General features: G+C 36.1%; 3 protein-coding genes and 1 long non-coding RNA gene across 6 annotated transcripts in view; 2 read left to right on the forward strand and 2 right to left on the reverse strand.

The window, feature by feature from the left end:
* Window positions 1-20,475: 20,475 nt before the first annotated feature.
* Window positions 20,476-22,922, forward strand: SAUR21 (ARM repeat superfamily protein). Its single transcript, XM_078996083.1, has one exon. It carries the CDS (start codon window positions 20,763-20,765, stop codon window positions 22,773-22,775), a length of 2,013 nt encoding a protein of 670 aa, XP_078852209.1. The 5' UTR covers window positions 20,476-20,762; the 3' UTR covers window positions 22,776-22,922.
* A 37,192-nt stretch (window positions 22,923-60,114) lies between these two features.
* Window positions 60,115-61,220, reverse strand: LOC145046641 (uncharacterized). The gene is made up of 2 exons (XM_078994927.1): window positions 60,315-61,220; window positions 60,115-60,138 (listed from the first exon to the last, which is right to left on the reverse strand). The coding sequence occupies exons 1-2, from the start codon at window positions 61,218-61,220 to the stop codon at window positions 60,115-60,117; spliced, it is 930 nt and encodes a 309-aa protein (XP_078851053.1).
* Window positions 61,221-62,282: 1,062 nt separating this feature from the next.
* Window positions 62,283-64,398, reverse strand: LOC145046642 (uncharacterized). The gene is made up of 4 exons (XM_078994928.1): window positions 63,806-64,398; window positions 63,311-63,693; window positions 63,129-63,215; window positions 62,283-63,004 (listed from the first exon to the last, which is right to left on the reverse strand). Exons 1-4 carry the CDS (start codon window positions 64,396-64,398, stop codon window positions 62,283-62,285), a joined length of 1,785 nt encoding a protein of 594 aa, XP_078851054.1.
* Window positions 64,399-70,510: 6,112 nt separating this feature from the next.
* LOC144997765 (uncharacterized) overlaps window positions 70,511-72,089 on the forward strand; it is a 2,160-nt gene continuing 581 nt past the window's right edge. Inside the window, exons 1-6 of one of the 3 annotated variants that reach the window (XR_013659931.1) lie at window positions 70,511-70,696; window positions 70,782-70,966; window positions 71,123-71,212; window positions 71,309-71,345; window positions 71,426-71,490; window positions 71,721-71,878. This is a non-coding gene — a long non-coding RNA (uncharacterized LOC144997765). Of the gene's footprint in view, window positions 70,967-71,122; window positions 71,213-71,308; window positions 71,346-71,425; window positions 71,491-71,720; window positions 71,879-72,089 lie in introns of all 3 variants that reach the window. The other 2 variants (XR_013659932.1, XR_013659930.1) reach the window with 2 other exon arrangements.

The following is a 72,089-nucleotide window of genomic DNA, read 5'->3' on the forward strand; positions in this document are numbered from 1 at the left end:
AAACATAAGCGACGACAACTCGGCCCTTACAGCCTCCATTGATGCTCGCCTCGTCAAGCTACAAGAAGATCTGACAACCGAGCGTTCTTTAATGGACGATCTGGCATTAAAAACAACTGCACTTGAGGTCAAGACCACTCAACTCTCTCAATCCCAACAAGAACTGGAAGATCTTCGCTCTGAACGGGAGGTGGTCAAGACGTGTGTTTCGGATGTCCACGTTGTTATCTCAAACATTCTGGAAGCACACGATCCAATTTTAAACTTTTCGGTGAGGCGATCCCTTGCTGAAAAGCTCTCTCCAGCCATCGATCTACTTAACAAAGTCGAAGGCCTTCCAAGTTTTGTGTCCATTCCGAAACAAGGGGGAGATGAGAAGACAAGTTCAAAACCACCTCCTTCCTCCAAAGCTACTCACACAACTGAACCATCTTCAACTCATCAAACTTTAGGTTCGGGTGTGAAGAACAAAGGCAAAAATATAGCTGAGGACGAAGATGAAGAAGGCAACAAGGAGACTATTGCCGACATTTTAAAACGAAAGAACAGTCGCAAGGTTGGTGAAGATGCCAGTCGTGTGGCGCGTGAGGCTGCTGAAGCCGAACGCAAACAAAAAGAAGCCCACGATCTCCTTGAGAGCCGAAAGACTCTCTTCCCTGCTTGGACCAGGGAACGCTTAATCAAAGAGGCCATTGAAACTCCCAGCATCTTATGGATCGAGCCGGTTATATCGTTCGACTGCAGCAACACTGTCGACTCGCAGTTCGATATGCCGCTGACTCGAAAGGCGTTCATCTTCCACGTCTTCTCTAATATTTTTGAAGTCCCTCACCCGAACGCTGAGCTTGACAGGGAGCTCATTGACTTCTATCTGGCGGCTGCTCGTCCTCAATTCCTTACATGGAGCGCCCAGAAGATTGTCAACGTTCGGGTGCTAAAACCTTACACTGAGGGACGTTTTATAAACGTTCGGTTCAAATTGATTCGGGGATCTGCAAAGACTGCTCATCTTATCTCCCTGGCAGATCTACCGAATCTAAATCCTCATGATTGGATCGTCCTGTATAATATCCTTTTGACTAATGAAGCTGAATATGGTCCCATTCTAGACCATGTCAAAAGGATGTTAATCTGCTACATCATGGAGGTTGCCCTAATGGATCAGGAGGTCGCCACAGTCTTCAAGAAGAAACCCAAAATTGCTCCTGTGGGATCGGCCAGTGATCTCAATCAAATGCTACTGGGCAGGATCGACCCGAGACACAACACAGTTATGTTCACTCGAGCGGAAGGACAGAAATGTCTCTTCGCTTTAGCTGACAAGCATCTTTACACCACAACCTGTTTGGAGCATGTGCTGTTCATTGTCAAACGGTGTAAAGAGAACTCGGCCGATGATGTCAAGTATTTTGAAGATATGATTAACTGGTACATCCGGTTTAGACAGACCATTCTTCAATAACCAAATGTCTGTTTAGTACCGTGAAGAAGGTACCAGTTTCAGCTGCCGGCCCAAGTAATAAGTGAAGGTCTCGCTCCAAATTGACACAAAGGGGGAGATTGTTGGGCTGAAGATCATTTTTGTTGATTGCGTCTTTTAGGCTCGCTTTGCCTAAGGCTTTTTGTGTACCGGTTTGGGCCTGTCCAACCGTGAACCTTTTTATGTTTTGTATATATGTTTACGCTTGCATGAAAATTAGGTTAAGGTTTTTAGAGATCTGAAAATAGCGAGACATCTAGACAACAACAGGTTTCTTTGATCGTTTATGTAACCTTCCAATCCTCTACAGTTGATGTTCTTAATCGAGCTCTTCTGAGGATTTTGTTTTAATCATTTGACACGTTTGATTCAATCTTGTCTTGTTCTTTTATTGTGTTCATATCGTCATTGTTTACCTACTTGTTCAAGATCTAATCGATCTTTATAGATTAAAGGTTTGTTTATTCGCATCAAAATCAAACTAGTCAACCCTTGGTCAAAGTCAAAGTCAATGGCAAAGGTCAACAGTCCATGTTGACCCAACTTGTCAAGTGTAGTCCCCTGACTTGTCGAGTTCTTTCGGAACTTGAGAAATCTTGAGAACCCTAGTTGAGTCGCTGAGTTTCCAGACAACTAGTCGAGTCCATGCGGTGTCCAAATGTCGGGAAAACCCTAACTAACTTGTTGAGTCATATCACTGACTTGCCAAGTCCATGCAGAAACCAAAAAGGGCCAATCTTCACCCAACTCATCGATTTGACCATGAAACTTGTCGAGTCCCTTCAGTACATTTCTCATTCAGACGTTTTTAAGCTACCCCAAAGCTCCAAATTGTAGATCTAGCTTCCTAAGGTGAAGTTATCACGTAAAGTTGCAAACTTTACGTGCATGCAAGGTCTTGAAGGCCAAAACCATGCTAAAGAAGTTAAAGGTAAGAAGAAGACCATAACTTGCTAAAGACTAGAACTTTATGACTATAAGGGGATAGAGGAGTCCAGATCTGAAGTTACAACTTCAAATCATGCCCAAAACCAGAAATAACTCCATAACAAACTAGAAATTTCCCTAACCCCTTGCATGAAGAGATCTAACTAGAGAGTAGCCAAGGTAACGACTTGTTACCTTCCATATGATGCTAAGATGAAGTATAAATCAGATCCACAAGCTTCTCCTTGCTCCAAGCTCCTTAGACTTCAATCTTTCTTGACAAAATCCACCTTCCAAACCTCTTAACACACAAAAATGGAGAGTAGACGTGATTAGGGTTTTCTAAGCTCATGGGGGGACTTGTAACATCCCAATTTTCAAGACCAAAAATTTCCTTTTGATATAACGATTTATAAAAAAATTTATAAGAAAACATCATTAGGTCACTACATTTCATAAAACCATAGTCACATGTCTCAAAACCATATCATAAAATAGCAACAATGTTAGAGTACAATCCCAAGAATCTCATAATGCGGAAATCATGTGTGTGTGTGATGAGATGCTACCCTGCCGGCTCCTTCCCTTTGATAAAGAGGTACCTGAAAACAAAACTGAAAACTGTAAGCACAAAGCTTAGTGAGTTCCCCCATCATACCATATACCACATAAGAAACATATTGTCGGGAAATTCCGGGGTGCCCGACCTACTTTGTTAGGCAATTCTGGGGTGCTCGACCTGTCCTGTCGGGCAATTCTAGGGTGCCCGACCTGCCTTGTCAGGCAATTCTGGGGTTCCTGACCTGTCCTGTACTCTTGTCAGGCAATTCTGGGATGCCCGACCTACCCTCCAGTTTATCTCAACCAGCTACGGGGACTATTTCACCCCTACTACTACCACATAATAGCATAGCATAAACATACTGCCATACATATCTGGGGTGCGCAACCTACCCTTCGATCCTTATGACCGTAACACAGGTACTATTTCCCCTACCACCTACTATCACATAACATCATATCATGCTAGCATATAAACATATCAGGTAGTAGAAAACCTAAATGATTATCATAAAGACAATCATCTATCAAATAACTCCTACTAGTGGGTCGACATTGTGGCCTTACACCCACTTCTACTAGAAGGTAACTCACCTCAATGTCGTGTAGTAGCTGAACTATCCTTGGCATTGGGATCAACTCCTCCCAAACTCCTACACATAACAATCTTCCTTAATTACCTTATCATACTCATAACCCTTTTAAGGGTCAGATCAGGTCAAAGTCAAAGTCAAGGTCAACACCCTGGTCAAAGTCAACATTTGGTTGACTCAACTCGCCGAGTTGGTCCACCAACTCGTCGAGTTCCATAATCTACAAAATTCTGGAACTTCGATCTTACCCATCGAGTCTTTCAAGATCTCGTCGAGTTCCTCCTACATAGTCAGGACTTTTCCTCCTAAATCGTCGAGTTCTCCTTCATACAGAATCGGGACCTTTTTCACATGACTCGCCGAGTTCATCCTTGAAGTCGTTGAGTCCTGCGTCATATCAGTTGGGGCATTTAGCTCTTGACTCGTCGAATTCTTCCTTGAATTCATCGAGTTCTTCTTCATAACAATCGAGACATTTTCTTTCAACTCGTCGAGTTCATCCTTGAACTCGTCGAGTTCATTGATTTTCAAGTCCATAATCATGTCCATCTTACTGAGTCCTCTTCTAGACTCAACCAAATTGTTCAGAAACAGAAAATGTTGGGTAACCACAACCTGACTCGCCAAGTCCTATGAACAAATCGTCAAGTCCCCCAAATTCCAAGCCTATCCAGTCAATTTCATTCGGGTTTATTGCATCCAAAGCATAGATCTGACCTCCTAGGGTCAATATAACATGTATATTTACAAACTTTACATGCATGCATGGGCGTTATGAAGCTAGAATACCAAAACTAAGCCATAAAGGAGTTCTAATGCATGGGATAGAGCCATAGCTTAATAAAGGTGGCAACTTTAAGCTTCCTGAGCTCAAATGTTTCTAGATCTGAAGTCGTCACTCTAATTTGCACTCAAATACTGAAAGTGACTTGGAAATGGCCCAAAATGACAATATGCAAACCCTAAAGAAGATCTAAGTGATGGAAAGCCAAGGTTTAAGCTTTTTATCTCAAACAAGCTGGAAAAGCAACCCAAGATCTGGATTTACTGCCTTTTTCTTGAATCTCCAAGCCTTTCCTTCCTTCTCCAAGCTTCAAATCACAAAATGGCACAAAATATCTCAAGAACATTCAGAAGTTGATTAGGGTTTCGTGAATAGGGTTTGGAGGTGATAGAGGCTTGAATGGAGGCCATATAAGGTGTTTAAATAGGGTGAAAACCCTAAAATTTAGGGTTTCATTCAGACAGATCTACTCGTCGAGTAGACTCTTCCACTCGCGACCAAGATCCACCATTACTCGACGAGTTTGGGGCCTCCAACTCGTCGAGTCCGAATATAGAAATGCATAATTCTTATTTAAAATACATACTAGGAGCCGGGAATTACAGGAAGGTAAGGGAGGAAGAGGGAGGCTAATGACCCTTTAAATAGGATGTAAAACCATGGATACTAGGGTTTCATTCCCCATCTCCTACTCATTGAGTTGGGGTCCTCCAAATCGTCGAGTAGACCTCCTAAATCACACGGCCTAATCCGCTTCTACATGATGAGTTGGGGCATCCAACTCATCAAGTAGGTCTAAGAATGTAAATGTAAGCTTTAATTTTTATGCCTAGGAGTCGGGTGTTACAGGTTCGTTCAAGGTGACCTACGTCCACGAGCAGGAGGGGAGTATTAGCATGCATCCTTATTTATACGTGAGGGATAATATGTAAAACCCTAATGGGCCAAGCCCATTAGCCCACAGGCCCATGAGAGATGTCAACCAATCATAATCTGCCATGCAACATCTTCTAGCACATTCATCCATGTCATACAACCCATGAGCATTAGCAACACACATGATGGAGCACCTTGTGCCATAGTGAAGCAACATGATGTATAAGTGGTTCATCATGAACACTATTGGCCCAACAACCATCATGGTGGCATAACATGGTGTAATCCTTGAGCAATACTAGCTTCTAAGCATCCTTGAATGATCTTGAGCATCATAGAGGACTTCTTAGCATACTTGCCCCATCAAGGACCAAGATGGTCCAACTTGCGCCATCATGGCGCAACAGGGATACAGATGGCGAAGAAGACTTCAAGTGTAGCACAAGAATATCAATACTGGAGCAACACCACCACCTTGGCACAACAAGAATATACATGGCACAATAAGGCCTTGCATGGCGCAAGAGCATACTCCATGGCTCAACAGGAATACCTTATGGAGCAAGAGGGATCCTCATGATGCAAGAGGAATTCCTCATGGCACAACAGGGGGCATAATGACTCAAGAAGGAATTCCCTTGGTGCAACAACATCCTTCTTGACCCATCTGTAATGCTTGAAATTGGATATGCTCATAGTTGCCCTTTGTAGTTAAAAAAAATTTCAGTATTGTCCCTTGTAAGTAGTACGCGAGCCATACAATAGGTTACGCTTAGTGTACTAGGTAAGAAGCTAGAATGCGGGACGTACCTCAGGTATACGCTTAGCATACTAGTGGATGATGGTCGTGGTTCCAAAGCCTCTTATGATGGGCGTACGAGGAGTACGCATGCTGTACGAGGGGGAGATAAGAAAACCCTATTTTTCAAGTTGTACCCTATATAAGCAATATATTAGCCTCTTTTGATCATTTTCGAGTCAGCTTCCATATCTTAAAATCCCTAATTCATTCCTTAGCCATGTTTGGTGATTTTGAGCTCTTGTGAAGCTTTTATGGAGGATTTTTGAGCATCTAGAGGAGGAAAGTGAAGCTTAAAGACTCTTTCTTTGGAGGAGGGTTTTGAGATCCAGCTTAAGCACCTTATTTTGGTGGATTGTGAGGTATAAAGTTCAAACCTTACCATTTCATTCCTTAGATCTTCTCCTTGGCATGTTTTTGGTAATTTTCGTCCTTTTGGTTGGTAATTGAGAGTTAAGGCCATTTTTGAAGCTTAGCCTTATATATCTAGACATATTGAGAGTTCCTTAGGCACAAAGGTGCAAACTCTATGGTAGTTTTTTTCTCATGCATGTCCTTAAGCTCTTATAAAGTTGGCAACTTTATGTGATTAACCACCTTAGGGAAGTCATATCTGAGTTTGGAACGAAATCTTATTGGATTAAGAGCTAAACTGGGAAAGTTGGCCAAGCTGATAAGTACGCGGGGCATACAAGCATATACGTTTCACGTAAAACCCTTTTAATTTGTAAGCTACGCATATAGGCTTAGTACGCCCAACGTACTCAGTGGGTTGGATTTCTTTTGGGCTTCGGTTTTGGGTTTGATTGGGCTTGGTTGTCTTAGGCCATTTAGGGCCATAAAAATTCATGTGTTGGACTGTTGAGATTTTGTTGGAGTTTTTTTTAAAAGGCCCGTGAAATGGATAGGTCCCAATTTGGAAAATTGGGCCATATTCAACCCTTGGGTGCTTATTTTGGATTTTGGGATTTTTGACATTTGGATTGGACCTTGGCCTTGGGCCAAGTTAGAGGAAGGGTAAAAGGTATTTTACCCTAATTTGGACTCTTAGTGTGAGTCATGATCTAGTTATTAATGGGTTGTTATTTTGGTATTTGATAGTGTAGGGATTTTAGGGGATCTGCAGTCAAAATTTTATCCATGGGTTTCAGCTGTCTGAGGTGAGTCTCATCATTACACTATGGGTCGAAGGCACCAATGTCGTCCCATATGGCTTATGTTATTGGAAGACCAGGGGTGACCCTTGGCATTTGTATGAAAGATCCATAGGTGGTTCCAGGCAAAACTATATGCTAAACCATGGTTCAAACTCTAGCAGGTAAGTAAATAGTTAGTTATATTTTGTATGCTAATTCTTTGTGATATTTGCATGGAAGACCAGGAAGTGGATCCTGGAACTTGTTTATAAGACCCAGGGTTTGGCCCTCGGTCTGGCACAAAAAGACCATGATACGGATCGTGGCAATATGGCAAGTCTACGGTTGGCAAATAGCACCTCCTATTGCATGTTCTATATGTATGACTCGTATGTTTTGTATGGAATGTTTTATTTTGAGGAACTCACTAAGCTTTGTGCTTATACTTGTTTATGGTTTCAGGTACTTCCGGTTCGAAATGGAAGGGCTCGGCTTGATCGCAGTGCATACACCCATATTTTCCGCAACCTTGAGATTTGGGGATTGTACTCTGATAACTGTTTTTATTATAAAATGCCTTTAAGTGTTTGAGTAAATGATAAATGGGTGTTTTGGTTGTTTTAAAAATGAATTTTTTTACATTGATATTTTGGATACGTTACAAGTTGGTATCAAAACCTTGGTTTGAGGGATTCGAGCATACTCTCGGGTGTGCCTGAACTCAAACTGAGGGTTTGGTAAATTTTTTCATAAAATAAATGTTTTATCAAATGGGTTTCTAGTAAAAGAAAGCGGTGTCATGGGTGCAATTAGCTGAGCTCAAGTAAGTGGTTCCCAGAATATCCATACATGTTTATTATGTTATATGATTATGAGATCACATGCTAGATTAGGGCTAAGGATCTGTTTAGGGTGTTATGATAGGAGAAATGACTTTATATGCTTGATTGTATGAGATTTTAGAATTTCATGCTAGAATGATTTTCAGATAAGTGGATATAATGGCTAGATTAGTGTATGTTGGTTAGATTTTTCGTTGTCTAAATGTTGCTTGCTTTGTGTTTTGCGGGACTTTTAGTGATGTGGATCAATTATCAAGTGAATATGTTAAGTCACATGTAGCATAGGTTACATAATCCTAGAGTGATGGAATTGGCCCTATTACACGAACGTTGCTTGCTTTGTGATTTGCTCGAATTCTAGGAGAGATGCCTTTATATGCCTGATTGTTTGATCTTTTAGAATTGCATGCTAGTATGGTTTTTGGATCAGTGGATAAAATGGTTTGAGTATGGATATGTTGGTTAGGTTTTCCGTTGCCCGATTGCTACTTACTTTGTGCTTTGTGGGAATCTTACTGATGTGGATCAACTACTAAGTGAATATGCTAAGTCACATGTTACACAGGTTAAATAATCTCAGAGTGATAGATTTAAACCTATTGTGTAGCTATTATCTGAGTCCAACCGTTCTAGGGTTGAGTCTTTTACTCAAAGGATTATCTTATCTCTGTTGCATGTGACTATATTCATGAGGCCGTTAGTTGACATCGTTGAGAATCTTTCAGCAACTGATGGCAAGGTGAGGTCGGGAACCTCGAAAAGCCTAGAAAATGCTTCAATGGGTTTAGCGGCGCTGTTTAGCGAACAGTTGGTGCATCAGCTTGAGGAGGTGACTTAGAGGATTCGGGATGATTCTTGAGGAAAGCATAGGTAGGTGTGGAAGGTAGTATTAGGCCCGTAATACTGATAGGACAAGATCCATACTCAAATCGGGAAGAGTATTGGAGAATCTAGGAAGCTTGTGGGATAAGGATTTTTTGGTATGTTCTAATCATTTGCATCTTGCATTTTAGTTTAGCGATGAGCACTCAGGAAGGTGGTTCTGGTTCTGGTTCTGGCTCAGGTGCAAGTACTGAGCCGATTAGCGAGCAGATTTGGGATTTCATCTCATCTGAGATTACCTATGGTATTTTGGAGAAGACTCCTGTGATATTTGGTTTAGTCAAGGAGGGAATTTTTTAGATTTTAGATGAGCGCTTGGGCGCATTCTGTGTTGAAATTATGGCTATCGTTGGAGCTCGCACTCTTTCTTTCTGTGTGTTTCGTGCTTGTGGATCTCCTACATTCTTTGGGGAGAAGGACCTATTACTAGTATGGGGTGGTTGGAAAATATAGATAACGCGTTCAGGACGAGCTTCTTCCCCGAGGGGTCGAAGGTCAGATTTGCTTCCTATCTTTTGAAAGACAGAGCTTGGGATTGGTGGGAGGATGTAGACTTTGCCTTAGGACGCGAGGCTCTGGACACGATGACGTAGGATGAGTTTGTAACCCAGTTTAGGGTTGAGTTTGCGCCAACTATTGAGGCACAAAAGTTAGCGAGGGAGTTTCAGGATCTTTGTCAGACTACTGAGACTGTGGCAAAAATTACCGGCAAGTTTCGGGAGAGGGATTTATTGGTTCCGCAGTATGCAATAGATGAGGAAATGAACAAGCTAAGGTATCATAACATGTTGATGGATGAGATCAGAGAGTTTGTGAGTATTTCAAGGTGCAAGACCCTAAATGATATGATTTGTAGAGCTTGAGAGTGACAGATCGATTTGGAGAACTTGAGGAAGATGGGTCCAAATCATGTGCAAGAAGTAGAGGGATCGGGGAAGAGACCCAAGACTTCAGATCAACGATTGAGGGGCCATCAGGGCCAGTGTCAGTACATCACGTGCAGGAAACTATATGATGCGGCTTTTCATTCCAAGGGTATGGGATGCTACAAGTGTGGCAGGGTTGGTCATGTCAGTAGAGATTATCCTCATGGTGCAAGCCCGTTATATTTTCACTGCACCCAAGTGGGCCACAAGAAGGCTGATTGTCCAATGTTGAGGGGAGGAGCAGTGAGTGCACCAGCTCCAGTTACCTTAAGGATCACTAATGGTCATGATGGTAGGGCAGTAGCCCTAGTAGAGCCGAGCCAAGCATTGCAATGTCAGATGAAAGAGAATAGGACTCCAGCAGGCAATATTGCGGGTATGTTATCTTTTGCTTTCTCCTTGGTTATTATCAATATTTTTATTGTTTGGGAATTGTATCGGTTGGGTAAGCATTATCTTTGGTTTAATTATCTATCTATCATTTGGGTAGTATCATCAAGAATTATTAAATGTCATTTGCATGCCATGAATCATTAGTGGGTCGGTAAGGGGTTTTATCTTGTTGAGCAGGTCTCAGTATGTTCGGCTGTTGTTTCGGTTCTTTGTCGTGATCAGTCCACGGATACTTTTGGAAGGTCCATGGTCAGGATTAGTGGGGACAAAATGTAATGACCCAAAAATCAAGGGTAAAAATTTCATTTTTCAATACAGTCAAAACACCTATATCTTTTAAATCCAAGCTTTCCAAAAACATTTCTAATTAAAAACATTTATTAGAGTTCATCCCAAAATCAAATATTGTAGAAAACACAGGTGTGTGCGCTGCGATCAAACCAGACCCTTCCTTTCCAAACCAATGATACCTGAAACCATAAACAAAACTGTAAGCACGAATCTTAGTGAGTTCCCCAAAGCATATCCCACATAATCATATAAACCATATCAATCGCATAACCATGCATATATACACATATAAGGATGTCATGGAAACCTTCCAAGGTCTTATACACATAATCACATAAATCATATCAACTACTCAAGCCATGCATATAAACATATAGGGAAGCCATAGAAACCCTCCAAGGTCTTACTTCGGGTGCCATAGAAACCCCCTCATGGTCTTAGCCTACTGCCATGGGAACCTCCACATGGTCCCTCAAACATATAAGGATGTCATGGAAACCATCCAAGGTCTTACACCGGGTGCCATAGGAACCCCCTCATGGTCTTAGCCCACTGCCATAGGAACCCCAACATGGTCTTAGCCTGGAATGCCTCGGGAACCCCCACATGGTCTGATATCCAACTGCCTCGGGAACCCCCCAGGGTCTTCCATGCAAGCATCACAGAGATTTCTAGCATATCACATATCATATAAACAACTAGTCTAACACATATAAGATAATGGGCCATGGGAACCCCCACATATTCTTAACTAACTACCATAGGAACCCCCACATGGTCTTCGCATAAATACATAACATACTGAAATCACATTCGCAAGTAACCACTACATGCACGAGTCACGAAGAAAACTGGCATACTACATATAACTAATTGCCATAGGAACCCCCACATGGTCTTAACCACTGCCATGGGAATTCCTACATGGTCTTCACATAAATACATAATGTATCGATAGTAAATTTGAAATAATCACCACAACTAAATAAATGGGTCGGCCTTAGTGCATTCGACACATTGGTATGGTAAGGAAACTCACCTCACACTGCCGAAGTCCCATGAATAAAACTTTAGCTGCTGGTTTATAGATTCCCGAACTGTCAACATCAAAACGACACCCAATTAATAATTGGGTTCCAATACATAACAATAAATCCACACTTGGGGTAAAATGAAAAATTTACCCTTAACCTAGCTTGGTTCAAAACCAAGGCCCAAACTCACACTTTGAAGGCCCAAAAGCCAAATAGTCAACCAAGGCCCAACATATGGTCCAATTTCCAAATTGGGCCCAAACCACTACACGGTCTTATCTTAAGGCCTAAACATTTATTCTAGTCCAAATATTTGGCATTCTGATCATCTAATATCTCATAATCATCAAGGCCCAACTTTGGCCCACTTATGGCCTAATTTTCCAAATTGGTCCCAAGCCTTTCCATTGGGTCTTATCCTAAAGTCCAATAATTTCCTTAGTCCACAAACTTGTTCCTATTTGGCCCACGAAGGCCCACAGTAGCCCAGTCCAAGAAATGGCCCAACAAGAACCCAACCCTAATTAGGATTTTTCACATAAAATGATGATTAGGGTTAAGTGTTCTTACTTAACCCATTAAGGACTTAATCCATTAAGTCCATCAATCCACTAGGCTAAACATACAATGTGATCATGCTTAATTCATAATTCCAATCCAATGGTCCAAACGCTGGTTCCGACAAATCTTAAACTCACATTCCCAAAATTAGGGTTTTCTAAACCCTAATTAGGGTTTCCAACCCAATCACGAGTTAATTAGTCAAATGGTTAGGTTTTTAGGTCAATTAGGGTTTCATTAGGTTAATTAGGGTTTTATTAGGTCATGTACCACCCATTGCCACCTCGGGCGGTGGTGGTCGATGATGGTAGCCACCACCTCGTGGTGATGGTTATGATTCTATTCCAAAACGTGTCTAAGCCTCCAATCACACACAAATGCACTCCACCACCCAAAACGGTGGCTGGTGGCGGCAGCCACCACCTCACGAAGTTGGTGGTGGTGGGTTTTTTCCTTGATTATCCGGCCAAAGTAATACATTTTACAACACATTATCTAAAAGAAACACACACATACACACACAATATAAAATGCATACACACATGCTCAACCACCCTAGTGGCGTCAGGAAATGGTTGGAGGTGATAGCCATCACCTCATGGTGGTGGTGGATTCTCTTGATTCCAACCGAGCAAACACACATACACGACTTGCAATCCGCAACATAACCGCTAACACGATATTTAACACCGAAGACCCACCCAACTCAGCCACTTCAGGTGGCATACGGCAACCGGAGCACCATAGAAAACGGCCACTCAGAGTTGTGATGGCAACGGGTGCGGCTAGGGCGTATTATCGCTGAAATAGAAAGGAAATTACGACCAGGAGTGACAGCACTAGCAACCCCGTTGACGGCTCCAACCTTCCGAATTCTAATATAACGACGTCCTTTAGATAGGGGGTTTCCGTCGACATTCGATATCACCGGTACATCAGCGTGCGAGGTCAGCTTTGGGTTTCCAGCTTCGTCGGCAACAATGGTCTGTCGACAGCCTTGGTTGATCAAAACAGCAAAGGATAGGGTGGTGGCGGATGGAAACACAATAGGAAAGTGGCGGCTGCAAGATACCTTAGGTTTAGGGTTTTATGTTGTCATTTATATGGGAGCTAAGGGAGGGTGACGGGTTTTATATCTCGCCTATAATCATACTAAACCCATTATTACACTTCCAGTCTCTCCCTCTAAATTTCCTTTCAAAACAAATCCATAAATTACCATTCAGCCCTCAGCTTCACAAATCCTTTCAATTTAAGTCCATATAATACCAAACACCCCCTGATTTCTGAAAACCTTTACAAAATAAATCCCAGAATTACACTTCAACCCCCCGAAAACCCAAATTATATCATTTGGCTCCCCGAAACCAACACTCTGCTAATTATTATGGATTTTAGGCCCACTATAAAATAATATAAAATATAAATTTACATCTTGAATTTCCAAGTTTATTATTTAATTACTCTTTCAAATGGGATGTTACACAAAAACACACAATAACATCATACAAGCTAGATCTAACCAAATAAGCATCAATATATGAAATTTATACCTTCTCAGATGTAGGAGGGTGCAAAAATTCTAGATCCAAGGTTGTTCCAAGCTTCCAAGTTGTTCTCTTTTCCTTCTTCTTCCTCTATGAACACTAAAACACCCACAAATGGCTCAAAAAATGCTCAAAAATGAATTAGCGTTTGTAGAAGTCGAAGTTGGGGCTGGAGGCTGATGAAAGAAATAAGACTTGGGACTTAAAGTTGCTTAAATAGGGTCTAAATCTTAAATATTAGGGTTTAGGATTTTGGCACATACGCCTAGCATACTCATGATGACTCAAAAATTACAAAAATGCCATTAAGGGTCAAAATGCAATAATTCTCACATCAAGGGTCAAAATGGAAAAAACCAAATATCAAGATGTACAATATGACCCTACACTTACGGTCTAATCAATCCTTCTTTACCTCGTAACCATAAAGGACCCTGACTAGCCCCGAATACAATAATCCAATGCATTTCCACTTTAATTTCCTCGGATTCATTACACCAAGACCGTAAATATCAATCTGAATGCTAATCCTCCACGAAAAACACATAGTCCCCCCCCCCCCCCCAAACTTAGGGCTTACTCAATCGTTGGACGACATCGCCTACATCGAAGTCTAAGACTGGCTTGTGCAAATACCCTTTAGACATGTATCTCGGTATGCAAACTAGCATATGATAATCCCTTGAATGATAATTAACATAATAGAAAATCTTGAACCTTGGGTGGAAACTTAAACACCTCGAACCTACGTCTCCCATACATAACATACTCATAAACATAAATAATGAAGGTAGAAAGGAAATGAATATTATATGTACCCGCAAAACATCTTGCAGAGCTTAGGCCTCTCCTTACCAATGGAGCATCCTCCCTGCCCTCACGACCATTAGTAATCCTTAGTATATATGAAGCAGGTGCCCTAGCTGCTTCACTCGATAGTCTCGGTTAGTCAACCTTCTTGTGGCCCGTCTGGTTGTAGTGAGAACATATTGGACTCGATCCTTGAGGGAAATCCCTACTGATATGAAGAACATCGCCGCACTTGAAGCAGCCTAAACCTCTTGCTCGACACATTCAATCGTATGGTTTCCCGCAATTGTTGCAATAGCCCCAACTTGTTGACCTCTAGTGTAGCACCCATAAAATCATGCAAAATTAAAACTTTTTCAACACACTTAAAAACCATTTAATCATTACATAATTTGTTTTCAAAATAATAATCATCATAGTATCCCATTTTCCAATCAAAAAAAAATTATAGCAGTAGGAGGAGTGGTACAATCATGCATTCGCCTTCCCTCGATCACCAGAAGTCCCTTAAACAACAAACTAAAACTGTAAGCCCGAAAGCTTAGTGAGCTACCCCCAAAATACCGTCTTTATATATCTATAATCATATCATATCAACAAATACAGAACAATATGCATAATGAGCCTTCCGCCTGACTGGACCACCTCGCAAGGCCTACAGCCTATCTGGACTGCTCCTGAAACTTCGGCATGGCTGGACCGCCTCGTAGGGCCTACAACCTATCTAGACCGCTCGTCGGGTATGTTGGCCTACAGCACAAAGCAGGACCGCATCAACCCAACCCCCACCTAAACAAACATGTACACATAAATATCATATGCTAGCTCATATCATATAACAGTCAAATCGATCTAACAAATCACTAATCATAGCAACATCCCAATAACCGGGACACAGACCTAACCGATCAGTAACATAGCATCATCCTACAACCAGGACACTGACCTAACCAGGTCATTCAGCATAAGCATATCACCATCCTAACTACCAGGATGTACTAAATAAACGTATCATGCTATAACCGAATACAAATCCATAAAGGGTCAGCATTGGTGCCTTAGACCTTGTTGATATAGTGAGGATAACTCACCTCGCAACTATCCACTCATAAGATAAACTCAAACTCTCGGATCACTGTCACAAACTCCACCACCTATATTCATTGTAAAACCATACTTGTAAATTTCCAACCTCCCCAAAACGCCCCAGAAGTCAATTAGTAAACCCTTGATCAAAGTCCAAGTCAACGGTCAAGTCAACAGTCCATGTTGACCCCAACACATCGAGTACCACCAGCAACTCGCCGAGTGCCTTGCATAACTCGCTAACTCGTCGAGTTATTAAAGTTCACGACCGTAAACTCCTTGGCCATCTCGTCGAGTTTCCCTGCATCCTGCCGAGTTCATGCGTGACCAAAGGTTGGAAAAACCCCAGCTGACTCGCCGAGCCACCCTATTGATTGGCCGAGCCCACGATAATCTTCATCGGACTCGCCGAGTTGACCATACAACTCGTCGAGTCCCTTCAGTCCTTAATCATTGCAGACGATTTTTGAGCCATTTTAAGGTTCCATAATGCAGATCCAACCTCCCAATGTATGTTTATCACGTAAAGTTGCAAACTTTACGTTTAAGCAAGGCCCTAAAATCTTATAATAACAAATCCAAGCTTGGAATGGAGTTTCACACCTAAGGGGAGGTTTATTCTTTCAAAAAGCTAGAAGCTTTTGGATCCAAGGATTCCAGAGAGTCTAGATTTGAGGTTGCAACCTCGGATCGTAGCTCATGCACAAGGAAAGCTTCCTAATAGGCTTGAAAAAGCCCTAACTTCACCAAATGAGATATGTAAGGAGAAAGAGGTCAAGAGAACTACTTGATACCTAAACTTGATGCCAACTAAGGTAGATTTATGATCCCCACTTGTTCTATGCTTCTAGCCTCTTGATCTCTAAGCTTTTTTCACCAAGAATCCTCTTCCAAAGCTTAGCACACACAAATGGAGCACACACACACAAACAAGGGTTATATGAGAACTCAAGGGACTGCAAGGAGGCCCAAAGGAGGCTTATGAACCCTTAAATAGGGTGCAAAATCCCAAAAATTAGGGTTTCATACACGAGCTCCTACTCGTTGAGTCCGTTCTTTGACATGTCGAGTAGGTCACTTAAACACATGGACCAACTAGCTACTACTCGACGAATTAGAGCAATCAAATCGTTGAGTAGACCTCAAAATCATGAAAATTATAACCATAATTCAATACCTGAAAATTGGGGCGTTACATCTAGCTCGTAGATCGAAAGTCTTGGGCTTCTTAGTTAAACCCTCCATTGTCTGAACCGAAACTGGTTTATATTTCGACCGAATCTCCGTCTCAATTTCTCGTTCCTGGGATCTGGAAATCATTTCTTCTAAGATCTTACAACTTAATAGGTTCACAGAATCCCGAATGGGAAGGGATCATGCATGAATTTAACTAGCCACAATCTCTGTAGGAAAATTCCCTAATCGATCATCTACTAGCTCCATGATCCCCTTCTTGATGGTGCCAAACATAACAGAAGTTGCGTCCAAAATATTGCGAGTAACTTCTAACGTAATGAACTCATGTATCCTCTCATCAATCGGATTAGCTCCAGAGCCTGAGCCTGAACCTGATCAAAACATACCCGAAGAATTCCTCATCATACAAGTTTCTTAGAATCCTCGTGACTTTCCTTGATTTGAGTACGGATCATGTGCTTTCAGTAGTGCAAGCTTAATACTACGTTCCACACATATCCATACTTTCCTCAAGAATCAACCTGAATCCTCCATATTACGGTACTCCCAAAACTCGCTAAACAACACACCAATCACACTAATGCGATTCCTAGGCTCTCTTAGGATCCCCACTTTATCTGCTGAGAAACTCCTATTAATGCCAGCTAACTAATTTATGAATACAATTACATACAACAAAACTTAAATAACCTTTTCGACTAAAAGATTCAGCCCTACAACGGTTGGACTCAAACGAGAGCTGCACAATACCACCAAATCAGTCACTCTAATTTAACTTTTGCAGCATGTAACTTAACATATTAATTTAGTAGTTAACTCACATTAATATGGGTCCTACAAAGCCCAAATCAAGCAACATTCAAGCAGTAAAACTCTATAGGCCACAAAACATCAAAAGGCATCCTTTCTAATAGGCATTATATCATGTATCCCTAAACGTATCCTCATGCTAACTTCTAGCATGTAAAACATTATAAAACACATATAACATATCAATATGTATGTGTATTATGGAAATTACTTACTTGAGCTCAACTGATTGCACGAATCACACCCTTTTCTTTGTAAAAGTCTTTTTAGAAAACTTATTTTCTTTCAAAAAGATTACTAATTCATCAGTTTGAGTTCAGACACACCCGATAGTTTGCCCGAATCCCTCAAACCAATGCTTTGATACCAACTTGTAATATCCCAAAAATGCCAATAAAAACTTTCATTTTTAAACCATTAAGTCTATATACTCATTTATTCCAAAACCAATCAGAGTAAAATCTATATTTCCAAACATCAAAGTAAAACGATAACAATCAGTGTGGAAAAGTTGTCAGAGGATGCTCTGTAGTCAAACTGAGACCTTCCCTTTGGAACTAGAAATACCTGAAAATGTTTAAACCATAAACCATAGCACAAAGCTTAGTGAGTTCGCCAAAATACCACATACCATACATAACATCGGGTCCCATCCATCATATTGGAGCCTGTTCGTTATATCGGGCCCTTCTTGTCATAAAAAAGGCCCAACCCAACATACAAATGGGACCAACATAGGATACCAATGCAAGAGTAAAAAAGACAACTAGTATCCTACACAGTATAGTGAGAAGACTCACATCAATCTGCACACAAATAAATCCCACACTCGAGCTGCTGATACTAGAACTCCTTATACTAAGCACATACACAATAAAACCCTAATCAATAATTAAGGTAATAATCCACATGCAAAGGGTCTTGGTTCATAACTAATCCTCCTTGGGGCAAAATACCATTTTTCCATTTTAAGACTAAACCCAACATAGTTGACCAAAAGTCAAACTGGTCAAGGGTCAACCTCTTGATGCTACGCCTAGTATAACACCCTGCTCTACACTCAACATAGAGCTTCAGATGGAAAACAGGGAAAAACCACGCTACGTTAAGCGTAGAGAAAGCTACGCTCAACATAACTTCGTTGATTCACTAACTTTCATTAAGCTCTTAATACACATGGAGCAACCATCAAATTCTCATATTTGAACCCAAAAGAATGTCTTAATGGGTAACGTATCTGACTTTACTCATTTGCATGGCTAAAAAGATCATAAGACCAAACCTAAAGTCTATAAAATACTCTAATGCTCAAGAACTCATGCATTGATGGATGAGAGTGACAAAGCTCTCATTTTTATGACTTAACAACCCCAAAACGTTTGGAATTGACCGTCTAATGGTCTTGAGTAACTCATACTCTCAAAGACCAATGTCATGGGACAAAAAGCATATAAATCCATCGCTAAACTAGATCTATCATGAACACCAAGATGGGAACTTTATACCTTCTTGAGATGGATTATGAGGTGCAAAGTCTGGATTTACAAAGCTTGAAGCTCCCAAGTGCTTTTCCAATGAGCTCCTCCTTCAAAGATGCACACACGAATACTCTAAGGTCTCAAATATCACACATGGTGGCTATGGTTTCAAGATGGTTGAACAAGAGGGTGGAGGTTGAGCATGAAGTGACCCCGGAGGAGTTATAGCCTTTAAATATGGCTCATACCCCAAAATTAGGGTTTTAGTTTGTCATGGCTACGATCAACATAGTTTCACCTACGCTCAACATATGTCATTTAAGCCCCGATCAACTTTTCTTCCTATACTCAGCATAGGGGACCTTCCTACACTTAACGTAGGAGATAACTTCACAACTCCAACATTAAACAACCATAACTTATTCGTTTCAAATCCGATTTCAGTGATCTTTATATCAACATTGAGGTATGAAAGAACCCCCACAACTCTATCAAATCACTTATGACAAAAAAAAACACCGAACTAAAAATCATAATTCATGCAAGAAGCCTGACATGTAACTTTTCCCATTTTACACTTTGGTTCCAACACAAAAATCAAGGGCTTAGATCTCATAACCAATATTATCAACATTCAATAAGATCTAAACTTTATTTCTTTGAATTCCAAAGCCTTTACATAATAAAATTACGGTCTATAATCTTGAATTAAGAAACATCCCGAAACTAAGTGTTACATAAAATTATAAATGTAATGACATAATTGAGAAAACTAAAACACATTGTTAAAATCAAAATTTTGATAAACTTACTGTCTTTATTATATTTCGGGAAAGGTTGTCACCGGGAGAACAAAAAGATCGGTAATTTGGTTAATATTGCAATAAAATTGTAAATATAATAACATAATCGAAAAACAACTCGGATATCAAAATCAAAATTTTAATATAATAATTGATTTGCAATTTGCCAATTTTAATTAATTAGCGATATCAATATTGGAAGCTTATCTTAATAAAATATCTACGTACAAATCATCCATATGTCTAAATACCATAAGTAATAACTAATACTTCTTGCAAGTAGGAGGGTAACTTGACTAAAACCATACCCCAAAGGGTCAAAATCGAAACAATTGGGTCAACGGGCGCCGATTTAAGAACAACACGAAAATAACATGTTGGCTTTTTATATATAAAAGAAAAAAGAAAAAGAAAAAAAAAAAAAAGAGAAAGAAAAAGTCATAAATACTAGTCCACCTGCCGGCGGCTGACGGCTGTCAAAACCCACACCGCCGTACCACCACCGTGACCACCACCCATTTTTCTCCTTTCTTTTTTTGTTTGGTGCACCCACCCATCACCAAATTTCATATTCTTCCGAATTCAACTTCTCAACTACTTCCTTCTTCCAAAAAGTATAATTTATAAAAAAAAAAATGAACAAATAGTACGCAATAAATTACTCCGTCAAACACCCCCATCTTCCAGCTGAGGTGACCCCATAATATACAATTGCTATGATTATCAAATTTATCAAATATCAATAAACAAAACAAAAGAGAAAACGCATAAACAGCTATCAACCCTATCAACATACCACCAACAGCTACGATAATAATTTCTCATACTCCCTTTCGAATTCAGTTCAAAGATTCCATCGTTTCATCGCAAATCAGGTTTTTCATCTCTAGTTTGCTGCAATTACGTTCTTTTTAATTTCATTTTGCTGTTGATTATTCATAAATTCATGGCCGTTTCACCGGAACCTTTGCCGCCAAAAAAGAAACGTTCATCGGATTCAGATGAAAGGCTTCTCCGATCGTTATTGCTTCGATCGAGGGAAACTTCGTTACTGAATCCGATTCCGTTTGTTCTGTATCGGAATTCGAATTCGATAATTCGGAAAACTAAGCTGTTGACCTTGATGCTCGAGGAGTTGGTTGTTGAGCATGTTGTACCGTGTTTTCCGGCGTCGGCGGTGTTGTGCTTTGAGGAGTTGTACATCATATTGCAGAGCATCAAGACGTTGATTGAAGATTGCTGTAACGGAAGCAAATTATGGCTTTTGATTGAGCAGCAATCAGTCGCGAACAAATTTCATGAGTTTACTCTCGAGTTATCGACGCTGGTTGATATATTTCCTCTTAAAGCGATGAATCTAAGCGAAGACGTTGAAGAATTAGTCAATTTGATCCGGAAACAGTGCTCCAAAACGGCGGTTTGGATCGATGAAAACGATATCAATCTCAGAAACGATGTATTGCGAAAATTAGATAGAATTAAGAGCGAGATTGTTCCTCAAAAGACGAAACTCAAAGAGATCTTCACCAGGTTGCAATTGAATGATTCCACGAGCTGCACAGAAGAAATCGAGATCTTGGAAGAAGAAGTTAGGAATCAAAGTGACGAAAAATCAAAAGCTGAAATCGTCTCGTTGATCGGACTTGTTCGCTACGCAAAGTGCGTGTTGTACGGCGAATCATCTCCAAGGATAATCAGAGACCGAAAAAAGTCAAACTCCACCGACTTAACAATTCCGGCAGATTTCCGATGTCCCATTTCCCTCGACCTGGTGCGAGACCCGGTGGTTGTATCAACAGGACAAACATACGATCGAGCTTCTATCAATCTCTGGATTGAATCGGGACACACCACGTGTCCCAAAACCGGTCAAATCCTGGACCACACAGGGATGATACCCAATCGTGCATTGCGGAACTTGATAACAATGTGGTGTCGCGAGCACCGGATTCCGTTTGAATCAACAGAAACCAACGAAAAAGTCACCGGAGAATCCACAAACAAAACGTTATTCGAAGCTACAAAAATGACAGTGACGTTTTTGCTTGAAAAAGCCGGAGCTTCACAATCATTGGAAATGGCGAATCGCTTCGTTCATGAACTCCGGGCGTTAGCCAAAACGGATTCCAACAGCCGCGCTTGCATCGCCGACGCCGACGGCTTACAGCTACTTGTAAAATTCTTATCCTCCGATCATCCAACTCTTCAAATCAACGCAGTTACAACGATCCTAAACCTGTCAATACTTGACGCAAACAAAACAAAGATAATGGAAACCGAAGGAGTTGTAAACGGAATAGTGGAAGTATTAAGAACAGGTGCGACTTGGGAAGCAAAAGGAAACGCCGCCGCTACGATCTTTAGTCTAACGGGTGTTCCGGTGTACCGGAAAAAGCTCGGTCGGAAGAGCCGTGTGATCAAGGGTTTGATGGAGTTGGCTAGAACCGGGCCGATTAGTTCGAAACGAGACGCGTTGGTGGCGATTCTGAACTTGGCCGGAGACCGGGAAACGGTGGGGAAGTTGCTTGAGGTTGGCGTGGTGGAGATGGCTAGTGAAGTAATGGACGGGTTACCGGAGGAAGGTGTGACGGTGCTGGAGGCGGTGGTGAAAAAAGGCGGATTAGCGGCGATCACGGCGGCGTTTCATGTGATTAGGAAACTGGCGACGATATTGAGAGATGGAACGGAGAGGGCACAAGAGAGTGCCGCCGCCACGCTTGTGAATGTTTGCCGGAAAGGTGGATCGGAGATTGTGTCGGAGCTGGCGGCGATACCTGGGATTGAGAGGGTGATTTGGGAGGTGATGGGGATGGGGACCGGAAGAGGGAGGAGAAAGGCGGCGACGCTGCTGAGAATTCTTAGGAGATGGGCTGCTGGGTTGTATGGTAATGCGACCGCCGCCTATTCAACTACCGGTGCCAGTTCGACAACCACCACAAGGGTGGTGTTGCCGGGATAGATTATTTTAAACATTTTTTTTTTTTTTTTTTTACATTTGATTCTTTTGGGGGATTATGTAATTAATTTGCGTAGTTCCTTTTTCTGTTAATCTTTGTTTCAATTACACTTCAAATGCAACAGTCTCGATACAAAATTGGTTCAACAATTCAATTCTCTCGTTGGTTTAATTTAAGTTGTTAAGATAATTTCTAAGTTTTCTCACATTTTTAAAGGATAAGAACAAATGAACAATCCCAATAATCATCAATTCATCATGATTGGATCAATTTTTTTTTTTTCTTATAAGATAATGCTAACTTAGAACGAATTTTAGTCAAAATATGTACAACTCATTTTGTTTACGTTCTCTTTGTCCATTTCAACTGTTGATTACAATTATCTTCCTAAGACAATTTTCCATGTCAACATTTTTAATTTATTTTTGGTTGAAAAACGGATTTACCATCCTATATATAGCAGGTGACAATTTTTTTTTTTTTTTTTAATATTCGAAAGTTTTATGGTATAATGAACATGAAAAAAGATTAATAATTTTTTTTAAAAGAATTGAAACATTATTACCCTAAGTTAATTTTTCTAAAAAAACATATCCTAAGTTAAAAATATCATTATTTTTGTAAACGCACACTAAAACCAGTTCCACTTTCTTAAAAATATATTTTAATATATAATAATGTAATTATTGTTTTTGAACCAATGAATAATATTAACGAAATTGTCAGAAAAGTTTAAAACTTTTTCGAAAAAGTTACACTTTAGTTCCAATATGTTTTTTGAACGTAAAAGTCTTGAAAACAAGCAAAAATTTAGAGTTTAACCATTTTTGACTAGTTGAAACCGGTATCAAATTAATTTTAGATTATTTCGTAAACTAATCCAAAATATTGAGACTTTTCTATAAACAAAAATATTATGATTTTTCGATAAATAAAAATATTATGATTTTTCTGCAAACAAAACCCTTATTATTATTATTATTATTATTATTATTATTATTATAAATGAGAATACTATTTTTTGAACTTGTATTATTAATATTGTTAATAAAACATATAAATCCATTTAAATGAAAAAATAATAATATTGTTTAATAGTGGAGGTGGAGGAGATGATGCTTTTAACATTGAAATCATGAATTTATGTTTGTATATTTTTACTTTGTATATGGTCATTTTATATTTGTTATTATTGTTTTCAATTCAGAATATTAATACTTAACAATTTAAAAGAAATTGCATATTTGTTAAATTGTTTATAAATAGTTTAAGGTAAAAAAATTTCTCACTTTGTATATAAAATTGTTTAAGATAGATTGATTACTTTCCAAATCCAACAGATCCACTACGAACATCTACATAGATAGATAGCCCATATCAAAATTCAAAAGTATTAATTATAATATCTTTTTTAATAAAAAGTAATAGGACATGTTTTTTGGATTAATACTTTTGAATTTTGATTAATACTTTTGAATTATTCATATTACTTTTATTAAACAAGATATTGTAATTAATACTTTTGAATTTTGATATGGGCTACCTATATGTAGATATTTGTAGTGGATCTTTTGGCTTTTGAAAGTAATTATTCTATTTTAAACAATTTTATATACAAAATGAGAAATCCTTCTACTTTAAACTATTTATAAACAATTTTACAAATATGCAATAATTTTTAAATTGTTAAGTATTAATATTCTGAATTGAAAACAATAATAATAATAATAATAATAATAATAATAATAATAATAATAATAATAATAATAATAATAATAAATGTGAAATGTCCATATAAAAAGTAAAAATATATAAGCAGAAGTTTATGATTTAAATTTTAAAAGCATCATCATCTCCTTCATCTCCACCCTTAAACAATGTCATTATTTTTTCATTTAAATGTATTTATATGTTTTATTAACAATATTAATAATACAAGTTCAAAAAATAGTAATCTTATTTATATTTTTAATAATAATAATAATAATAATAATAATAATAATAATAATAATAATATTAATAATAATAATAATAATAATAATAAGGGTTTTGTTTGCTAAAAAGTACTAATATTTTTGTTTACAGAAAAGTCTCAATATTTTGAGTTAGTTTATGAAATAGTCTTAAATGAATTTGATACAAGTTTCAACTGGTCAAAAATTGTCAAACTTTAAATTTTTGTCTGTTTTCAGGATTTTCTCGTTCAAAAAAAAAAATATTGGAATTAAAGTGTAAATTTTTCGTAAATATTAGGACTTTCTGGAGATTTCCCAGTAATATTATATACTATAAAAAAGCCAATGAATCCATTCAAAAATTATTTTTCCAAATGAACAAAATATTATAAAATCTAAAAATTTATTAAAACAATATTTATTTAAATAAAAGACTTGTTTTTAAATCTACTCTAATAAATAAATTTTTTTTACCACTTGTCACACTCTCATTCAATTTGTTAAATATCATTTTGTAGTTATTTTGAATTAAATTTTTTCCACATGCCATTTTATAAGTTTTTAATTTTTTTTTTTAAATTCCACATAATATTTTAGTGTAATAATTGAAATAAATATAGTAATAAATGGATATCAATTTTATTAATGAACTTACCTTTTAATTTAAAAATTCTTAAACATAAAGCTCATTGGTTTTTTTTATTTAAATATTAAATTATTTATTTAAATTTAAAAATATAAAAAAAAATTCCATTATAAAAATTCATTATTTTCTTATTTTATTTTAAATTCAAAGTTCTCAAATATTTCTACTTTTATATGTTTTTTTAAATTAACCCTTATAATACATGAGTTTCACAACTAGTTATGAATAAATACATGTCAAATTTTAGGCAACCCAAAAATTCAGGTCCATTGGTGATAGTGTGGTGATGTTTTTGTCAATGGTAAAAGTATGCCACATAAACATCACGTAAGCTCTTACCATTTTTACAACATTTTGACTATGAGTAGGGCGTGATGGTTTTTTGTCATTAGTAAAACTTTTGTCTATACAAATAAAAAGAAAGGTGTCAAATAAAAATATTATGTTACTCAGTCTATTTCTTATTGGTTACTACATATTACCTATGAATAACTCATTTGTATACTTACATTGATCAAAATCACCACAGTCAAAAAAACCACTCAAGGAGCGACAATTACCGCCGACAACACATGTCACCTCATATTACCGGCAGTAAATAAAGGGCCACACTGTTTAGCCTAACCGAACACACCATGCAAATTCTCAACTTTATATCAAAGCTTTGATAGCTTCTTCATTTTATTTCGACAAAATTACAAAAATGGTCCCCATGGTTGTCAATTTCTTTGGGTATGGTCCAAATAAAAGTTTATTAGCAAAAAAGGTCCATATTTGATTGTTTTGTTGTGGTTTTGGTCCCTACTTCGTTAAGTTTAACAGCTTGGATGTTAATTTTTGCCAAATAACGGATTTACCCCCAGTAACCATTTCTACAGTTTTATCTTTTTAACAAACTACAAGAACCAATTGTGCAATTTTTCAGTAACACCTATAAAAATCATGCCAATTTAAAACTTTTTAAAAATTCAAAAAACAATAATTATTACAAATTGTTTTCAAAATGGTTTCATGTGAGAATATCCCAGAATCAAATCATAAAGATATAAGGAGGTGCACGATCACACATTCGCCTTCCCGTGATCTTCATAATTACCTGAAACAAAATCAACAACTATAAGTTCGAAGCTTAGTGAGTTCCCCCAAAATACTCGCACAACAAATAACATACATATAATAACAACATACTATGGGCCAATCAACTATCGGGTTGGAATACCCCAGGCTCTCAACCATCGGGTTGGAATGCCATCATACTATGGGTCTAGTCATCCTCGGGATGGGATACCCTCGGCCCTCAACCATACAGTTGGAATGACCATATACTACGGTCCAATCATCCTCGGAATGGAATACTCATGGCCCACAACCATCGGGTTGGAATGCCCAAGTCTATTGGCTCTCGCACGAAGCAGATAAGCCGCAACCAACATTCAAGCATGTGCACGTATATCGGATAATCACATAACAGTTTATAGACAGACAAACCGATCTAACAGATCATAACAACATAATATCATCCAATCTACCAGGATACTGATCTAATAGATCATAATAGCCTAATAACATTCTACTACCAGGATGTCGATCTAACAAATCATACGATACTCGAGCATATACATATCAGGATAACAATCCAAAAGGGCTGACCTTGGTGCCTTAGACCCTTGAGTATAGTGAGGAAAACTCATCTCACAAGTAGCTCGAGATGATAAGTGTCAAACTCCTTAAATACAACTCCAAAATCAATCACCTACATCCACCAATGATCCGCTTCCATAAATTTCCAAATTACTAAAATATCCCAGAAGTCAAACTGGTAAACCCTTGGTCAAAGTCAAAGTCAACAGTCAAGATCAACAGTCCATGTTGACCAAACTCGTCGAGTGTAGCCCACTGACTAGTCGAGTTCTTCCAGAACTCGAGAAATCGTGAACACCCAAGTTGACTTGCTGAGTTTCTAGACAACTGATGTCCAAATGTTGGGAAACCCTAAATAACTTGTTGAGTCTTCTTACTAACTCGCCGATTCCATGCAAAATCCAACAACAGACAATCTTCATCCGACTCGTCGAGTTGACCATGCAACTCATCGAGTCCCTTCAATCAATTTCTCATTCAGAGGTTTTTAAGCTACCACAAAGCTCCAAATTGTCGATCTAGCTTCCTAAGGCATAGTTACCATGTAAAGTTGCAAACTTTACGTGCATGCAAGGTCTTAAAAGCCAAAACCAAACTAAAGAAGGGGGTTTTAGGCAAGGAGAAGGCCATAACTTGCTAAAGACTAGAACTTTATGAATATAAGGACGTAGAGGAGTCCAGATCTAAAGTTACGACTTCAGATCATGTCCAATACCCGAAATAACCCCACAACCAACTAGAAATGGCCCTAAACCTTTGCATGAAGAGATCTAGCTAGAGAGAAGTCGAGGTAACGGCTTCTTACCATCAAGATAATGCCAAGATGAAGTAGAAATCAGATCCACAAGCTTCTCTTTGCTCGAAGCTCCTTAGACTTCAAGCTCTCTTCACAAAATCCACCTTCCAAGCTTCTTAACACACAAAAATGGAGAGTAGGCACGATTAGGGTTTTCTGAGCTCAAGGGGAACGATCAAGGAGGCAGAGGGAGGTTCAATAAATCACACGGGCTGGCTTGACTTCTACACGATGAGTTGGGCAACGAAATCGTGGAATAGATCCATAAATATGAGTATACAACTTTAAAACTTATACTTGGGAATCGAGGTGTTACATTTTCTTTTTCATTTTATCGAATTATTGTATATTAATTCTTTTTAACTTCTTTCTTATTGTATTATTTTTTATTGGATTAATATATATTAATAAATAATTAAATATTATTTTTTTAAATATTATATTTATATGTTAATAAAAATCACTTCATTTGCTTATTAAGTTTTTTAATTTTTTTTATTGGATTAATTCTTTTTTATTGCATTATTATATATTAAAAAGTATTAATTTTAACTTATCATATTTACCTATTAGTAAGTGTTACTTTATTGGATTATTAATTACAATTCATTAATTTTTTTTACTGTGTTAATTCTTTTTATTGGATTATTATTTTATATTTATTATATTTATTTATAATAAATATTATTTTTTAATTGATTTGGTTTTCTTTTAATTGTTTTCTTTATTGTTTTAAATAAAAATACCAAAAAAATATCACCCACCCACCTCTCCTAATTTATTTTAAATATTTGTTAGATAACATATTTTGGATAACGCCACCACCATCACTCAGTCACCACTACAACTAGTGAGCTGTCTCCAACTCTTGTTATGATTTTAACATATATAATTTCCCTAAATATATTTCTACATTAATTCCCAAATCTGAGTACTCATTACTCGACAGTTGGCCAAACGAGTACCAAATAACAAGTTCTACCACCTTTCCACCATCTATATTGGCTACGAAAACCCTCGATCTAACATTGTCATCATCGATGGTGGTATTAGTAATGAAATGTCGCCTGGAGGCTATATGTTTTCTGGGGTTTGTTGCGCATTGTTTGGGTAGTCGACCAATGTATTTTTCATCGAGAATGGTTGAATATAGGCGATGATCGGGCATTTCCAGTGTGATGATACAACGACACAAGGTGGTAGAAGGCAACGAATGGAGGAGCTGACTAGGGTTGTTGTGATCAAACCTCCTAGTGGTTGTAGTAGAATATGGTCGGCTTAGTGACATATATAAAGGATTATGATGGATTGTGATGAGGTTGTCCTAGGTGGCTATTTGCGACATTGGGTGTAACAAGTTGGTGGGGTTTCCGTCGAACAATCGATGAAGGTGATTGGCGGTTGTCCCGCTGATTTTCGACAATGGGACGCGACACATTTGCGTATTCTGACGACTTTGTGGTGGAACCAATAAAACTTATATATATATATATATATATATATATATATATATATATATATATATATATATATATATATATTATACATTATATATTATTAATCCAATAAAATGATATTTATTATATAATAATAAATTAAAAATAATATTCCAATAGAAAAATCAAAGTAATAAAAAAAACAATTAAAAGGAATTAATAATATAATAAAATAATATTAATTATTAGAAAAATATTATATGTTAAAAAAATATTTATTAATATATAATGATCTAATAAAAAGAATTAATCCAATAGGGAAGAAATCAAAAAAATTAAAAATTAATAAAATAATATTTATTAAGATATAAATATAATATAATAAAATTAGTATTTATTATTATATAATAATCTTATGAAAAAGAATTAATCCAATGAAGAAGAAATTTAAAAAATTAATTAAAAATTTACTAATATAATAAAATAATATTTATTAATATATAAATATAATATATTAAAAATAATATTTCTTAATATATATATAATAATTCAATATGAAAGAAATTAAAAAAATTTAATTAAAAGAAGTAATTTACAATAATTCAATAAAATAGAAAAGAAAAATTGTAGAAATAGTCCTTATAGGTGTGTAAAAAGATAAAATTGCAAAAATGGTTCCTAGGGGTAAATACGTCATTTTCATAAACTTAACAGCCAAACTGTTAAACTTAACGATATAGGGACCAAAACCACAACAAAACCACTAAATATGGACATTTTTTTGTTAATATATTTTTTTTGGACCTTACCCAAAATAATTGACAAACAATAGGGTCCATTTTTTGCAATTTTGTTTTTTATTTCCTTTGATAGAATTCTTTCTAAACACAGATATAAAATTTAAATTATGTGAATACCCACGCATTGCGCAAAATACAACAAATATATTTTTTTAATGATAGTTATTGTTAGCTCTTAAATAAATCTTATAATAAGTTGATATATTCATAGTTGTCGTTATAATTAATTAATTTTAAAAAGTTTATTTGCTTAACATTTTAATTTCTATCAATGTAATTATTTAAAATATCAAACATTTTTTTTTGTTTCTAAAGATAACAATATAATTTGTGTATATAATATTACTTTTAATTATTGTTGTTGTAATTTATTTAAAATAAATTATTTAGAAACTCTTAATTATTGTATTTTGATTTTAGAAATTTAACTTTTTAAAATTATTTGATGAATATTATTAGTTTCCTTGATTGTAATTATTTAAAACAACAAACATTGTTTTGTTTTTAAAGATAACATTATAAATTTTTTATACAATTACTCTTAACTATTCTTATTGTAAGTTATTTTGAGCTACGTATTTGAAAATTCTTAATGATTATAAAAATAGTTTAATGGTTTATTTTAGTTTAGGATTATAAAAAATAGCTCATATGGTGGAGCGCCAATGCTGGAATGAAAGATGTTGTAGTAGGAGAACTCTGCAAGGGGTAGGTCGGAGTCCCAGCTCCCACCGAAGTCAATAATGCAGGCTCTTAGCATATCCTCAAGAGTATGTATGGTCCGCTAACTCTGGCCATCTATATGCGGATGATAAAACTCTAATTTTGGGATGAAATTCCCTTTAACAGGGGGATGATGTGACAACCCGAAAATTTCTATCTTGTAAGTCAATCAAATAAATCAAAAGTTTAGATTTGTTTTTGTTATCTTTTTATTGAGTTAAGGGTCATATTATGAGTTCTAGGCCTAGTACACTTAAGGGATTGTGTGTTAGGAAGTGTTAGTGAGAGATCAGTGGACTGCATTCGATCCAGAAACACCTTCAAAAATAGGTTCACGGCCGTAAACTAGGTTCACGGCCGTGAACTATCCTCCCCCATATATATGGGTGTTAGCCATTTTTCTCTTCATTTCTCATCTTCCAGCCTTGAACTCTCCCTTTCTCTCTCAAGTATCATCCACAAAAGGGTTTCCTTTCATCTCAAAAACGTAAGTATAACACCCTTTTCTTGTTATTCCTTGGAAACCATTTGCTTTCATCTATTGATCCTTCACTTTTCATCAAAATCTTCAAGATCCTCAAGAAATTATGGCCATGAACCCTTCATCTTGGCCGTGAACACTTCACACATTCACCATTTGGGTCATGAACACTTCAAGTGTTCTTGGATCGTGAACCCTTCAAGGGTCGTGAACTCCTCTTGTGTGGTCGTGATCATCTTTCAGCCCTTCATTTTCGGTTCTAACACTTCATTGTAAGTGTTTCCTAGTTCCTAAGGTTATTCCCTTTACATATTAGCTGTTATAGACCCTAATTTCATATATATATATATATATATATATATGTGTGTGTGTGTGTGTGTGTGTGTGTTAATATATGCTAAATAGGATCCATTTGTGCTCGGGACTTCACTGGTGATACTAAGCATCCTATATCGATCTTTCATTCGAATCACTCATTACAGGTGAGTTCATACCCCTATAATTACACTTTTAAATGTGTTTTAAATGGTTTTAAGGGGTGAATACAAGTCTAAACACAATACAAATGTGTAAACCATTTACATGTGAAACCAGCAAACAAAAGGATTTCTTATACTCAAAACTTGTTAAAACTCTTTTAAACTATTATAAACTTCTTTTATATCAAAATCATATTCGTCTATTTATTTATGTATAAGTATGCTTTAACGGACTTAGGACTATTGCTAGATACCTTGACTCCTGTTCCTTGTTTGGTTGTGGGCTTATGGTAGGATCTCTAGCCCGACTGTTGGCTAAATCATAGTTATACTTATTAAATACATATATGAATATTAAACACCATTTTTTTAAGGAACATACTTAAGTCAGCTGCTTCCGTTGAACAATTGAGTATTTTCTACAAATCAGTAACAGTTCAAACAAACGTACTAGTAAACTATAATAGGTATAATTTAGAGGATCACTACATACTATTTCTAGAACAGAGAAACATACATGAGTCAGTACATTCATACCATTACTATACATTACAAAACATACTATTACAAGAACAGAAAGGAACATACATACTATAACAAGAACAAAACAACTAAAATGTGAAACAGTATTTCATGGCATAACAATATACTTGATGTGTCATGTTTTGTAACCAGAGTCTCCTGGAGGGAGAGCATGAGTTTGTGTATAGATCTATACAGGATTGACCATCATACACCTTGTTGCTAGCTACATTGGGACCTGCAGGTCTATAACTAACAAATATCATACCATTTTCGACGTCAGAAGAACGTCATGTTTTATACTAGTTAATCAAGCATGGTTATAACCTAATCACATTTTTACCTTAATTAACAACTTGATTTTAAGGTAGTTAGTGCTTCAGTAGAGTATTTTACACAACACTACTGTACACCTTCATTTTTCCATTACATTCATGCAATGATATTCTCATATTGAGAAATGCAAACTATTTTCTAGTAAAGATAGTCATAAACTTGGAAAAACATATATTTTTACGAGAGAACAAACATACAAAATAGTTGAGTCTTGGTAGAAGACTACCTTTCATTTCAGTAGAAAATATAGGATTTTCTAAGAGGTATACAAACATTACATCAAAACACTTACAACCATTTTCATGAAACAAATGTAAACTTTTGACACAAAATACTTATGCACTCACTCAACTTTTATGTTGATACTCTCTTTTCAAAATAAATTGTATTCTCAGGTCACCAGTAGACAGATACATTTGCACATGTTTTGAGAAGACGGAGCATGATCAAGACTCATCTTTTATTTTGATATATATATATATATATATATATATATATATATATATATATATATATATATATATTTGTTGTCATACTACTTTACAAAGAACACACATGTATTTAACTATATTATTAATCCAATGGATGTTGTTACTTGTTTTACTATTGTGCATTGTTATGATACTGTACATGACGTCCTCCACCCCCGAATGTTTCCGCCAATTCGGTTTGGGGGTGTGACAACCAATAACTCAACCTCAGATCCCAATACATCTTGGTGGCTCCTGATTAAATAGAAAAGCGAGACTTATGAGCCTCCTACAGTACAATCTGTGTGACCCCACCAGATATCGAAACCCACACCCGACCGCAACAGGTCAACAATCCACGACTATCATGTAGGAATCTAGTGATCTCGCCACTGATCCTCTCAATTTTCCATTTCTCCTGCCGTACACGCTCAGTCTGAGCTTCCCTGATCAAGCTTACAAGTGGAGAATCCACATATATCCTCATACACGACGCCGGAACTAAAGATCCAGCCGACTTACGACTCAGGGTGTCTGCTACAACATTCGCTTTAACAGGATGGTAAAGGGTCTCACAGTCATAGTCGTTGACTATGTCTAGCCACTTAGGCTGCCTCATGTTCAGGTTTGGCTGATCCATGATATGTCTCAAGCTCTTGTGGTCCGTGTAGATGGTACATCGGACCCCATACAGTAATGTCTCCAGATCTTGAGGGCGAATACTACTGCTCCCAGCTCAAGATCATGTGTGGGATATCTCGTCTCATGTGGCTTCGGTTGTCGCGAAGTGTAAGCTATCACTCGTCCTCTCTGCATGAGTACTGCTACTAACCCAATGATGGACGTATCATAGAAAACTACAAAATCCTCAACTCCCACCGGAGTGTCAAAACTAGAGCCTCGAAAATTAGTTGTTGGAGGGTCTCAAATGATGTCTACTGCTCAGGGCCCCATCGGGAATCCACCCCTTTCTCGTCAGACGAGTGAAGGTACTGTAATTTTGGAGAAATCCTGAATAAATCTTCGGTAGTACCCTACCAAACCCAGAAAACTCTTGATATCCGAGGGAGATCTCGGGACCTCCCACCATATCATCGCCTTGATTTTGGCTGGGTCAAAGTATCAAAATACCATAAATACCCTTAAAGTTAAACTTAGTCAACCATGGTCAAAGTCAACATTTCAACAATCAAGGTCAACAGTCCATGTTAACCTAGCTCGTCGAGTGCATCTAGCAACTCGTCAAGTTCCTTCAGTGTTCAAAAAACCGGGAAAAACCCCAACCAACTTGTCGAGTTATCTCATCAACTCGCCGAGTTCGCTCAGTAACCAAAAGGCGGGAAAACTAAATCCAACTCGTCGAGTTGGCAAAGCTACTCATCGAGTTTTCCTAGCCTTAATGCATTCAGACACTTCCAAGCAAAACCAAAGCCCTAAACTATAGATGTGTACCCTTAGGACTGAAATACCATGTAAAGTTGATAGCTTTACGTCCATGGATGGCATTAAGAGGGCTAAAATGCTCAAATAAGGCATATAAAGGGACCTAGGGCATGAAGGAGGGCCAAGACTTGAAAAAGTTGGCAACTTTAAGTCCATCGAGGCCATGAGGTGTCCAGATCTGAAACCATGGCTTCATAACATTCTCAAATCCAAGAATGGTCTTAAAATAAGCTAATAATGGCCATAGCTTTTGAAATAAGAGATCTAGAAAAATGGATGATCAAGATAACGACTTTATACCTCCAAGTGGTTGCTACAACACTGAAAATCCCAGATCTAAAGCTTCTCCCCTCAACTTTGCACCACCAACTTCAAGCTCCTTCAACAAAAGCACCAAAGGATACTCTTTAAGCTCACACACACTCAAAATAGGGAAAGTGGCACGATTAGGGTTTTCTTTGGACCGAGGGGAAGATGAGGGAGGATAAAAATGAGAATTAAGGCCTTTAAATAAGGTGCAAACCCTAAAAATTAAGGTTTTCATGTTCAACCTTCAACTCGTCGAGTTGGTGTCTTCCAGCTCATCGAGTAGACATTGAAATATACGCGGGCACTAAATACTCTAGATGACGGGTTGGAGCCTTCCAACTCGTCGAGTTGCCCTGAAAAATATAATTAATAAGCTTTAAATTCATACCAGAAGATTGGGATGTTACAATTCTCCCCCACTTGAACTAGGCTTTGTCCTTGAAGACTGCTGTGACGAACAATTTTGGATAATGATCCCGCATCTCGGCTTCCGACTCCTAAGTCCACTCAGATCCCCTCTGATGCTACCACTATACCTTTACCAAAGGTATCTCCTTGTTACGCAAGACTTTTATCTTCCTTTCTAAGACAGCCATCGGCTTCTCCATGTAATTCAGGTGTTTGTCGAACTGGATCTCATCCAATGACACTATCGCATCCTCGTGTAATATAAACTTCCGCAATTGAAAAACGTGGAAAGTGCTATGAATCTGACGGAGCTCCTCTGGAAGATCCAGTCTATACGCCACCTTGCTAACCCTGGAAAGAATCCGAAACGATCCAATATATCAGGGACCCAACTTTCCCCTCTTCCTGAAGCGGGTCACACCCTTCAAGGTGAGACCTTCAGCAACACCATATCACCGACATGAAACTCCAACTCGGATCGGCACCAGTCGACATAATTTTTTTGCTGACTCTGAGCAGTCTACAATCGTTGCCTGATATGGTGAATCTTCTCGATAGTCTGCAAAACCACCTCCGTCCGACCCATGACCTGGTGACCAATCTCGCCCTAATAGACTGGGGTACGACATCCCCGCCCATGCAACAACTCGAACGGTGGAGCAACAATGCTTGAATGAAAGCTGTTGTTGGAGGAGAACTCTGCAAGGGGTAGGTAGGAGTACCAACTCCCACCAAAATCAATGATGCATGCCCTCAAGATATGCTCGAGGGTCTGAATGTTCCGCTCGTTATGGCCGTCTATCTGCGGATGGTAAGCGGTGCTAAAATGCAATCTTGTTTCGGTTCCTCATGGAACTTCTACCATAAATGGGAGGTGAATCGAACATCACGTTTGTGACAATAGAGACAGGTACCTGTGGCGAGCAATGATCTCGCAGATACATATATCGGCCAACTTCTCGGCCAATGAACTCTTTCGGATTGCCAGAAAATGTGTGTTCTTGGTCAATCGATCTACGATGACCCATATAGCATCATATACCTTCGCCGTTCTCGACAACTTGGTGATAAAGTCCATCATGATATGCTCCCATTTCCATATGGGAACCTCTAGAGGCTGCAAATTTCCATGTGGCATTTGATGCTCAACCTTGACCATCCTGCAGGTCAAGCACCCCTCGATGTACTAAGCGATCTGTCTCTTCATGCACGACCACCAGTAACTCAAACTCAAATCCCGGTTCATCTTGGTGGCTCCTGGGTGAATAAAAAAGCGAGACTTATGAGCCTCCTCCAGTAAAATTTGTCTGACCCCACCAGACATCGAAACCCACACCCGACCGCAACGGGTCAACAATCCATGACTATCTTGTACAAATATGGTGATCTCGCCACTGATCCTCTCAATTTTCCATTTCTCATGCCTTACATGCTTAGTTTGAGCTTCCTTGATCAAGCTTCCAAGTCGAGAATCCACATATATCCTCATACACAACGCCATAACTAAAGATCCATCCGAATTGCGACTCAGGGTGTCTGCCATAACATTCGCTTTAACAGGATGGTAAAGGATCTCACAGTCATAGTCGTTGTCTATGTCTAGCCATCTGGGCTGCCTCATGTTCAGGTTCGGCTGATCCATGATATGTCTCAAGCTCTTTTGGTCCGTTTAGATGGTACATCAGACCCCATATAGGTAATGTCTCCAGATCTTGAGGGCGAATACTATTGCTCAAAGATCAAGATCATGTGTGGGATATCTCGTCTCATGCGGGTTCGACTATCGCGAAGTGTAAGCTATCACTCATCCTCTCTGCATGAGGACTGCTACCAACCCAGTGATGGACGCATCACAAAAAACTACAAAATCCTCAACTCTCTAAGGGGGTGTCAAAAATGGAGCCTTGAAAAGTCGTTGTTGGAGGGTCTCAAAGGATGTCTGTGTTGGATTAATGTCTAAGTCCATAACTATAATTGGTAAGACTTGACCCGACCCGGCGTGGTCCATTTGGGTTGCATGGCATCATGCATTTGGATAAGACTATAATGAGAGAAATAAGACACTTATGGTTATTAATATATTATAAGTTCTAGTATATTAATAATAAGAATAATAAGATTATTTAATTAGTATTGATCAAGAATTAATCTAGGATTAATTAAGTGATCAAAAGAAGACTAATTAAATATATGGGTTGATTGTGTAAATCATCCATACTTGTATAGTGGGCTAATGCTCCAAGGATTATCTAGTTGGGCCAACACCCATATGATGCTCCATGGTGTATTTGAACCCATGGATCCAAGGAAATGGAAAGTCATGACAATTAGGGTTTACCCTAATTGTAACACTATATAAAGATCTTATTCTTGACAAAATCGGACACTAGGATCATTCTAGAGAGGGCTAGCCGATTTCATGAAGTGTAGAATTCTCTTAAGTTATTCCAAGTGTATTTGGTGTTGTGTGAACCATTTAAGGTGTCACACTTGGGGCACTAGGCACTCAAGCTTCATGAAGACTTTCTACATAAATAAAAGGTATGTATTCTATCTTGTTATATCCATTGTTTTGTATGCTAGATTAGGATAATACCTTGGATGTTCATATTTGCATGTATAATAGAGAAAACATAGATCCAAGGTATTTAGGGTTGCATGTACACTTAGGAGTGTTAGAATGCTCAAAACCCAACAGTGGTATCAGAGCCTAGGCTTGTTTTCTTGTTATACTTGCAAATGGAGCTGAAAAAATCGAGTTTTGATGTTGTCTGCCCAGTAGACTCGCCGAGTCCAAGGCAAAATGCATCCAACTCGCCGAGTTGGTTCGTGCACTCGACGAGTTGGAACCCCAGACAGCATAAATTCGACTTTTTTGGCTGGAATTGGACTAGGAACATTACCCTAAGATGTTTTTTGCTTATAAACTTGTTTTTGATGTGGTAATGTTCATGCTAATCCAATTTCAAAGATAATTGTCAATAGATTCATGTTTTGTATTAGTTTAAGGTTTAGACTAAGTACATGAAAAAGTTTGATTTGAATTATCTTGTTCTTATGAGTTGCTTAGATTAATAGGAAAGTTTAGTGAAATAGTTGTTTTCAATCCAAATTAATCTAAGAGTTGATTCTAAAATGTGTTTTTGTAACTTATCCTCAAGTTATATGAAAATTCAGATTTAAGTTTCATAAAACTCATAAAAGTTGGCAAAGGTTACAAAATGAAGAGTCTAGTTCTAATTAATTGGTGTTATCACTCCATAATTTGTCCTCAAGTTATGGAGGACCAAGAGTCTCTTCATTAAATAATAAATAAAAAAAAGTGTAACCTTAATTAATTCCATAAGTTATAAAATAAAGAAAAGTTAATTCTTTTATTAGCTTAAAGTCTTCGATAACTTGTCCTCAAGTTATGGAACTTGAAGAGTTTTTGGATTAAAACTACTTTAAACACATAAGTTATGGAATTCATTAGTTTTGAATAGTTTCAAAACTTGCCCTCATGTTTTGGAATTTGTAAAGTTTTCTCTTATGAATACTTTAATTCCAAATTAGCCCTTAGAATTTTAAAAGTTAAAATTCAACCCTTATACTTTATAATATTATAAGTTAATAATATATATATATATATATATATATATATATATATGTATAAGAGTAAAGTCAGTCTTACCGCTAGTACGCCTCATTCACGAAGCCGGTCTATAAGGTGGGTATAAGGTTGTTGCCTATAAAATGGCAACTTAATAGGTGTCCACTCTCACCCACCGCTTGCTTGACTGGTGGAGGGTCGTTAGCCGAACGGGTTTGACAGGACTAGAATTCTCCCTTCATTAAAAGTATTAATGATAAATACTAAGTAACTAAACTCTTATAAATACCCAATCTTAGTTACTTAGGAAAATGTGAATAAGGTGCTAATCCATGAAATTACACTTCACACTTTGTTTAAGTCGGTTAGTGGGGCGTGTGTGGTTAACCGGCACACTAACTCGTATTTAACAAGGTAGGCAAAATGGTAACTTAATGTTTATCATAGTATCTATGGAGCGTGTGTGGTTAACCGGCACATCGATTGAGGAGTAAACACTTAAGGGTACCAAGTAATTTGCATGGTTACTTCACACCTTGTTTTGTGATCCTTGGCATCCCAGTCACAAAACCTGAAGGGCACACTCGAGATTGAAACATGTCATTGAACAGTTCAATGAATCTCAAAGATCTAGGAGTTTCAAATCCAATTAAAACCTAATAATACATTTTGTTTATGTTGGTGGAAATTGGTGAATCGTCATTCACCTACCTTCAAATATTTTATAGCTTGGATTACGGCATCCCTCTTCTATGTTATAAAATAGTTTGTTGGGTCCTAGCTTTAATATTTCAGACTGGGTGTCATATTAAGGACTTTAGATCAACTATCTTGAATATCTCCCAAAACATGTCTGGTTTAGACATTTATGATCTTCCAAAATATCTTGAAACAAGCTTTCCTAATGAAGATGATGTCCCTTGGAAATCATACTTCTTTCACCTCCTCCAATTATTCTCCCCAACCCACAAGTTCTTGAAAAGTTTAAGATCACTCAAGCCCAATTGGCAAGGAAAGGTCTAGGTGTGGTCACGTCTTGGAAATGTAGTCACATACTGACAAGTCGAGAGAGTTGGGTGTCAAAGTCTTGAGAAAGTTGGTGGTTCAACTAATTTCTAAGTCACATAGTGAGTTCTTTTGGAACACCTATGAAACAGACTATGACAAGACCCTTAATGATCTTATCTATTTGTTAAGATCAACTTCCTTAAAACTTGATGGACATTAACAATAGTGACATAGGAAATCCAGAAAAGCATTCTCTTCCCAATGGAAAGGGATCAGCCATAGTCAACTCGGTTGAACAAATGGTAAAGAGAAAAGCTAAGTCTGTGATAGTCCCGTGTACCATTATCAAAGGGCCCATATGTTTATATTGCCAAAGGAAGGGGCATTGGTTGCGAAGCTACCAAATTTACCTAAGGAGGTTAAAGTCAATAAGGTAAGGTCCACTATCTAACTCTGCTAAGTTTCTATTTTGAGATTCTTACTACATGATGTGACTGGGTCACATGGTAATGTTTTAAGAATCAAAGAAAAGTGAAGAAACTTAAAGAAAGAATATGTTGAATCTGATCGCATAGATGGATTTCTATCGCGTAGTTTGAAGATCGGATTCTTGAGCTACTTCTTAGGAGTTATGAGATATTGCTTAGGAATAGATAACAACAAGTTTTCATATGGATTGTAAGGATAAGTTTTTCCGCATAGTTTTAAATAAAAGAAATTTTTTGATTTTATTTATTTTAAAATATCCTTACAATGGCATTTGAGGAAAAATTTTGTTGCTTATATGATTCCATTAATAGCAAGAGTGGAAATATGAAATTGATTCCTTCATTTGTGGTAATGTCTAAATTTACCAAATAAGGAAAGATTCTCATCACCCAAGTCCCAATTGGACCGGAACTTGGAATCATGCAAGTTGTATAGCATGATGAATGAGAACTTTCAAGTATTGGAAAATTAAGACTAATTACTTGTTCACATGGATGTGTGAGTCAAGTAAAGGACTAAGGGATCGAGTACACATTCTTGTGCACTGGTCACGTCCACCAAAAAAGATCAATAAGATTATTCGTCATAATTTACTAAAGTTTAGTAAATATGGTTATACTTACAAGCTTAAGTGTAATTCTGAGACATTGGAAAAAGGTTCCAATGTAAGGCAGAGCGAATAAGAAGAATCAAATTAGGCAGAAGGATAGAAGTTTCTCAAATCTGAAAAGATGGGAGAGTACTTTCGTATCAGTTTTTATGATCATCTTAATGATTTAGAGACCTTATCATAATTCATCCCTAAGTGCTTTCTTATAGCTAAGAAGAGGAACTATGAATTGTTGAAGTGGTTGAATCAAGAAGATGATTCATACTTTGTTCCAAAAACAATTCTTAGAGTCATACTCCAAGATTGTAACTTGAGTGACATGTCTCAAAGAAGTTTTAAAACACTTGTCAAATGTAAGAGTAAAAGTTTTCTACTCTTGTACATTTGAAATTGGTAAGTTGTGATGTTTTGGATAAAACAAAGACCAACTTAGGCCAATTGTGTGAAGTGTTTGTCTTAGTTAGAATCCACACTATCTCTTGGATGTTTGACAAGGGAGTCTTATAGGTCAAGAGGATAGTGGGAGTCTTAAAGGTCTTGAAAGTCTCAAGAACTAATCAAGAATAAAACCTAAAGTTCTTCACTAGCACACGACTTAAGGTTTATAACCTATCGTGTTGACATATTCTGTGCCCATTCCAATTAAAGTTGGCTTTGCATATGAGTTCTTAGAGTTCTCAATTGGTTGCACAACAACTTGGAAGTTATGGCAGGCCCTTGAGCTTCCAGGTGGCAAGAAATTAAGATTGAGTTCAGTCCATATGAGTTTGGATTTGTCATTATCCTTGTCTTGTGACTATGGTTTAGATAATTCACATGGATAAGAACACATACACCATTAAATCTAAGTGTCATAAGGTTTCTCTCTGATTCATGAAAATGATGGTGAGGATACACTTTCACTAAGTAGATTTTAGCTAGATAGCAATTGTGATATTTACATTCTCAAAGTCGTTAGTGGAGCGTGTGTGGTTTACCGGCACACTAACTTGGACTTGTGAGAAGTGGCAAAAAGGTCTAACCATTATGATTACGACATCCCTATTCATAATTGTGTAGACACATAAGTGTGCTATCTAAGGGAAGGTGTATGATTTTGATAAAGTTTTATCAAAACAATCTGGTATCAGAAATCTGAACTTTGGTAAGAAAGTCAGCTGATTTCTGAGAACATGTCAGAGCTAGTGGGAGCATAAGTGTTATGGTAATAATCATCATGTTAGTGGGAGCATGATAATTATGATAAAGGTTGCAAGTTAGCAATGCTAATTATAGAAAACAAAAGGTTTTAATTGGGAAAAAGTTGTTTTGCTATAATTAAGGGAGAGGAAATTATACTTCATCTCAAATCTATAAGCCTAGATCGTGAGGCTTTAATCATTTAGTCAAGGAAATATATATGAATTTCATGTTGGAATGGCTCAACATAAGGAAATTTTGTATATGGGTCCATTATTTGCGTTCTAAAATTCGATTATGATTACGACATCCCTTTTCATAATCTGAATTATGAGAACTTGGCAAATAGAAATGGAAATGTTATAGCAAAAGACTGGTTTAGTCTTTATGTGAGACATCATGAATCGTGTCCCATATGCTTCGGATATAGGATCGATTACATGTGCTATATTCATCATTTCTAAAAAATTTCCAAATGCCTGGGGAATTAAGAAGGGAAAAGGTTTAGAATTGGATATGACTAAAAGGATTAAACAATTGTCGAGGACAATCTAAGGCTTACCAAAGATTGGTTGCTCAAGGACAGTTGGAAGTATAGTGATAATTCTGGAAGGACCATATTGACATAATCTGTAAGGAGGCAACTCTTGTTCAGAAGTGATAGTCAAAATGAATCTGGAAATATTTCAAAGTCAGAAATTTCAATCTGTGTAAGATTAAGGAAACTTAATGCAAGAAGGATGTTTCCAAGGAGTTGATCTCCTTTGGAATACTCTGTAATGATTGTTGCCAAGTCTTTGTGAATTTGTGCATAATCGTTACAAGAGGATCAATGCATATAAGTTTAGAATCTAACAGATTTCAGTAAATGGCATGAATTTGGAATTCTTGCATTTGCAGTAAGGATTTGGGAGTGTGAAAAGAGAATCATTGAAGTTATGTTCAATTGATCTAGTTCACAAAGTAAAGATCATAGACAAACATAGTATGCATACTTGGTGTATGGCATGACCAGTGTTTAGAAAACATAGTGTACATGCTTGGAGCATGGGACAACTATTGTTTTAAATTCAAGAATAAAGTTGATAGCTGAAACAGTATACAATGAATAATGTGTAATCTTCTGGTGATAAATAAAAGGTGTTTTATTTATGTTCATAGGTTTTGATACCATATTGGATTCAATTATTATTGTGTTTCACTTTGCATGTTTTGACTTCCCGAATAAACTAGGTTATTCTTCCAGAATGACTAAGTTATTCAAACCATCCACAGTCGGTCATATGTTGAAAGTAGATATGAATTAAGACTGTCATGGGTTTGCTTGTAGAGGTCTACGGTGTTGGACAAAGGGCTACAACACTCATGAGTACTCATAAGTTCTGAGTATTGGATTCAACCCGCGCTCATTGGAATCACTTCATGGATATTATCACGAGTGATCATGAGACGATAATATCTTATATTCTTCAAACCTAGAGATATGAGTTGTTACTATGAGTTGATAGTACATTGATTGCATGAAAACGCATTTGGTAACTCGGTGCTATAAAACGTGTCTTTGTGTATGATTCAACAAGTAATAGAACAATCCATATGAGTCAAAGTTTATCCATTCCTTTTACCTTCAGGATAAAAGCGATATATGTGGGCCCCTCGATGATTTGATGATGACAAATGGAAGTGCTCGGCCGGGCCATGATTGATTTGATTTGTTCAGTTAGTCAGTCATCATAAATCGGAAATCGGGAAACAACAAATGGATAGAGAGAATGATTATAATCCATGTCTCAGTCCATTTGAGATCTAGAATGGAGGAATATATGATCCCTTATCTAATGGACAAGTCATTGACAAAGGTCAGAGTTCATCTACAAGGTCAAGAGTTTGACAGAAGCTTTTGAGAGCTATGATTGCCACTCGGTTCCTGAAGTCATGCGCAATATTAGTTTTAGACTTATCCAAGTGGGAGACTGTTGGATTAATGTCTAAGTCCATAACTATAATTGGTAAGACTTGACCCGACCCGGGATGGTCCATTTGGGTTGCATGGCATCATGCATTTGGATAAGACTATAATGAGAGAAATAAGAAACTTATGGTTATTAATATATTATAAGTTCTAGTATATTAATAATAAGAATAATAAGATTATTTAATTAGTATTGATCAAGAATTAATTTAGGATTAATTAAGTGATCAAAAGAAGACTAATTAAATATATGGGTTGATTGTGTAAATCATTCATACTTGTATAGTGGGCTAATGCTCCATGGATTATCTAGTTGTGACAAAACCCATATGATGCTCCATGGATGCTCCATGGTGTATTTGAACTGATGGATCCAAGGAAATGGAAAGTCATGACAATTAGGGTTTACCCTAATTGTAACACTATATAAAGATCTTATTCTTGACAAAATCGGACACTAGGATCATTTTAGAGAGGGCTAGCCGATTTCATGAAGTGTAGAATTCTCTCAAGTTATTCCAAGTGTATTTGGTGTTGTGTGAACCATTTGAGGTGTCACACTTGGGGCACTAGGCACTCAAGCTTCATGAAGACTTTCTACATAAATAAAAGGTATGTATTCTATCTTGTTATATCCATTGTTTGGTATGCTAGATTAGGATAATACCTTGGATGTTCATATTTGCATGTATAATAGAGAAAACATAGATCCAAGGTATTTAGGGTTGCATGTACACTTAGGAGTGTTAGAATGCTCAACACCTAACAGTCTGTTCCTCAGGGCCCCACCAGGAATCCACCCCTTCCTCGTCAGAAAAGTGAGGGTACAACAATTTTGGAGAAATCCTGAATAAATCTCCGGTAGTACCCTGCCAAACCCAGAAAACTCTTGATACCCAAGGGAGATCTCGGGACCTCCCACCGCATCATCGCCTAGATGTTGGCAGGGTCGACCAAAATCCCATCCCGGTTAACGACACGTCCAAGGAACTAAACCTCTCGCAACCAAAACTCTCATTTAGAGAACTTGGAAAAAAGCCTTTCTCTCCTCAAAACTCCCAAAAGCTCGTGGAGATGCTCCTCATGTTGCTCTCTAGTCTTGGAATACACAAAAATATCATCGATGAACACAATAACTGATCGATCGAGCATCAGCCTGTATACCTGATTCATCAGGTCCATAAATACTGCTGACGCGTTGGTGAGCCCAAATGGCATCACCATGAACTCGTAATGTCCATAGCGAGTCCGGAACGCGGCCTTCTCAACATCCTCCTCCCTCACCCTGACCCGATCGAAGAGGTTATCTATCCATGGAATGGGATAACGGTTCTTTACCGTCAACTTGTTCAACTCCCGGTAGTCAATGCACATCTGGTGTGAACCATCCATCTTCTTGACAAAGAGAATCAGCTCTCCCTACAGAGAACATATGATGTATTGCTTGATTGTGACTACAGATTCCATCTGGAGCTTCCTTAACCAGTCGGAGTCTAGCTGCAGGAACAACATCGCAACATTGGCTTCATCCGTTGTGTGACAACACAAACATAAATATCAAAACAAATCCATGATGGTCATGGAAGAAGCGATAGAGGTAGTGGAGGAACTAGTAGAAGGAAGCAGAGCCAATAGGATTCTGATCCGTCCCATGCAACCATTAGATCAATGCGCTGCCATAACACCCACAACACCGTCGAACCTAGGAACCACCACAACAGTGATAACCGGGAAACCAAGCACAACCCGATGCCCAGAACTGGTGATAGCAACAACGCCACCGCTCATCATTCCTCTATTTGGAGCTGAAACTTTTGACCACAACACAACTAGCGTCCTAACGAATGATGGCACCACTGTAACAAGGGGTATGTTTCTAAATATTCATAGTAATACCCAGTTTCCACCATTCACAACCATAGTACCACCAATGAAATTCGTAAAAAAAATTTTAACTTTTTCAAAAATCTAAAAACCATCATTTATTACAAATAGTTTTCAAAATAGTTTGTTATCAGAGTAATCCCAAAAATCATAACATAAAATATGAGGAAGTGCACGATCAAGCCTTCGCCTTCTCGCGATCATTCGAAGTACCTAAAACAAAATCCACAACTATAAGCCTGAAGCTTAGTGAGTTCCCCCAAAATACCGCACAACAATAACACACGTATAATAATAGCATACTATGTGCCCAACCAAGCATCGGGTTGGAATGCCCAGGCCCTCAACCATCGGGTTGGAATGCCAACATACTATGGGTCTAATCATCCTCGGGATGGAATACCCTAGACCCTCAATCATCAGGTTGGAATGCCAACATACTGTCACAACTAGCAAATTAGGGTTAAGATGTTGATCCTTGTATAAGACAATTTTCTCTATGTAACCTTGCAACATTACTTTTAGTGAATTCGAACTGTATTGCTATTTAAGTTCATACGTTCCTACATTGTGATTCAAGCCGAAACAAACTCATGCAAGTCCAAAACTCAATCCAATAAGCCAAGTCCAATTAATTTTGGGCCTTAGCCCAAGAATTCTCAGCCCAAAACCCTTATTGGACCAAGACTCCTTCTTTGGGCCCTAATGGGCTGAAAACTCCTATTGGGATCTATATTGGGCCGAAAAACCTTTTATTGAGCATTACTGGGTCGAAAACTTCTATTTGGCTCTATATTGGGCTAAACACATTTTATTGATCCTTTTTGGGATGAAAACCACTATTGGGCCTTCCATTGGGCCGAAAGCACTTCAATGGGCCTTGTTAGGTCGAAAACCTCTATTGGGCCCTCCTATTGGACCGAAAACTCTTTTGGTCCAAGCCAAAAATCGAAACCATTCTTCTTGGGCCATCTTTTTTTGGGCTGAAAACCTCCTTTACTTGGTTATGGCTTTGAACAAAAAAAAGAGAAAAGGGGTGGATAATAAGGATGCCACCTCCTTATTACCCCCCATATATCCATGCTTAGACTTGCATGTATCAAGGCAACCATCCTATCATCTCTCCGTAAGTCAACACCCTCCTTCCTCCCTTATTTCTCTTAATCGGCCGAACACACACACACATACACTTCTCATTTTCAACTTCACTCCATTCCATTCTCAAAAACACTCTCTATTCTTCTCTCAAAAATCTCAAGTTCATCACTACAAAAATCAGATTCTAAGCTTCTTGGTAAGTTCTATGTTAAACTCAAAGTGTTTTGTTTCATGGTTATGCCAAGGTCATTCCACTTACACTCTCAGTTTCATGTATACGACCCTTAGAGCACCCGCATTTCAAGGATCTCACCAAGATCACAAATTAGGCTTGAAATTCCTTCTTCTTCTTCTACATCTCGAAAATTCCCAAGGCGAGCTTCATACCCCACTATTTTCATGTTTTTCATCCTTTTTTTCGCGCGGGGGGGGGGGGGGGGGGGGATTACAAGTCAAGTTTTGTTTAAATCTTTGGATGTTTGGATGCTCTTTTGTGTTATGTAACTACTTGTGTTTGAAATGTTGAATACTCCATAACTTCATAACTCAAGATTTACAAGCCTCATGAGGCTAGGGTAAATCTATCCTTTGTAAAGCTTCATAGATCATGGTATTATGTTGAAAATGAAACAAGTTCACCACTAAAAATGTACTTATTATATGTTCAGAATCATAAAATAAATGTTAATAACATGTTTGTGCTAGAAAGTTTTTGTGGTTATGTTTATTCATCCAAAATGGTGAAAATATGGGTTACAATAAAAAAAAATGGTTAACCTTTGGTCATATGAAAGTTTAATATTTATACTTACACAAATAAAGGAATATAATAAATTTCAAGATTTCTATAAGTATTTTTTTTAAATCATGACATGCTAGAGTCACACCAAGATAGTATATTTTGTGTTACAAAACTCATAAACTAAATTTTGGTGTGTCAAAACAAACTACAAAACTTTGTTGTTTTACTAAAAATTATTTTTATTAGTAAAATAATCGTAATATGTTGTCACATTTTAATAGTTTGAATACTTAAAGGATTATACTATTTACACACTGTATATTTCAATTAGATAAGTTCATCAATGATTATTTATAAAAAGCTTTATAAATAATTTAACTAAAACGGTATACAAACCAAAATTTTTACGATAGAAAATTCTGCATAAACCTGTTAAGGCACTTGTGAGACTTTCCTTTGCCGTACGCCCATACCTACCTAGCATACCCTGTAAGTCCTGTAGTTATAACAAGAGTCTTATGGATGGAGAGCGAGGTAATTGTGTATAGATCTATATGAGGTTGACCCCCAACACCTGAGTTGTTCGCTACAGCTAGACTCGTCCAGTCTAATGTGACAACTATGTTACTGAAACAGACGTCTGAAGAACATCATGACAAGCATTTTAGTCGTATCAAGCATGTTTGTAACGACTCACAAAGGGATTAACAAGGGTATTTTGGATTTACGAAATTATACACTTCACTGGTTTTATAAAAATATAAAACTATGCATCACTCTTGTACTTTACTATCACCACTCCAGTCTTAGGGTTTTCAGACTATAGTTTTTCATAAAACAGGAAATATAGGATTTTTTGGGAACACACACTCTTTTCAATTACGAACAAAAGAAAACAAATAACACTCATGCAATTATCCACAGTTTTGGAACGAGACTTACAAACCATTGTCACAGAAAATATCGAATTTTCTAGAGTTTTGTAAATTATTACAAATCAAAGATGTTACAAAGTTTTTACACAAATATTCTTATGAACTCACCAACTTTTTATTTGATGCTTTTCAAAACAACTTGTATTCTCACGGACTCACTGAGCAGGTACCCGGGCTATCGATTATGGATATTTACTACATTTTTGGACCATCATATTTATTGTCACTTTTGTGTAAAGTTGTGAAAAAAGACAATCTGTAAACAATGTATATTGGTATGTTTAATGTATGATGTTGATTGCTATGTTTTTAATTCTATTCAATTGTGATGATACAATACGATGAAGTCATCCGCTCCCAGACGCTTCCGCCGTCTTGGTTTGGGGGTGTGACACATACTATGGGTCCAATGATCTATCAGGATGGAATACCCTCAGCCCTCAACCATCGGGTTGGAATACCAACATACTATGGGTCCAATCATCCATCGGGATAGAATACCCCAACGATCGGTCAAACATGTGCACATATATCAGATAATCACATAACAGTCTACAGACAGTCAAACAGATCTAGCAGATCACTAAGCATAACATTATCCTATCTACCAGGATACTGATCTAATAGACCATTACAACATAACAACATCCTGTCTACCAGGATACCGATCTAACAGATCACAACAACATATGCTAGGGATGAGTGTTGGAACCATCGGAACCGAACCGGAACAGGACTCGAACCGATCATGATTTAATATAAAGGTTTAGTTAGCGGTTCTTTAGTTTTACCAAAATCGGTCCCGGTTCTATAACCGGTTCGGATCCACAAAAAACCGGTTAAAAAACCAGAACTGAAAGTTTAAAAAACATAAACCAGACAATTGTTTTTTTAAATATTTTATGATTATTCTAAATCCAAACCTAATCTATTTCTAATTTACATAAAAGGACCAATTACTCAAAGGAAAAGACAATCATTATTCACAGAGGAAAAAAAAAAGATATTATGTGTAAACAGACCACATGTACGTGTACCGTATAATTATAATATTTTTGTTTCAATAATTCTAGATGTATATTATATCTTTGAGCACATTTCATATATTTCGTATTAATATTATTTTTTTGGAGTTTTTAATATAATGAAAAAAAAAGATAGAAGGCACCCATTTAGTATATTCTAAGACTCTAAAGGGTTTTTTTTTTTTCTTTTTTTTTTTCTTTTTTTTTTAATTTTTTATTTTCCATTATTTGTTCTAGTGAATAGCCAAATTTACATTATTGAAAAGAGTACAAAAGTTTCACTTTTTGGAAATGATTTTGCAATCTTTCCGTAAAAATAGAGAATGATAAGCTCATATAAAAGTGTTTAATAAAATTTAGGTTTATTCTTGTAAATAAACACGTAATAACAAAATGTTCATATTTCTTATACAATAATAGTTAATATATCTATTATAGAAATAACTGAAAAAGAAATTAATGCAACAACAACACGATATTTGGAAGCCAACTTAATAACATGTAAGTATTATGAGTTGCATCATCATTAGTTTCACTTAATTTATAACTGGTTATTGTTTGGAAAAATAACCAAAAAATCAGGATCAGAATCGGTATTGAAACCAACGGTCCGGTTACCGGTTCTTATAATATCGTAATACCGGTTCCGGTCCGGTTTACAATGCTCATCCCTAGCATATGGATAATAGGACATCAATCCACCGGGCCGACATCGGTGACTTCGATCCGCAAGTATAGTGAGGAAAACTCACCTCACAGGTAGTGCTGAACCAATACGATCAAACCCAACTCACAACTCTGAACTCAGCTGCCTACAACCACCATGTGACTAACTTCATTAAAATATCGAAATACTAGAAATACCCTTAAAGTTAAACTTAGTCAACGATGGTCAAAGTCAACAGTCAACAATCAAGGTCAACAATCCATGTTGACCCAACTCGTCGAGTGCATCTAGCAAATCATCGAGTTCCTTTAGTGTTTAGAAAACCAGGAAACACCCTAGCTAACTCCCCAAGTTATCTCATCAATTTGTCGAGTTCGCTCAGTAACCAGAAGGCGGGTAAACCCAATCCAACTCGTCGAGTTGGCAGAGCAACTCGTCGAGTTTTCCTAGCCTTAATGCATTCAGACACTTCCAAGAAAAACCAAAGCCCCAAACTATACATCTAATCCCTTAGAACTGAAATACCACGTAAAGTTGCTAGCTTTACGTCCATGCATGGCATCAAGAGGGCTAAAATGCTCAAATAAGGCTTATCAAGGGACCTAGGGTATGAAGGAGGGCCAAGACTTGATAAAGTTGGAAATTTTAAGTCCATGGAGGCTATGAGGTGTCCATATCTGAGAACATGGCTTCATAACATGCTCAAATCCAAGAATGGTCCCAAAATAAGTTAATAATGGCCATAACTTTCAAAAGAAGAGATCTAGAAAAAGGGATGATCAAGATAACAACTTTATACCTCCAAGTGGCTGCTACAACACTGAAAATCCTAGATCTAGAGCTTCTCCCTTCAACTTTGCACCACCAACTTCAAGCCCCTTCAAGAAAAGCACCAAAGGATATTGTTTAAGCTCGCACACACTCAAAATAGGGAAAGAGGCATGATTAGGGTTTTCTCTGGACCGAGGGGGCGATGAGGAAGGCTAATAATAAGATTTCAGGCCTTTAAATATGGTGCAAACCCTAAAAGTTAGGGTTTTCATGTTCAACCTTCAACTCATTGAGTTGGGGTCTTGTCGAGTAGACATTGAAATATACGCGGGCATTAAATACGCTACACGATGAGTTGGAGTCTTCCAACTCGTCGAGTTGCCTTGAAAAATATAATTAATAAGCTTTAAGTTTGAACCAGAAGATTGGGATGTTACAGTCAAATGTTCAAAAAGAATTGCCACACACACAAACCATAAACCCATTCATCACACCAACTTACAACAACACATACGAGAATACCTACATGCCAATGTATACCACCATTAATGAATCAACACAAGTTCCTCCCCAAAACTTGTATATCCCTTTTCAAACACCATACATTCCTAAGCGGATTGGTTGAATAACTTCATCAGCGGTCTCGAACTAGTCCCGACCATTTAAGAGCCAATGAAAGTTTTTTGTGATAATGAAAGGGCGGTTCCTTTGACAAAAGTCTCTTAGCAGGGTTAAACACAACCAACATGATAGGACCATTGGCTTGAGAGACGATTTTAGTTTTAGTAGTTAGCTGATGCTTTGAAACTTTGTAACAAAATAAATGAAATTGATTTTGATGATTGAATAATGGAGAATTATTTATGACTATGGTTACTACCTTTTTCAGTTTTTTTTCTTTTGTTTCATTTTGCATGTTTTACTTCCTGGATGATTTGATTATTCAAATTACACGATTACTCATACTTTTGGAAGTAAGTACTAAATTAAGATTGTCGTGAGTAGATTGTAGATTGTCTATGGAGATTAGACATTGCAATGAGTTTGCTATAATATTCATGAGTACTTAGAAAATAGAGATTTTTAGTATTGGATAAACTCACACATAGAGAATTACTTCATGGATTATATCACAAGTAATTTTGAGATGATAATATCTTTTATTCTTCAAACGAAGATATATAAGTTGTAATTCTCTTTCAAAAAAAATATAAGTTGTAATCCACAAGTCTGTTGTGCATTGGTATTGTGAAAATGCATCAGTAACATGATGGTATACAACGTAGTGTTATGTATGATTTGTTGATTAAATAATACAAGTATATAAGTCGAAGTTTTTTCGTTCCTTTGTCCTAACAGGAAAAGTGATATCTTTGGGCCCCTCACTGATTTGGTGTTGACATTATAGTGTTGGGTCCATCTAGGAAGAAATTGATGTGTTCAATTAGTTGTATAATGATGTCATCACAAATCAGGAAATCGGGAAACAAAATTTTGGACAATGAGATTGATTATAATCCATGTCTCATGTCCATACAATCTCTTGAGGAATGAAGGAATATTTGATCACTAATATTAGGGCCAATGTCTGATTGGATCAGAGTTTGCCAGTTGCTTTGGAAAGCATATTTTGTTGTTTAATTTAGAAGTTACACTTGCAATTATAGTTACAGACTTATCCAAGTGGGAGACTATTGGAATAAAGTGTCTAAGCCAATAACTAAATTGGTGTATATTTGAATTAAAAGCAAAGCCCTTTTTGTGTTGCCTCCAAAACAATAATTGTGTAGCTACAATTTTGAGAAAGAGGTTGATTTAATGATTTTTTGATTTATTATGTGATTCATAAATATCAATAAATAATTTATTAATAAATTATAAGATTAATATATTAATTAGAAATAGTATTATTTAATTAATAATAAATCAGAAACTAAGTGGTAATAATTTTGGGATTAATTGGATTAATTAAGATTGCAGGGACTTAAGCTGCATTTGTTTAATAGTTGAACAAGAGGGATTCTAGAACCTTCCATGGGTCATGGATGGTTTTGGAAAGCCTTTTAAGGGTTATAGGTTAATCCTTAAAAGATAATTAAGGAATTAGATAATTACCTAATTTGAAATAATAGTATTATATTAAAACTAGGGTTTCCAGGGTTCCTTAGTTCAATTATAAATAGGACCATTTGCATACTAGTTTTTGTCTACTCCTAATCCAAGAAGGATAACTAAAAATTTATCCCCTTTCATCCTCTCTCCTGAAGTCTTCTTGTTACTAGGGTTTGGGTACAAACTATAAGAGGCATCCAGTTTTTGTTTCTTGCTTTCCAAGGCATTTGAAGAAATGAATTAATTTGATTATGTGCTATCAAATGAAAATGTATGTAAACCCTAATCCCTTGTTATTTTCGATAATAGTAGGCCACGTTAGGGTTCTTGATATTAGTGGCCTTTAAGGCAAACAAAATTAATAATCCTAAATCTTTCACACTAAAATAGTGTATAGTGGTAAAGGGGTCGAATCCACGGAGATTGGTTCAATTTTATAGGTCTATGAAAATATCTTTGTAAAAATACTTGTAAAATGACAATAAAAGTAAAAAATGGGGGTTTTGTTCTTTTGAAATACTTGAAATAAATTAGAATTAAACAAAGATTTAAATAGACAATATCAGCAAAAACAAGGGTTCGATGTAAAATCAAAATGAGAAAAGTGGTTGACTTAAGGTTTCCTCACTTTGACTTTTGATGAACATATCATTAGAATCCAATGGTGTAATACTTGTTTTAAATCTTTAATTTGGCTATAGTAATCAAAGAAGCTGGAGATTACATAGACTCTTCTTATTTGTTAATATGGTTAGAGAAGCACATAACAATTTCCTTAGTCAAAGTCACAATTTCCATTAAGCATGTAATTAGTGAAAGTCAACTAGCATTAAGAACCAAAAAGTCACCAAATCCAAGAGGATGCAAATGCTTTCACTTCCATGTTCGAGAAAATGCTTTTATGATTGTGTGAAGTAAAACCAACACAAGAATCACTTGTTGCTTGCTAATTTGAGGATCATTTACTTAATCAAGAAATTAGCCAACTAATTACCACAAATACATTTAAACTCATGAATAAAAACATACAATTAGTAACAAGATGTTAAAACACAAAACATTGTCATAAAGATTCAATAACAAGTTCAAGGTGTCTTCAACATTAAACAAAAATTTAAAGGATTCCACCCAAGTCAACCAAGTTTAGTTTAGCCTCGCATGGCTAAACTCAAGAAAACAAAGTAAGAAATGATTGTACCAAACATTTAATAAGATTCAAGAGAAAAAAGATGAAGTTCTTGAGGTGTTCTTGGTCTTCAACATGCTCCAAAATCTCCAGAGAATGCTCCCAAGTTCGGATATGCAAGAGTTTGAAAAATTTCCCACCAAACTTCCTCAAATAGAAGCCAAAAGTGAAATCACGATTTTTCCCCTGCAAGAATCCACGCAGGCTGCAAGAAAATCTTACGCGAGCCGCGTGAACTGGCGGAGAATGGGCCTTCTTCGATTGATGGGTCTACACTATCTAATCCACTAGCCTAATTCGAGTCCGGTTAGTTTATAGCCCATTTTTCTTCAAGTTCTCTTTAATTTGAGCCCAATTTGTCTTTTCTAAATCCTCTAAAGCTCACGTAATCGCATGATCATTAAATCCCGTACGCTCAAAAAATTATTCCATCTTCGTTTAACTAAGATACCATCTTCCTCAATGCTCCATCCATGTAAAGCCTATTTTATGCATCACCTCCACTAGATATTAAGTCCAAAATCATTGCTGCCCTCCAAGTTCAATCACTTCCAAAAGATCCCGCTCTGCTAGTCTCCTTCAAATCTGCAATTATGCTCACAAAACTAGAAAGTACCCGCAATGGTCATAAAATAACAAAAAGGAAAATATGTATGGAAATTAAGTAATTTATGAATGAAATATACTAAAATGATCTATAAAAAGATGTAAATAAAATGAAACTATTAGATATTCATCTATTATTTCTGTTAATAGAAAAAACTTAGATCTAAATAAGTTGCATGTGAACTTAAGGGTTAGGTTATTTTTTTCCTCGTGTGTTGACTGATAACCTATAAAACCTATCAACTTTCAATGTGTGAAGACATATATCCTTATAGGTTGCATGTACTTTTGATTCTTAAGTGTTTTTCCGAAAGTACATAAATTTTATAACCTATAAATTCCATCATGCATGACTCTTATTCTCTCATCATGATTTTCATAATTCCTAACTGAATGAAAGCATCATCGATCACCCATACAAACACCCATAAACATCACCCAACTCAAACCATCAAGACCACTTTAGATACTCCTCATCGTATGATATATCGTATATGATATAATCACATCAAGGAAGCTATCATATTTTCATCAGTCTTCATGAAAAAACAACTCCAACACCGTTGATGTTTCAAGAAGTTGTAGCCCTTGATGGTACAAACCACTTGTTAGAAAGCCATCTCTAATTATCTCTCTCTAAGTTATCACTTAGTGTTGCCACTAGAATAATACTTTAAGTGTCTTTAAGTTTAATACATAGTTAGGTTTAAGTAGGCATGTAAATCGGATCGAACTGGACTGGAACCGAAAAACCAAAAATCGAAAACCAAAACAAGCATAAACTAAGAACCGAATACCACTATTTGGTTCCAACCGATTCAGTTCCATTTTGGTTCTACTAAGAAATGTGATATCTAAGAAGGTATTCGGAACCAAAATCGAGCTGGAACTGAAAAAACCAAAAACCCAATAAGCTATAAACTAAGAACCAAAAACCGATTCGAATTCCACTATTCGGATTCAACCGGTTATGGTTCGGTTTTTCGGTTAAAAGCCCATCTGTAGGTTTAACACAGCCTTCATCTTAACCCCAGTTCCACATCTCACAACTTCCCTTTAGGGATGTCCATGGGGGTAAATGGGACGGGAGTTGCATCCCTCGCCACTGCCCTTGAAATTCACCCATTCCCCCGCCCCGTGCTGAATTCTATGATTAGCCTCGCTCTCGCCCCATTCTCCTGCCCTGGATTGATTTTGGGTTGCTGTTTTTTTGCTCTACAAAAAAAAAATCCTTTTTGGTCTAAAAGAAACTATTTTTTTGGATAAAAATAGTTATTTATAACAAAATTTTACATGTTAAAAACAAAAATGTGATGACATCTCAAAAACATTATACTAGAAACTTAAATACATATTTTTTTGCTAAATTTTAGCAACTAAAAATCATGTTATTATTTATTTTATTTATATAAATAATATATATATATATATATATATATATATATATATATATATATATATATATATAATCCTAACGAGGACCCCATGGGGGTTTCGTGATGGGATTGCCCAACCCCGCCCCTGCCTCTGAAGTTCAAATGAGGGTTAACCATGTCCCTACCCCCAACCTCAGTTTTTTAAAACAAATACTCCCCATACAGGATCGGGGGCCAACGGGAACGAGGTCCCACGAGACTTTTTGACATCTATACTTCCCTCGTTTGTAGTATACATTAAAGAAAGTTATCACACGGGTGGTTAGCTCACCATAGTTTTTCCTTTTTCCTTTATACCTCTCCTAATTGTTTTTTTTTTCAAACCTCGACACCTCTTGTTCAAGGATCACCCAAAAAAATGATTTTGATGTGTAAAAGAAATAGGTCGCATTCTTTTTCTCTCTTATTGCTCTCTAACTGGAAGAGGTGAGCAACTGTCTAAACCATCTAACAACAACTCTTACTGGTGGGCCGACATCTAAGAAGTTGACGGGATCCGAACAATCTTATGTCTTTTTTTTTTCAGTCTAAATATTTTTGAAACCGATATCTCGTTTCACACTAGTTCGGTCTCATTTTTTTTACTGGTCCTAAGACTAGAGGGAGTGATGTCACTCTTACCATTGTTTTCACTGCCACGTAAACCTTATGCCGGTTTTTACCACAAAAATATGGTTCTTTGTCATATACAATGAGTGGTGTCATATTTTTTTTTAAGAATTTACTCTAAATAAATACTATTAAATGAAAAGAAAAAGAAGTAAAAAAATAAAAAGCAAAATATAGAGGGTAAAGAAAAAAAAGTTAAATGGAGAAAAAGAAAATTAAATATCCGTATTTATTGGATATAGACGTTAAAAGGTTTTGTTTTTAATATAAACTAGTGTGTGAACCTGTGGTGAACCACGGGTTACGTTTAAGGTGGACGTTTGGTAGTAGTATAGAGCACCAGTGGGTATTGATGGCGATATTGAAATATTGAATTTGGACGAGAAATTGTGTGAAACATCAAACCAATTATTGAAGAGACATATTTCAAAATATAGATGGTGAATATATTTAAAGTTATATGGTTAAAGTTTAATAGTGATAAAGTTCAACGTTTTTAGTTGTTGGTTTTGATACATGACTATAGTTGAAGAAATAAGTTAGCCATGAAAATCTTTAAAACGGGAAATAAGTTTGTTTAGTAGGTGCATTCTTTAAAGGATTGAAAATCGAAGTAGGTCATAAAGGTATTGGTTTTACAATGTAGAATAGACTTGTATTTTAATACGACATGAACACACGACTATAATGATGAACATTAAACACTTTAAAACTACAAATTAAAAAGTAAAAGTCATTAGATATCATACTAATTCATAGATACAATAAATGATTACAACAACTGTCTGTATTTTTTTGTTTTAATATGATAGTTTCTATTGAATATTTACAAATTATTGTTTGTTAACATAATATGAGAGTTTTATTGAACATGGACGAAAAGCAAAATATATAAAGAGAGTATAGGTTAACTGTACGTACGGTGTGAAAAGATCACATAGTTTGAATATTGTTTGGCATGTGTTCCTTCTTCTATTTTTCTCTGGTTTTTGTATTTCTCTCGTTTGGTACGTAGTTTTTTTGGTGTATCTGTGAAATGTAAGATGTTGTTACGTGTAAACTGCTTTAAGTTGTTTTTACCTCTTTGTTCCATCTGAATGCATTTTTCGGTTTCACGTGATTTAGTAGGGGTGAGGGACTCCATAGTTGTTGAGGTTTGTTGTTCCATTGTTGTTGCAGGTGTTGTTTGTGTTTTTTTTTGTTGATATGATTGTTGGTTGCAGAGTCTTTATGTCAGTGATTGTGGTGACTGTGAAACGGATATTATTAGTGGATGAAAGTTTTGTGCATTCCACATAGACATTCTTTGTCAACCCTTTACAACGTTCGAGTGGTTCAGGCAAAGTTTTTATATCTTGACTAGGAAAGCGGTCAATGAGTTCTTGTGCACTTGCATTTACCAAAGTACGGGTTGCTTCGTTAGACATGAAAACTGTTGTGGTATTTGTATTGTCTACGAGTACTGCTGAGATTTTATATATGTGGAAAAAGAATGATGTGTGTGTGTTTTTTTATAAATACTTAAAGTTTACATGGGAGAGGGAGTACTTACAAAAGTTTTGGTTCATTTATGGGCCCATGGGAAACACAAAACCATCCATCACCTTTTTTGTGGGTTGATTTACCACATGTGGTACATGCTACGTGGTACCATACATCTTTAAATGTGAAATCAGATAGTATGGTCTTCAAAATGTATACTTTGTCCTTGAAGATGTGGTAGATGTATATTTGACTATTACGTTTGAAATAGTAGTATTTTACAAAAGAAAAGTACTTACCACTATTTGAGAGAAATCTGAGCTTTTTAAATGTTGTAATGTAGTATTTATCACAGCTGTTGTTGATTTTGAGTGAAATTGGGTACCAAATATGTATTTATGGAAACTTTATTAGTGACTATATAGACTATAGTTTGGTTAACTATGGTTGAGATTTGGTAGAAGCATTATAGGATACCTTGTAATGAGTTTGTCTGTTTCTGGTATTTTAGGATTGACGTACATGTGTGTTGCGTTGGTGCTTGTCAATGTTAATATTCATGTGTAGTTAAGATGGTGTTTTAGCTTAGTGCGAAGTGAGTAGTATAATAAGGGTCCGTTATTACTTACCATTTTACATAGTGGACTTGACATTAGTGAAAGCTAGTACAACCGTGTTAGAGTTTGATGTAAGGGCATTTCTATTGAATTTGTCTGGCGAATCTATGCATTTCTTCCATAAGAGTATGGTAATCTCCTCCGCACTTGAACCGGTGTTGTCATCAATATTTATTAAAGGAAATAAAGTAGGTAATACGTTTTGGTATGAAGAGATATGTACTTACTTTTCATCAATTAAAGTGATAACCATGAAAGGTTTTTTTTTTTTTTTTGGCGATCTTTCATGTCGATGAGTACGCCTATGAAATCTGAATGTAATTGTAAGTTTAATTTTAGTAAGAAATTTAGAACATTAGAAATCTTTGCATAGAAGTGATGATGTTTGGGTTGATGTTATAAATGTACCTGGATGCTCCAAGTTTTTTTCTGCTATAATTTGAAAGTGTGATCTTGGACTGAAGCGGAACCATGTTAGAGGAAGGGCATTGTGGTTTGGAATTTCCTCAATCGTTGATGCTTCACCAATATTCATGTGTACTAGGTGATTTAACACCTTTTGATATTTGTCTGGCTCAGTTCATGTATTGTCCTTAATACGATAACATCGAGAGACTATTATTGAAGTTTCTTTGCCTCCTTGATTTGTCTTTTGTGCTAGGAGTTGAATTGTATCTCCCTGCTCAAATATAATAGTGTGTGTATATATATATATATATATATATATATATATATATATATATATATATATATTTCCTTACATGCTCATCAATCACGATAAACCATGTCTCGTGCTTTCTAAATTGCAATATCCATTTTCGCAAGACATGAATTTCAAGTGAAATTCCTAGTGAACCAAATTGAAGGTTTGATATTCTATCCATGGTTGAGGAGATTGCTCTGCAAACAAAAAAACATTGTTAATGTTTACATATTACATGGATTGTGTAGCATATATTTTAGGTATTAGATTATTATAATAAGTATAATTGCAAAATAGGCAGAAAAGATGTTAATGGGTGATAGAATTTTCTTAGTAATTAGATGAATTGAAAACATAAATGTGGTGTAATAACCTCTTGCATATTAACCCTTGCTAACAAATCATTGAAGACGACATTTCTAGTACAGTTGAATGGTAATGCTTCTTCTTGTTGTAGCAAAATCTTTATTGAATGTGGTGAGGTAGCTCTTGACAAAGCCACATATAGTTGTCCGTGTGTGAAAACAGAGCTTGTGAGGTATAAACCTACCTTTTTAAGAGATTGGCCTTGATTTTTGTTTATAGTCATTGCGTAACGTACTTTCAGAGGAAATTGTTTTCTGATAAATATGAAAGGTAGGTCAGAGGTATTATGTACAAATTTTATTCTTGGAATGTACACCCTTTTCCCAACAGATATTCCTGTTATTATGGAAGCTTCAATCATAGATGGTAATAATTGTGTGACAATCAAACGTGTTCCATTACAAAGACCTTCTCTTTGATTGATATTCCTTATTAGCATAACTAGGGTATTAACTTTCAAAATTAATGTATGTGAAGGAATACCAGAAAAGTGAAGGTTGTTTAGATAATCTTGGGGATAAAAGTTATCTAATTCTAAGCTATCATGGGTATGTGATTTAATAGAATCACAGCTATTGTATACCACCCCTTCACTATTAGTTTTTGATAGAATTAAAGCATTGACTTGGTCAGCTCTTTTATTTTTCGGACAAATAATGGCTCTAACAGATAACTCTTCAGGTGATGGATTGGAAATTAGATTTTTGCCATATACAATATGTATTAGTGATTCTAATCCTCTGTCTCTTGATTCGATAAGGAAACAATGAGGTATTTGTATAATGTTTTTGCTTTCTGGATCATTCTTGTCTGGTGTTCCGATATTTCCATTTCTAATATCGAGAAGCCATGAAGCAAATTGTGATATTCGATTAACATCCTTATTTGAATTAACCGGTTGGGATAAACGCATATTATGATGCAATTTGAATACCGTAAAATGTGACCATAGATAGGAATTAGGTAGAGTCATGCTAATTATCTGTGATTTTCTACTTTTAGGTTGAACAGGAAGAGTTTGTCAAAAGTCACCTCCTAGGAGCATTGACATCCCACCAAAAAGATGGTTATCATTCTCAAGGACATCTTTTAAGTGATTTATCTAGAAACTCAAAGCAATGACGATCACTCATTGGAGCTTCATCCTATATGATCATAGAAGTCTTCTTTAGGAGTTCTGCTAGCTGTGTTTTTTTTTAATATTACAGGAAGACTTGTTTGTAAAGTCAATTGGAATAACAAATCTAGAATGAGCAGTACGACCTAAAGGAAACAAAAGGGATGCAATGCCTGAGGTGGCAACAACCAGTACAATCTTTCCCCTAAATCTAAAATATGAAAGTATAGTCATCCGTAAAAAAGTTTTTCCTGTACCACCAGCTCCATATATAAATAATAGAAGTTGCTTTTTGTTGTGTTCTGCATCCATAACTCTTTCATAAATTGTAAGTTGATCCGGATTTAATTGTGATACCATGGATGAATTTTGAGAATTCAAGAGATTTGTATCATAATTAGTCTCTTCAAGAAGAAGACGATTTCCAATAAAGGAAAGAAGAGATGGAGATGGCATTGGCAATCCAAAGTCAGCAAGTGATTTGGAAGGTGTTGAAGCTAGTAGAGTTTTTTGAATTTCGAGAAGTATTTGTTGTTCTAGTGTATCAACATGTAGAATTACATTGGGATCTATAGAATTGGAAGTGAATGTATGGGCTATGTCATCGTCCATTTTAGGTTTTCCGGCTTCCCATTACAAAAGAGGGTTTCCTACTTCACAATACAAAAGTAGATGACAGAAGAGAGAACGAAGTTCAGATGAGGTTGCCCAAGATGATGCTTCTTCAAATGCTGTTAGCCACTCTTTATCGTTACCAGTTAAGCCTAATGCTTCACATGCATCACGAAAATTTGAGTATGTGTTTTCACGAACGGTTCTAATGTCATAGAATGAGTTACATCCTTTTTGATGGAACAGTCAAATTCCTAGATAAAATAACTCCCCAACAGTTGGATGTACATATGCAAGTTTGCCAATGGTAGTATTTATTGTGGTAGTCCTATGAATCCATCTCTTATCTTTGGTGTCCCAACTATATTTAGAAGGGTAATCATTGTATGTCAAGTCAATTCCACGAAAATCATGTTGATTATTGTGCAACCATTCTGTTAAAGTTGTAACACCAAAATTGGGGGTATTAATTAAAGAGCCTAATTGACTATTTTCTTTGAAAATAGTAGGTTTCATCCCCTCTAAATGTACAACCAAGACTTGTACAGGTGGATCTCGTTCATGAATGGGAAAATTGAGGATTCGCCATGCTGCTTCGTGTGGACATATATACCGACCATCAAGAAACGACTTGATTTCATTTACAACGACAGGTATGGTAGAGGAAGAAGCAGTAGTATTTGCCTCTGATGTTTGAATAGTGAAACGAACGCGATCAACCCCTTTTGAAATGTACTTAAATAAGTACTTAATCATCATATTCCATCCACAATATTCTACATTGATGTGAGCATCAAAGCGACTACACAAACGTTTATTGTACGACACTACAAAGCCGTTATCAGTTCTAATCCCACTTTGTAAGACATGATACGATCCAACACGTCTTGTATAATGCACGTAACCATTTTCATCAAAAGTTGTTAATGGATTGAACGGTTTAGGAAACCGTTGAACACATTTATCATCTACCATACATGGGGCACCAATATTCAGTGAACCACAAGGACCATGTAGTAATAGTCCTATATAGTGCTGGTTCAAGTGTAGGGTCATGAAGCTCTGCGGTAATGTATTTATCAATATCTGCACCTTCTTCAATTCTAATGAGTGATGTAACCCATAATAATGTATAACAATGTGGTAAACCCCTTTTTTGGAATTCAATGGTGTAAAGATCTGTGAATAAAAATATTTTATAAGATGTTATATAAGACATAAAAGGAATAGAAGGCTAAAAATAAGAAGAATGAAATTAGAGAACAAATACTTACATGCACTAACATCTCCAAAAGTTTTGTCATCTTTAAAGAAGTTAATGAAAGCACGAACTTTGATTTTAAAGATGCGTGCAAAGATATCTGGTCTGTTTTGAATATCTCGTTGACCAATAGCATCCATGTATCTTCTATACTCAGGCCATTTAACATTGCATGTGAAAGTGACGAAATATTGTGGCTTACCATGAACCTTGCAAATGGCAAGAGCATCCTGATAGTGTTTATACATATACCTAGGTCCCCCAACGAAAGTTGCAGGTAGAAATACACGTTTTCCAATGACACGACTATCTGTATCACCTTTGGACAAAGCGTCGTAAACACCGTTGATGTACTCTATACGTAATTGTTGCTGATGTTGTTCAATAAAGTCAAGCCTAGATTGTTCAATGCAAGTATAGGCATCCACTAAATACTAGTGGAAAAGCCGACGTGAACGTAAAAATAAGAGAATAAGTGTGTCGGTCATGAATTTGATAACTGTAATACATATTATTTGTTAAACTTCTGTTAGAGTTAATACGTAGATGCAAGGTAGGAGACCATCCTTCTTCACCGTATGGGAATAGTAATGGATATTGCAAAGGCATGTAAGTAGGATGAAGTTTACTGACACGACGAGGTGACCCAGATTTTGAATAGACAACAATGTCATAGACAGCCCCAGTAATGTCATCACCACAAACAATACAACCTAAACTTCCAAGGGCCGGTGGCCCATATCTTCTGTCAGGTACAACATTAAATAAACGTACACCATATGAATCTAAATTCATCGACCGAGCTATTTCTTTCGTTGTCTTAAATGTATGAACATACTCAGTATGTGTATGTAACATATGACTTAAGGAATCTACAACATTTTCAGATAAAAGTACTTCCCCCACACCATGAAACGAATGAAGTCTATTATCAACCTCATTTTCAGTATCACAAATGTACAATTGGAGAAAACGGGGTTGATGAATGTCTTGAGGATAAAAAGATCCTATCCAGTGGTATATCTGACCACTAACCTTAAACACATATGGTGCACGACCTTTGTTGATTGAGTCGTCTTCGTTTGCACCAAAAGACGTCATAGAGAACATGGAATTATACGCTCTTATGTTATGCATGAAGTGATCGTCTTCGTAGAATTTCATAAGCACATTAGGCGGACGAAGAGGGTAAGGAAGAACTACATTACCCGACTTACAACATTTTGTATATCGTGGATGATTGGCTCGGGATAAAAACAATACTCTCTCATGATACCAAAAAAAACTCCACAATACTCACATATGCAGGTACAATTCCCACAGTCATAATAAAAGGCAATGTTGGTATCTCTTCCAAAAGTGAACTCCTGCGTGATCGACGTGAACGACAGGGTACTATCGTATTGGAAGTAGAAGCCATATGTCGTCGTTTTGGAGCCATTTGAAGAAAGCATTTACTGAAATGGAAATCCAAAAGTTATCGACCTTTAACATACTTTATATGAATTTAAATTGGAAAATTAGACTTTAAATAAGTATTTTGAAACAAATTTTTTTGATTAGTAACTTATTATTTGAGTAGTTTTAACACATTTGAGAAGAGATTAATAGGTTTGTTTAGATTGTATTAGATGATGGAATCTTTTGTAAAGATACAGGGTAGAGTTGAATTTTAAAAGGCCATATACTAAAATTTTAAAATTTTATATTAACACTAATCTAGTAGTTTGCAAAGTTTCATGTATTTTATTTAGAAGTTTAATTACAAGTGCATACTATATAAATTCACGATGTGAATAATTGACCTAATTATATAACCATATAAAGAGCAAAGTAACATCTATTTTGAGTAAAAAGTACGGGTCGATATTGTTATTGAGATATAGAGACGAAAGTTTGCATTATAACTCCTCAAGTGTTAGCAGTTATCATAATAGTGATAATTTAATGCACTTACCGTTTATAAACGATTCTAAAAAATCCATAATTATAGGACTGTGGTTGACCATTGGTTCAACACTACTTGTTTTTTAACTAGATTCACTACTATATAACTATTTAGCTTTAAAAATTACAGTTAAGTGCATGATGTCGTTATGTGAAAATGCAATATAAAATCATAAGATATATTGGTTAGGGTTTTTACAGCTTTTGTTAGGTAAAAATTCAACTAAAAAAAGAAATAATAATGGTCAGTGGAATTTTTGTCAACACATAAAATGCATGCTAAAATCGGTCTAAATTTTAAAAATACATTAATATAACTTGAATATTAGAGGCATGTAGTATGATCTTAGAAATTATTAGTAGATTGAATGAAGTGGGAAGGATAGGATCAACAAAATTGCAATATATCTAAATCTTTCCATAGTACAACTACTTTTTTTATTGAATGTAATGAGAAACTACCTTTTACTATATTTTTTTATTTATATATATTTATTGTATGTTTATGAGGTAGATAGTTTTATAAGGTTTTGAAAACTTTGTGATAGAAAAACTATTACGTATATTTTGCATCTAGCATTATTAAATACGGTTAAAGGCATTATTGAAAATATAATATTATTTCTTTTTTCAAAATAAACTACTTGTAAACCCATTTTACCTTCAACTCATTATTTGTTTACATTGAATTTCATTTTTAAATATTAATTATTTTTGTTTCGTCTTGTAATAGGTTATTTTTTTAGGATCAATAACAAATCAACAGAAGCTTTCTGATTAACAAAAGCCAGGTTTCTCACCAATGATGCAATAGTGAAAGATACATATAACCTTGGTGATACTTCAATGCTTGACAATTTGAACTCTTATAAACTTCCAATTGGTGTAAAACTATCAAGAGACATGAAAGATTGTCCCAAGGGCACAAGGGTATATACCACTCATTCCCAAGGGGGTTTTATGTAGTTTTACAGATTTGGTCGTTAAATAGTTCTTGGGTTTCCATGTCAATTTCTTACAAATTGGTCCTGTGTCAAGAATCTATTTAATTTTCGCTCGTTTTTTTTATCATATAATTAGTTGTAAATTCTTAAATTTATATTTTTGTTTTAGTTTGAAATTATATTATTCCATTTAGTTTGAAAAATATATAAGTATAATTATGTTTTGGTATAGGAATTTTGAATCATTGCAAGTAATAGCAATTGGTTCTAGTTTTAGACAAAACATGGTAAAAGTCCAAACCTATGGACTATTTTTGTAAATAAGTATTGAGAATTTGTGTTTCAGAATATTGACTCCAGTATACAGTATCTTGAAATTGGATACCAATTTTGTCATTTTTTAATTAAAATGCCAATCTATTTAGTTTTTTTATTAGTATAATGCTATCATAAGTTTAGTTTTGCTATAAGTTGTAAAGTTTTGAATTTTAATCTTTTTATTGTCAAAACTTTTTGTGTTAGGAAATTGAAATTTATATTTTATTATATGGATTACAGATTTGCCGAGGCTTAATCCGGTGTCAAAGGAGAAGGGTGATCTGGTGGTTGCTGCATCATTTTTATTTTGAATTTTTAAGTTTTCATTTTTGGTCTTGTTACGAGGGGGGAAATGAACTTGAATGTTAAAACTTATAGAAACACTTTTGTGAAACAAGTGGTATTTTGGTGCAGCTTATTGGAAATATGTCATCATGTTTTTTTTGTTTTGCTTTAAAACACTTTGGTTTGGTGATGAATGCTTAAAAGCTCTGTTTTAAAGTTAATATAATACAACTCAACGTATAAGTATAATCAGTAACCTTTGTGCCTAAAATGTGCACTCTATATCTTTCTATATTACAGCAACATAGTTTCATACCAATAACTAATGGTTTTTTTCTAAAAAGATGGCATAGTCATCAAAATTACATAAAATTTGAATTTTTTTTAAGGATTTCAATTTAGTACAACAAGGGAGATTGACTTATGACATTAGACTGATCCTATATAAACGTACCGTTGGATAATTGCAAATCTATGACAAAAAAAGTTCGAGGGGTATTTTAGGAATTTTTTATTTGTATTGTTGACAGGAGGCAGAGCTTTGGATGAAAAAATTACACTTATATTTCAAGGATTTGAAGAATGTATGGAAATAGAGAACCTGGAAAGTTTTTCTGTGATTTAGTTGAAAAAACAGTTCCAGGGGCATTTTGGAAGAAATTTAGATATATAGGGCTTATGCATCCTTCACAAAATGTAAGACCCATAAAATTAACATGAGGGTTTCAACTCAAAGTATAAGTAGAATAAGTCACCTTTGTGCCTAAAATGTGCACTCTATTTCTTTCCATATTACAGCAACATAGTTTCATACCAATAACTAATGGTTTTTTTTCTAAAAAAAGGCATAGTCATCAAAATTATATAAGATTTGAATTTTTTTAAGGATTTCAATTTAGTACCATAAAGGAATGTATCGTTGGATAATTCCGAATATGGGACAAAAAGAGTTCCAGGAGTATTTTAGGAAGTTTTTTATTTGTATTCTTGAAAGGAGGCAGAGATTTGGATGAAAAAAATTACAATTGATATTTCAAGGATTTGAAGAATTTTTGCATGAAAATAGAGAACCTGGAAAGTTTTTCTGTGATTTAGTTGAAAAACAGTTCCACGGGCATTTTGGGAGAAATTTAGATATATAGGGCTTATGCATCCTTCACAAAATGTAAGGCTCATACAATTAATAGGAAAGTTTCACACCTGGATCTAGTTTCTTTCTGTTTAATACTTGAGATATTTTCATTCTTTATGTGAGAATCATATGACATTTTCCTGTTGGTAACAATATTCTTCTAATGGTCACAAGAACACTAAAATTCTGGACTCTGAAATCTGAATGACGAACAAATACATTAGTATTGGAATTACCATTATGTTCATGTTAAAGTATTTTTGTTGCTACTACAAATCGATATGATAATAATAATTTGCCATGATTAAAAGTGGACAAAAAACTAAAAGAAGAGCAATATAGAAAATCCATATCGATTACAAACAATATATGACATACCGTAATTCCAATCAACAACAGAGAACAGGAGCGATTGGTGGCGACAATTGAGTGCAGAGGTCGTTGGCGACAAAAATCGAACAAATCAAAATCCTGATTTCTTGGGTGGCAAATCGTCGATCCTCAAACCCGAAACGTTTGAGACATCACTCAAAAAGACGATAGGATAAGAAAGAAGTGTAATTGAATGAAAATCATAATAAAATTGAAACAGACAACAACTTATCGAAATATCTTACACCACATGGTACAGGCGGTGGAGACGGTGTTGGAGAAGATGATGTAATTTAGTGGTGGCGGACGAAACGTGCCTGAAATACGTCAACGAATTCTTTGAGTTGTCGGCACTCTTATGAAATCAAAACAATGTATGGGTTGCAGGAACGAAAACGGATTCTATGAGTTGTCGGGACTCTTATGGAATCAAAACGATGTAGGGGTTGCAGGAACGTCATGTTTGTAGGGAAAACAGGGACCAAATCTTTAATATTAACGAAATGATGTGGTTGAAATCTAAATTGCATAAAAGATACTGTTCGTAAACACGATGCCTTTTAATATATAAGTAGAGTAAATTACGCGAATGGTCCCTATGGTTTGGGGTAATTTGCACGTTTGGTCCCTTACTTGCTTTTTTAACTCGGAAGGTCCTTACTGTTTGTTTTTGTTACGTGTTTGGTCCCTTCTATTTGTTTTTGTTACGCCTTTGGTCCCTGTCTTACCTAAAAAGACTATTATTTGATTAGGGAAAGATGATGGGATAGGTATGGTAAGGTGAGTGGAGTGAGGTTGGGAGTGTGTTTATTTAAATAAATTAAAAAAATCAAGGGCAAAATAGTATTTTTAGGTAAGATAGGGACCAAGCGTGTAACAAAAACAAACAGTATGGACCTTCCGAGTTAAAAATATAAGTTAGGAACCAAACGTGCAAATTACCCTAAACCATAGGGACCATTCGTGTAATTTACTCATATAAGTATAATTATTAGATTTCTAAAGAAAAATAAATAGGAAAAAAAATAAAAATTTGAGAAAAAAGAAGAAAGAGGGAGAATATAGAGAGAAAGAGAGACCGCTCAAGAGCAATGTTTTAAAACCCGGATTTTTAGTTGATCCGGTGTGATGACCGGTTCACGGGTCAACCGGTTCAACCATCGGATCAATCCGGTTTATGGTATTTTTCTATTTTTATATATTTTTACTTTCCTGCATAGTATATAAGCATATAAAACCAATAATTTGATGTCCACAAAGTTTAAACATTGAAAAACACTGGAGAAATCACAAACGACTTATTGTTTTGGCGTTCGTTACTTGTATCCAACTATCCAAACCCTATTAAAATGGGACAATCCGGTTTAAACCGGTTCGACATAAGCAGTCGAACCTCGGTTTAGGGGAAATCCGTCCGGTTCGATCCGGTCCGTATTTTTACAAAAAACCGCTCTCAAATGACCCGCCTTCTATCCCGGATCACGGTCCAACCGGTTGAACCCGCCGGCTCGATCCGGGTTTTAAGACATTGCTCAACAGAGAAGAAGATGCAGCCAAATCTAGCCGTGTGCGGTTCTATCACTGTGACAAGGATTCCAGCCAAACCGCATCACTCTACACTGATATAGAACGACCACTCATGTCCTGTTAATTCAACAGAGGGACAAGTCAAGAGACGCAGTGACGCAACAAGGCCCAAAGCCCAATGGACTTTAAATAGGCTTACGCTATCGCTAGGTTCTTTTAAAAAGAATAAAGCAAGTAGAAGAATTTATAATCATAAGATGTGGGATGGGTTTTTTCAAAATTTCATTTGACACAAATTTATACTCGTCTTTTTTACATTCCTTTGCTTTGTATATATATATATATATATATATATATATATATATATATATATATATATATATATATATATATATATATATATATATATATATATATATATATATATATATATATATATATATATATATATATATATATATATATATATATATATATATATATATATTACTATCTTATAAAAGAAATCTCACTATTTCTATAAATATATTGAATATAATAATATTATTTTTTTAAGACGTCCAAACCATTAAACTAATAGTACAACTAACCAACAATAAAATAATATTAAATCTTAAGATGTCTAAACCTTTAAACTTAAAGCACAACAAATCAATGTTAAGTTAAATGTATGGTTTCCGGATATATTGACTCAACCCCCTTTAATTCCGTTCCTTCCTTATATCTCGTGTTGAGACCCATTCAATATTTGAATTGATCCATTCTATCCTCCCTACCATCTCATCTTCATGCACCATCGTTACGACCCACCACCACCATGTTTCTCACTACGAGTTAAGACCTTTTTCCTTCGTAACCATTATTGTGCTTCTAGGTTTTCTGCTAAACTTCTTTCTCTCAATCCTTTTTCACATCTGTTTCATGTTTTGAAGCCCTAATCATCTTCATTTTTTTTGAAGGATAAAATAGGGGAACGAGGATTGGAAGATGAAGAAACAACCCCAATAATCTTTATTGGCAACGTTTTGTTATCATCATTGTTTGATAACCTCACTACTGTGTCACTGTTCGTGCTAGGGTTTGACATCCCACGTGACGGTGGTGTAACGGTGGTGCTGGATTTATGTTGCGAAATCTGGCTGAAGTAAGTTATAAGTAAAACTCTTAGATACTATTATTTTGATGGTGATTTCACTCCTAATTAGGTTTATTGTACACAATCTTTTTTGTATCAGTTTTTCAATAGTTGATTATTTGCGTAAACAAGAGAATAAGTTGATGTGATTTCACTTCTAATTAGGTTTCACGTTGACGAAGAAGCCTTATAGAAGGAAACAAGAGAACAAATGGGAACAAGTGTTCGTGGAAGCCGATGTTTTGGTTTATTTTAGTATGTTGCATAATATTTTTTGTTCTGATCTTTTGGTTATAGATATGTTCATCTGCAGTAGCTAATTATGGTATGTATATTAACTCTTGTCACCAGACATCTCCACACCTCCACACATCAACAGATCGAAGATGTAAGTGCTCTTATGCTAAAAAAATTCAAGTTGTTTTATTATTTTAATTAAGTGATTAAATCTTTCATCTTATTATTTAGTCTGCAGCGGTCATCAAGTTGTGATCCCATACCTTTCGGATAACCAATTTAATGACCGAGAACTGGTTAGCCTTTTTTTATTATTAATTTCAAGTTTTTTCATTTTTTCATTTTTGGGTTTAAAATAGATCCTAAAATGCATGGTTCAAAGAAAAATAAATAAACAAAATAACAAGGGTTAGCTGGTGTTTGTCCACATTAATATAATCAGGTCATGCTCAATATTTCTTCATAAAATTTGAGTATTTCTTTTTTTTTTTTTTTTTTTTTTTTTTTTGTATTTTTTGGTTTTCAGAATTGATAAGCTTAAGAAAGCATGTGACTTTTTTGTGAATCAAGTGACTGGAAAGTGGGTTCTTCTAATGGAAGCAAGCAATAGGACATGTCAATTCTCTCACTTGTCTATGAAGAAGATATGTTTCACTAAAGTTGATGATCGTAAAAACAATGGAGGTATATTTTTAACTAAGAATCCGGTTTCTTTTGGTTGTTCTTTATAATTACTAATTTAAAAGACCAAAACAAGATTGAAAACAATCATCAAATTTATTAAAAAAAAATATATGTATACTTAAAGAGTGTTAAAAGGATCATGAATGATTCGCGTTTGGTGTGTCTATAAAAACTCTTGGTAAATTGGTCATACGGAAATCTAAATTATCAT

Source organism: Lactuca saligna, chromosome 5 (assembly GCF_052625555.1).
Source record: "Lactuca saligna cultivar CGN05327 chromosome 5, ASM5262555v1, whole genome shotgun sequence".
Classification (NCBI taxonomy): Eukaryota; Viridiplantae; Streptophyta; class Magnoliopsida; order Asterales; family Asteraceae; genus Lactuca; species Lactuca saligna.

What these genes read in the sequence shown, in the direction of transcription:
- LOC145046641 (XM_078994927.1), bottom strand. Translation starts at nt 61,220, where the DNA reads ATGCGTTTATCCCAACCGGTTAATTCAAATAAGGATGTTAATCGAATA. An exon ending in CAAGGGTTAATATGCAAGAG is followed by an intron (nt 60,139 to 60,314) that starts GTTATTACACCA and finishes TTTTGTTTGCAG; the next exon opens with AGCAATCTCCTCAACCATGG.
- LOC145046642 (XM_078994928.1), bottom strand. Translation starts at nt 64,398, where the DNA reads ATGACGTCTTTTGGTGCAAACGAAGACGACTCAATCAACAAAGGTCGT. An exon ending in AGAAGTTTAACAAATAATAT is followed by an intron (nt 63,694 to 63,805) that starts GTATTACAGTTA and finishes TGAACAATCTAG; the next exon opens with GCTTGACTTTATTGAACAAC. An exon ending in ACTCATTAGAATTGAAGAAG is followed by an intron (nt 63,005 to 63,128) that starts GTGCAGATATTG and finishes CATGTATGGTAG; the next exon opens with ATGATAAATGTGTTCAACGG.
- SAUR21 (XM_078996083.1), top strand. Translation starts at nt 20,763, where the DNA reads ATGGCCGTTTCACCGGAACCTTTGCCGCCAAAAAAGAAACGTTCATCG.